The sequence below is a fragment of the Vombatus ursinus genome, unplaced genomic scaffold (genome assembly GCF_900497805.2).
Source record: "Vombatus ursinus unplaced genomic scaffold, bare-nosed wombat genome assembly UNPS02014773.1, whole genome shotgun sequence".
Classification (NCBI taxonomy): domain Eukaryota; kingdom Metazoa; phylum Chordata; class Mammalia; order Diprotodontia; family Vombatidae; genus Vombatus; species Vombatus ursinus.
Genome location: NW_020954551.1, coordinates 13,235,574 through 13,294,063, shown reverse-complemented (window position 1 = coordinate 13,294,063; position 58,490 = coordinate 13,235,574). Strand labels below are relative to the sequence as shown.

General features: G+C 40.6%; 1 long non-coding RNA gene across 2 annotated transcripts; it reads right to left on the bottom strand.

The window, feature by feature from the left end:
- Window positions 1-4,939: 4,939 nt before the first annotated feature.
- On the bottom strand, window positions 4,940-35,901 carry LOC114044515. 2 transcript variants are annotated; one of them, XR_003569247.1, is made up of 3 exons: window positions 35,632-35,901; window positions 15,075-15,239; window positions 4,940-5,018 (listed from the first exon to the last, which is right to left on the bottom strand). It is a non-coding gene; the product is annotated as an uncharacterized LOC114044515 (long non-coding RNA). The 2 variants fall into 2 exon arrangements; XR_003569248.1 differs by lacking the exon at window positions 35,632-35,901 and adding an exon at window positions 21,186-21,287.
- Window positions 35,902-58,490: the final 22,589 nt, after the last annotated feature.

Here is a 58,490-nt window from a genome sequence, read left to right as displayed (position 1 = left end):
AAGGAAGGAAGGAAGGAAGGAAGGAAGGAAGGAAGGAAGGAAGGAAGATACTTGAACTCTCTTAGAGCTCAAACCATCTCATGAGCTGATTATTAAGTTTTCCCTGTGAGCATTTGCACCTTGGAAATCAGCAAATGCTTGTTTTATTGTTATGTCGATTGTCTATGCTTAAGAAAGTGATGAAGAAAATCTTAATAATGCAGATTAAACATAAAAATGGGTACTTGTTTTTTTCTTCTTCTGGAGAACTGGTCATTAAACCTTACCTGCAAGCCAGCCACCAAGTGAGTTGGACAAGATGGCCTGAGGCACTTAATACAACTCCTAGTACCAACAAAGTATTTAAATGGATGCTGACTCACTGATTGACTAAGGCTCTTTCCATTTCTGAATTTCTGTAATTCTGTCAGTCTTATCCACCCACCCCTCTGTTGCTAAATCAGTATTTTTGATTCCTAGTACATAAGGCTATTTGTGGGCCATACTGGCAAGTTAGGATTCAGGTTAACACTTGTCAGAGAACTCTTCTGGGGAGGGATCAGCAGTTGTAGAGTATGGGCCTCCTCCCTAAGTTAGCAGCCAGGAGACACAGTGACTAAATTGCTGGGCCTGGAATTAGGAAGATCTGAGTTCAAATCCAGCCTCAGACACTTACTAGCTATGTGACCCTGAGCAAGTCACTTAACTCTGTTTGCCTCAGTTTCCTCATCTGGAAAATGAGCTAGAGAAGGAAATGCAAATCACTCCAGTATCTCTGCCAAGGAAACCCAAATGGGGCGTTGGACGTGCCGAAACAACTGAACAGTAAGAACAAGCCTCCTTTTTAAGGAAGCAGCTAAGAATGGGAAGTAAGTAATCAGCCTCTGAAATTCCAGGAGGACTAGTCAGCTGGATCAGTGCCCCAACTACAGGGAAGGCCATTATATCCCAAAGCAGTCCAACTTCCCCACTGAAATAGAAAGGAAGGAAGAAAAACAGAATATTGCTCTGTAGCAGAAGTAGGCCAAGCCAGGAAATGGATTCTGTAGAGAATGGAAAGGTTGTGTATATGTGTGAGTGTGATTGTGTGTTTGTGTGCATGTGTGCGTTGGTGTGCATAAATAAAGGAGGCAGTATGGGGTACAGTAACACTTAGTATTGGATTTGGATTCATTGGAATCGAATTCAAATCCCAGCTCTGCATCTTAATACTTTGTAGAAGGACATGGGCAGTATTTTGTTATTCCTTGGCCTCAGTTTCCTCATCAGTAAGGACTTTGATGACATTTCTAAGTTCCCTTTCAGTACTAAATCTGTGGTTTCACTTTCAAACTTCCAAATATTCAACCAAATTAAATTATTTTAAAAGGTGTTGGGAAAAATTCACACATGGTAGGAATCGAATATATAAGTTTTATAAAAATCCTATTCCCATAAAAGTAACAGGACGAGTTATTTCTTCCATTCTCTTGTAGGTTTTTTAATGTTCTTTTTCATGGAAAGAGTACTGCTGCCCTCTGGTGTTTCTGAAAAGAGGCCTGCAAGACAAGCTCTGTTCAGGCCTATAAAGGGAGAAATAACTCCAACTGAAACACATATATGTAATGCACCCAAAGGACACTCAGGCTTTGACATTTGCATACTAAAAAGCCTTAGGACTTACAGGCCTTTCCTTCGTTTCAGCTGCTAAATGCACCTCTCTATGTTATCCTCTCCCATTAGTCTGGGAGCTCTGGAAGAGAAGGGATCATCTTGCTTTTCTATTTGTGTCTCCAGGGCTTAGTACTGTGCTTTGCACAGAGTAAGCACTTAATAAACGCTTTTTCATTCATTCATATAAAATACGACTCCCTCTTGCCTTGAGAGAAGCCGACCAGCTAACAAAAAAAGCATAAGCTTCCCCAAGCTGTGAGCTGGACCTTTCAACTCAGCTGAATTCAACCCAGTGCATTTGTGGAGATGGTTAAAATTGGGGTGGAGGAGGACTACTGCTTTCACACTGTGCCGCTATACCCCAGTGGATCATGGCTCCTCTTGAAGCCATAGATAGCCACTCATTCTGTGCATCTCCCATCCATTTCCTGAGACAAGTTCACCAAAGGTAACCAGCCAAGTTGGGTTCGGGAATTTCCTCATATTCCCTTGATGTCAGAAGGACATCGAGGCAACAAGAAGACCGTCCATTAGTTTTTGTTCTGTCGTTTCAGTCATGTTCAACTCTCCATGACCCCATTTGGTGTTTTCTTAACAGAGATACTGGAGTGGTTTGCCATTTCCCTTCTCCAGCTCAGTTTAGAGATAGGGAAATTGAGGCAAAAAGGGTTAAGTGACTTGCCCAGGGTCACACAGCTAATGTGATTTTATGTGCTTTTAAGCCTTATAAAACTATGAAGTATAACTCTAACTATAGTTATAGCATAGTATAGTATAGCATAGTTATAGTATAACTATAAAATAATGACAGTCAATTTAAAATAAAATAAGACAAAGGAGTGTTATCTCTTCAATTCCTCACCTTGGGCAGGCATATTCATTTTTCCAATGTTTCTTCTATTGCTTAGATAGAACTAGTTTATGAATCAACAACAAAGAAATCTATTTTTTTAATAAAAAATAGTATTTCCCAGATTGACGAAATCTCCCTATTCCCCCACCCCCAATTTTGAATAACTTTCGGTACTTTACAAAGATCAAATTACCTTCAAAGGATGAAAATTTGCCCAATACCAAGGATGTGAGTCCTACTTACTATAGGAATGAAAATAAATTTCCAAAGACATTTGTAAAATATTTTGATCATGGAAGGCATCATTGGAATAAGTTTAGAGTCTTCACAAACTTCTATTTTGAATTAGATAGACCTAATTTGGGTGTATACTTTCTGAGATTTTTACATTTCTATTTTATTCATATAACTATGTGATAACTGGTTTAACCACACACACACACACATACACACACACATACACACACACACGTACACATACACACAGAATTCCATTATCATGTACTCTAGGTTCCAGTCACCGTGGCTTTCTATCCATTCCAAAAAAAAAAAAAGGAAACCCAAAAAAAAGCATAACTCTTCACCTGTCTCCTCTTCCCTAGAAGAGGGGTAGTCAGCTCTGTCATCTCTCTTTTAGCTTTGTGTGTGCAAAAGAATAAATCTGAGTACTTTTAATGAAGGAAGCAAGCCCTTAATATAGTACTAAATCTAGGAGGAAACCTTTTAATATTTTTTTCTTAATAGATAGGGACATCTGTTAGTTTTAAGTCTTAGCTATAGAATTTTCAGAGAGATTCATTACTTCCAGAGGGCGAAGAACACCATAGGGCAATCAACCATATAAGCAGAGTCCACAGGCATTTAATTGGCCTTAAATTACTGTGTTTGGGGCTGAATCACAGTCTACTGGCCCAGACAATTATCTGACTTAGGGCTAGAAAGTCCCTTTTAACTTTCATCAGTTCCCATCTGCCATTCTGCAGCTCTTCAATAATATGCCAAAGGTTGTAGGGGGATCTCAGAACACACAGCTTTTCTTCAATCCTTCAAAATTTCTTGAGTATCCTGTGTAAATAAGAGGGAGGGGAAAGACCAGAAACAAAGATACATCTCAGACCACTACAATTTCTTGTTTAAAATTTCTGCTTTTACAGTGTATATGTGGCCAGTGACAGGCCTCCTGGGCTTTAACCATTTACAACTACAAAATCATCAGTCACATTACTTTGCACATTATATAGTCACATTAATGTTATAAATAAAATCTAATGGAGACTAGTGTCTGGAATTTAATGAGCACAATGAAATTTAATGGAATTAAATGATATGAACTCGGAGAAGGAAAACATAAACTTATAAAAGGTTAGGGAATGACTGAACAGAAGACATAGTGACCATAATGGACCTGACGTTGAATATAAGTCAACAAAGTCAGCACTTTTGATTTTGATTTGGTTTTATTTTTAAAGTTAAATGTTATAGTGTACAAATAGGGGTTGATAATATCATAATTAGCAAACTGTAGCTATTTTCATAATGTACATACAATGTTAAAAAAAAGAGAGAGAGATTAGAAAGAAAAAATAGTTATAATACTATGGGGGGAAAGGACTTAGCCTTCATCTGGTACAGTGAAAAATGAGATAGAGTTGGAGTCAAAGGATATGGTTTTGAATCCTGGCTCAAGACTGTATGTGGGTGAATTTGAAATCAATTAGCTTAATTGGGCCTCAGTTTCCTCATCTGTAAAATAAGGGAATTTGGGATAAATGATGTTTAATGCCCCTTCCAACTCTAAATCTATGACCCCATGTTCCTGGCTAGGCTTGTGTAATATAGAAGATGATGTCTAATTATTTTATCTTTGTTAAGCAACAAAAACAAAAACAAAAAATAAAAAATAAAGAAACAACTAGAAGTGGGCTAAGGGGCAGATATGCTTTATGTTTAATAAATAGAAATCGATTGAGCTGGGATTTTTAACATATTGGAAAATAGGTGCACATAATTCTTTTTATTGGTCTGTTTTATAAGATTTAGCATATAGCTAAAGATGCATAACTTTAGGAAGTAGTAATAATAAAAACAACTGACATTTATATAAAGGTTGAAGGTTTGAGAAACACCTCTCATTCATTATCTCACTTAATCCTTCCAACAATTTTGTGAGTAGGTATCCAACTATTGCTACCTCCATTTTAAAGCAGAAGAGGCTGAGACTGAGAAAGACTGAATGAGCTGCCTATTTTTGCATAGGCAGGATTTGAACCCAGGCTTCTCTGACTCCAGGTCTTGCTCACTAGCCTCTATGCTATGCTATCTTTATGCCATTTACAGGAATCCTAATTCAGAATGAGTTTATCACCTGGCTCTAAGTTTTTACTGGTGCAGACTCAGACAGGTTCTTCCAGGATTCAACCTTTAGGACCTGGTAGGTAGCACGGCTGCCACTCCAGGTGATCCATGCAGAAGCAGCATCTTCGACCTCATTAGCTGGGGTACCTGCTGATAGTTCCAAGTGTCCTCCAGGTTCCTTAAAAAAGTCATCAGTACACTAAGCAAAGCACTTGATCATTTGAGAGCCTGCCAGGGGACATTAACAGCGTTAATTAGATGACCACATCCAGATGTCTCAGGCAATTTCTAGTGACCGTAACACACCATGGCACCTTCTCACTGTCTTTGCTCCACAGAAAACACCAAAGTTAAAACAATTAGACTCCATGACTAGATGGTTTGACAGTCCATCTCAGATGCTATTGGCTTGGCACCTTCAATGGGGTGGGGATGCCACAGGAAGGGGTGGAAGGACTTCATTTGGCATGTGGGAATCCTTCTTTCTGCTTAGCAAAATGTTAGCTCATAAACGTTTCTGATCCCCAGCAGTGGTGTTCTTAACAAAGAAAGCTGACCAGTTAAGCTCAATCCTTAACTGCATCTCTACTTACCAACTCCATACGTCAAGCCCTTGATTAATTTCTCTCTGAGTACCAGACTAGAATAGTATTCCCAAACTTTTCTCAGCCTGCCATCAACCTGTGATCTTTCTGGCACACACCTCCTGTGTGTCAGAGATAGACGATCACAGCCCCATATGCTATAATGGAAATTCCTTTTCTGAATGGCTTTGTTCTAGATGACCATTGAGGTCTCAAATTCTGTGATTCTGGGATAAATCTAGAGCTAGATAGGACTTTGGTGGCAATCTGGTCCTTAATTTGACAGAAGAGGAAACCGAGGCAGGATCAGAGACAAGATTTGAACCCAGGTCCTTTTATTCCAGGGTCAATGATCTTTCCAAATTAAATCATGTATGTAAAATTCTTTGCAAAATTTAAAGTGCTATAGAAATGCTGGGGCAGCCAGGTGGCACGGTAGATAGAGTATTGGGCCTGGAGTTCATATTCAGCCTTAGACACTTACTGGCTGTGTGATCCTGGGCAAATCCCTTAACCTCTGTTTGCTTCAGTTCTTCATCTGTAAAATGGAGACACAATGGAGAAGGAAATGGTAAACCATTCCAGTATCTTTGCCAAGAAAACCCCATGGATGAAGTCGGACGCAACTGAACAACAAAGGAGTGATAGAAATGCTATTATTATTCTGTAATGATATTATTTATAGCATCTTAAAATATTTCAAAATATTATAACAAAATAATGTGTAAATTTATAACATTTTAAACAATAGCTAGCATTTCTGTTGTACTTTAAGGTTTGCAAGATTTTTTACATATGTGATTCCATTCGGTTTTCACAACAGCCCTGTGTTATAGGTACTATTATTATCTCTATTTCACAGATGGGGAAACTGAGGCTGAGAGGTTAATTGACTTGCCCAGGGTCACACAGCTAGAGAGTGTCTGAGACAAACTCAGGTCTTCTTGACTCCAAACCCCATATTCTATACACTGTGCCACATAGCCAATTCATATTATACTCTCTCCCTGATGATGGTGGTTATTCTTATTTAAATATCTCAAAGAATAATGACTCCAAAACTTTCCAGTAAAGAAAGCAGAGAAGCAGTGCTAATTTCAGGAAAGAAAACCTTGGAATGGTGGAAAGAGTGTGGAAGTTGTGCTTGAGACCTAGATTTGAATTCTATGTCCAATATTTAATGGCTATGGACAGGTGGATTAGAAGATATGTCTGAGAATGAAATCAAAGACAAGGTCAGGGAAAGTCCTTTGGTGCCAGTGGCATTTGATTTTACCATTTGTCAAAGAAGTTAATGCAGGTAGTTGGTTACCTGTCATTTGACAACAAAATAGCTAACATTAAAATAGAGTACCTTAGGATCTGCAAAGCATTTAATACATGATATCTTGTTTAATCCTCACAACAACCCCATGAATTAGGTGTTATTATTTTTCTGCATTGTACAGATGAGTAAACCAAGGCTGAGATGTTAAGTGACTTGCCCTGGGTCACAGAGAGCTAATAAATTACATATGTCATGTGAGCAACAAAGCATCAGATTAGACATTTTCTTCAATCCTCACAAGCTTTCCCAAACAGAAACTATGCCCTAAAGGTAAAGCAACTTGAGCTTTTTTGATGGTCTAGGACATGATAAAAAAAAAAAAAAGATTTTATAAATCCCCTCAAACCCAGGAACTGATGATCACTGACCCTGGGCTCACTCAGTACTACTCCCTTCCCTGTCATGCTACTTGAAGCCAGGCTACATTAGCAGACCTAAGGACAGGCTTATATCAAAACCCATTTCTTCACCCCACCCCTCTCCCTCTTGCTAGTGCCATGGACACTCCAGCTCTAGGCTATGGATATTTTCTTGTGCCTGATAGCCAATTTGGTCACACATAGCCCTTTAGAAGCAAAAGCCTGCCAGGGCCTGTGACCAAGAAGCATTGGTGCCAGGGAAATCAGTATCTGCTAGTAACAGGGAAAACAGGTTCTGGACTACCAGTGCCAGAGCAGAGAACTGAGGAACAAAGAGTGGGACAGATCATCATGGCAGGACATAGTAAATATGGAAATCTGTGCAACACCACACCAAACCTGAGAAAAGACCAGAGCATCCAGCTAGGGTTAGTTATGACTACCCAAAAGTCACTTGGGGTAAAGACCTAGATTGTGAACCCTGAAATGCCCACCTTGGGAAGAGGTTGAGATACTTTGAGATTCAGCCCCTAAGGAAATCACAATCAGAAGGGAAGGAGTTTAAAAGTGAATGATAAGGTCACAAAGAGTTAGACATGATGAAAAAATGACGTAACAACAGTGACTTCCTAACTCTAAGGTCAGCACTTAGAGAGATAAAGACACAATGATCCTCATTGGTCAGAAACTATGGTGCTGTGAGATTGTGGCAACTAGAAGATAGCACAGAAGGAAGAGTTTCCACTCTTGGAACAGGTAAAATGTTCCCATCTTGAAGCAGAGATGGGTACCAGAATCTGAAGAGGAGAGATGCAGAGGTGCTAAGACTGCCAGGTATTGTGCATACCATGAGGATGGTGAGTTGGTAAAGCCTGTTTCCCTATCTTTATCACTTCCCTTTGTTTCCAGTTCATGATCCTAAGAAAAGGAGTAGATGCTTCTCCCTCTATTTCTTTCCTGCAAGCCCCTGGAGAATGTGGTCAGTATTTCCCCTGGATCCCCCTAAAATTTAGGAGGACAATCTAAGATAAAGCCAGCAGGTGGTTGGTGGGAAAATGTCTCAAATAAGCATATTTGGCCTAGTTCTTTTTCACTTGATTTAAATAAATAATAAACTTTTGTATCATAGCATGATAAATCTCAGCATCAGCAATGGGCAGTAAACTGAGAAAGCAGAACCCAGATCAGTGAGAGTTCATAAGCTAATTACAGGCAGTGGTTTTAATGTTTTGAACAATATTCCATTTCCATATCTAGGCTAATTTCAGATCCAGGCAGCCATGGGTTAATCCAAACCTTAGGGCAACATAAGTTTGCAATAAGCTTTTAGAACCTGAGCAACTTCAGTGACCAGTAGGGATACTACAGCCTTTTGGGAAAGGCCCATCTCCTGCAGGTGCCATAGAGAAGTGATTCTTAACCTTTTTTATGTTGTGGACCCTTCCGCAGTCTAGAGAAGCCTATAGACCCCTTCTCAGAACGAGGTTTTTAAATGAGACTGAAAAAATGCATAGGATTGCAAAGGAAGCAAAAAGTTAGTAATAATAAAAATTTACTTTCCAATACAGGTTCATGGGCCCCTAAAATCCATCCACAGGACTCCTTGAGGGTCTAAGAATGCCAGGTTCTGAAGTTCTGCTATGGAGAGCAATTGACAAAACCTAGCTGTTAGCTCAAGTAGAGCACCATCTGGTGGGCAATTTAGACCTTGAATATAATAATAGACTGTTCTGAAGTTTAAGAAAGCCTGACATCACCTGAGCACAGGGCCCCGAGTTGGGGCCAGTGTTACATATCATAACAGCCTGTAATTGAGGCTTTCCAATTAAGAGTTAGCTTTTCTCCTCTTCTCCCTCCCTCCTTTCCTCCATTCTTCTCTTCTCTTCCTTCCTTATCTTCCTCCCTCCTTTCTCTTCCTTTTGTCCTTCTCTCCTTCCTTCCTTCCTTTCTTTCTTTCTTTCTTCCTTCCTTCCTTCCTTTCTTTCTTCCTTTCTTTCTTCCTTCCTTCCTTCCTTTCTTTCTTTCTTCCTTCCTTCCTTCCTTCCTTCCTTTCTTTCTTCCTTTCTTTCTTCCTTCCTTCCTTTCTTTCTTCCTTCCTTCCTTCCTTCCTTTCTTTCTTCCTTTCTTGCTTCCTTCCTTCCTTCCTTCCTTCCTTCCTTTCTTTCTTTCTTTCTTTCTTTCTTTCTTTCTTTCTTTCTTTCTTTCTTTCTTTTTCCTGTGTTTCTTCCTTCCTGCCTTCCTTCCACAGAATGCAGTCGCAGGTGTGATTTTATTCATGTAGAAAACCTCCAGTGTGAAACCAGCTTCCACCAGTAAAAATCAACAGTATTTTTCTAAGTTCTAGCCTCTGAGAGTTGGACAGTGGAAGGACAAGCCCAAGGTGACAGGGACAGTATGTGTCAGAGGCAGGACTTGAGCACATTTTCCTGACTTCAAAGCAGAGACTTTTGTGCCTTGCACCATCCCAACTCTAAATATCCATAAGAAAAGGACAAACAAAAGAAATACAATCCAAATGTTTAAATTTCAGCTAGGTCAGCAATGCGTCATTACAGACAGATTTGTACAAATAAATACAATAATTTCCATTGGTTTCCTTTATCTTAGTCTTCATAGAAAGTTTGGGGGAGGAGACCCTTTTGTTGTGTCTGCTACTTAGGATACATTTGCTTCTCCATGCCTATCAATATGCAAAAATTTCTGGGAATTAGGGATAGAATAAAGATGACAAGGAGAATGATAATTATTTTATCACTTCCCTAATTATCATATACCAGTAAATTGAATTTTAGCTAATAAGGCGATTTCAGGCTCACACCCCCACCCTCCTAAAGCTAATTTAATGATTGTATTAAAAAATGAAAACCTATTCAAATTAAAACACCCATAAGCTAAAAAGGAGAGGGAAGTGAGAAACTTTCCTAGTCTTTGTGATGCATCAGTAATTTCTCCACCAGACAGTTTCTCTCTAACTGGCCATGACACTCAAAGATGAAATAGAAATTTCTATATCAAACGAGAACACAAAAGAGGGCTGACCTTTGATCAAACGCTCGTTTGTAGTTTTGACAAGGAAATTTGCATGAAAAAAAAATGTGTGCTGGACACTTACATGAAAAGTTAAGTTCTAGCAAAGTAAAAGAGGCAAGAGGTCAAACTTCTTTAATAGCCTGTCAGATAAAAGCTGGATTCTCTCTGCTGCGCTCTTGGGAAGTTTTTCCGTTTGAAGAGTGTTTTAACGAGGACAAATGAAGCATTTGTTCAATGGAAATGAAATTCCATCTTTTCAAGTCAGAGTCTGGGCTAATAATGTTTTATCCTTCACTTGAAAGAGTGGAAAAAGCAACAGCCACAACAAATAGTAATAAAAATCCTCAGCAGTCAGAATTGCCTTCTATTAGATCTAAACCCATCTCTAGAATGCTAACTATCCATCTTTTCCATTCCTAGAACTATAAAATGTCATCAGCATGGAAATGACAGTCTTCAAATTGGATGTTTTAAAGGCTTTCTATATTAAATTAGTCATTTAGATTTTATGAATGTGTATGGAAATATGTATTCATAAAAACAGAGGAAATCAAATTATTGTTTTGTCTAGAGCATCCATCTGGAGGATAGATACTGTTTAAAGTGAAAATTCAAAATCTGCAATATGATAAAGCTGAATTGATCATATAATATTGTATATATACAATAAATAAAATTATATAAGATTATATTATATATTAGAAAAATATAAAATTTATAATCTGTATAATCTGTATATTATATATTAGAAAAATATAAAATTTATAATCTGTATAATATATAATCTGTATAATATAAATTATATATTATATTACATTATATACAAATATACTAGATAAATTGTTATATCATACATAATACATAAAATTATATATTATAATATACTTTACATAATATATAATCAATTCTGTTTTATCATCTTGTAGATTTTGAATATATATCATCTTCTAAAGATATTGGAGAGAGTGAGAGTTCCAAAGATAGTATTGTTTAGGGCATTCAGGGACACATCCCATTGGAAGGCCAGGCTTCCGTGGGGAGTTCCCTACTCTTACTTCTTAGGAAGTGAGGAAAACACTAAAATGGGAAACTGATAATTCAGCTGTTTCTGTTTTTACTCTGACATTTGATAGGATTAGAGGATGACAGGATGAGAACTGGAAGGAAAGGGAGGATCTGGCTAATTCTTTCCTGTAGCAGTGAACACGGCCCACCCTTCACCTGCTATTCAAAACCTTTGTCTTGTATAAAAGGGAGGAGAAGAAAAGGAGGCTGAATCTTCTGGCTTTCAGCATTCTTGAGTTCTCTATCATTGGCTGACTGCAGTGTGCAACAGCATCCGACCAGTCAGTGACAGTGTAACAGGCAAGTTAAAATTATAACACATTTCAGATTGGTACATACGTATTGTTTGTTTAGTTGTTTTTCAGTCATGTCTGACTCTCTGTGACCCCATCTGGAGTTTTCTTGGCAGAGATACTGGAGTGGTTTGCTATTTCCTTCTCTAGTTTATTTTACAGATGAGGAAACTGAGGCAAATAGGGTGAAGTGACTTACCCAGGGTCACACAGCTAGTAAGTTTCTGAGGCCAAATTTGAACTCAGATCAGAACTCCAGGCCCCCTACTCTATCCACTGTACCTCCTAGCTACCCAGTACACACATGTACCCCACACTATTTAAAAAATTCAGTTAATATATGATTATTGTGCATAACCCTGGTTTACTCAATACTCCACTGGAACCATGATTTCATTGATTTGGGTATTACCTTTTACTGTGCAGATAATCATCATCATTACCATAAACACTTATAAAGTGTTTTGAATTTTACAAAGTGGTTTATAAATATTATCTCATCTGACCTCGCAATGATCGAGAGATGGTTGCTGTTATTGTCTCATTTTACAGATGAAAAAGACTGAGGCACACAAAAAATGAGGCACACAGAGTGTGTTTCACTGGTTTACATTACTCAATAGGCAAGTGACTTGCCCAGGGTCATACAGCTTGAAAGGCTGAATTTGAACTCTGTTCTTCCTGACTTCAAGTAATACTCTATCCACTATGCTACCTAGTTGCCTTTTTTCCATCCCAAATTTCTCTGGTGACATCTCTCACCTTACTATTCTCTAGACTTCCTTGTTGTAGCACAGTGTAGCCTGCTCACACCCACAGTGAGGCTTTCTGTAGGCTTCTCAATATTTTCAACTTTTAATCCTTCAAGAATCTCTTTCTTGTAACCATACACATCACTAGAAAAATGTCGTTGCTAAAAAGTTGGGTATTTATAACTCAGCTTAAAATACTTAGCCTTTTCCTTTCTAAAGGAGCTACAAATGGGCAGAGCCCATAAGATGTCAATCGATCAACAAGTATGTATTAGGCACCCACTACGCAGCAGGCACTGAGCTAGGTGCTAGGGATATAAAGAAAGCCAAAAACAGTGTCTGCTGCTCCTGTCGTGGAGCCTCAGGGCTGGGCACTCAATCAAATGTCATCCAGCAGATCTGTTCCCATCCTTAAAAAAAGCCCAGGAGAGACTCTGATCTGGGATTGGTCATGAAAATGGCCAATCAGAATCTGCCCTGACCAGGAGCTGTCTCAGTACCCCTAAGCATGGCCTCAGGAACCTCATCATCATTGCCCTATCTCCCTGCAACGGCCCAAAGACTTTAATGCCTAATCTCATGCTCCCTTTTGGTTATCCTGCTACCTCATTTATTAACTGGGGAGCATACCAGAAGAGGGTTTGCAAACAACAATATTAAAACCTTCAACTGTTCAAAGTTGTCCCCTAGCAATTTGAGGGGAGAAATAGTCAGCTCCCCTCTGGGGACCCAATCTCCCTTTACAAGTTGGGGGTGGCATACGAATTGGTTCAGGGTGACATAAGCAGGTCCAGGAAACAAATTTTACAATTAGTACAATCATGTAAAATCAAACCGGATTGAGAAACCTCAGAACTTAAATCAATGCAACATCCAATGGTGACTTCAGAGGACTGATGATGCACCGTGATTCCTACCTCTCAGAAAAAAAGGTGGTGGACTACAGGTGTTGAATAAGGCATACATTTCAAGATTTTTATTTGATTTTGCTTAACTGTTACAAGGAAGGATTCTATTGGAGGGGTTGGGGAGTCTTTGGAAATTGACAGTGATGTAAAAAAGAAAAGAGGATCAAGAAAACATTTGAAAATATAGATAAGAAACATAGCATAATTTCTGTGAGTTAGGTTGACCCATTCTCTGATGCACAGTTGATTGCCTTAAGGAGGATGGAGAAATAGTGAGCCAGGTGAGACTTCATTATGCAACAAGATGTCGGAGAAGTGATTTGGGACTCTGAATGTTCTTGATTTACTAAGGCATGCTTTATCCTGAAGCTGTTGGGAAAGGACCAGGCACGTAATTGGAGCCACATTTGTAGGTGCCACAACCAGGCCCTTTCTCTGAGTTGAATGATTTAAGAAGATAAAAAATAAATGAGGTAGCAGGATAACCAAAAGGGAGTATGAGATTGAGTATTGGGTATGGTTGAAATATTCCTGAAATAGTTTACATGTTTTTTGAGACTGAATTTCCCTATCTTGTCCAAGATGGAAGAGCAGAAGCCACTCATGGGTCCAGTTGCAATAGTGGTTAGCATTAAGCTCTAACCTGTTCCATTTTTCCAACTGGGGTCCATCCACCCCTCCTCAGACAGTCCAGTGGCCCTCAACTCCTGGGGCTAACTATATTTTTGTTGGAATTAGCATAGACCTCGGGTTGGCTTCATTCCTATAGCAGCTTGGAACTCCTGAACTCAAGGTATCTGCCAGCCTCCACCTCTCCAGCATCAAGAACCTCAGGCCTATACCACCAGACCCAGAAAAAAGTAACACGTTAGTAGGATATGACTATAGCAAGCTGAATAGTGGCAAAGTTCCGCGTGGGAGAGAAAATTGTTCATGGTCCTTCAAGGCCAAAAGCCTATGTCCAGCCTCTATACAGCCCTTTGAAGTCATGTCAGGTTCTGTCATAATACAATAAACTAAGTCCAGGCCTAAGGTGTTCATTTCACGATTGCTAGAGTCAATTTGTTCTTGTGTGGCCTTCCCTATGTGGCTTAGCATTCTTCTGTTATGTGTCCTGGAAGGAGCTCATATCTTGGTTTTGTTATAAGCTGCCTGAGGTTTGGGGTGCAGAGAGCACCAAAGAGTTTGGGCAGTGAGTAACCACAAGGTTCTCCACCCACCCACCCACCAACCCCCAATGAGCTGGATCCTTGACATCACCTTATAACCATTGTCTATTCTCCTGAGTATACCTGTTTCAGGGGTCAAAGGACCATGGCACTTAGGGACTGTCAGACTCTGATGGTAGGATCCCTTTGAATGTTTGATTTATTGCTACGCGGTCCCTCTTCTCAGCAGCCTGCTTAGTGTCTTAGCTGGTGGCATTCGCTTGTAGCACAGCCTTCACCCATCATGGCCTGGTGCCCATCATATTCCTGGGTCTCACAGCATTGCATCCCCATAAGGGGACATGCTGGCCCCAACACCAGTTATGGTGCCTTCAGGTCCTCTTTATGGGGTTTTTCCTATGCCCATATTTTAAGAAAGGGTGTTTTACGTAGGGTAGGGAACCTTGATGATTAACATACTGTGTGGAATTAGCCCTATGAGATGGATGGTCACTCAGGCCTACATCCTATGCAACTCTCACTACATTATCATTTAATAACTTAATTGATCAATCAATGAAAATTTATTAAGTGTAAACTATGTGCCAGGCACTGCGCATATTTAGCTTGAATACGTGGTTTCTGTGTCTTTCACTCTCTGATTACTGAGCAAGTTTGAAAGGATTCTAATTTCTGACCTTCATTTTAAATAAAGTTGTTTCATTTTATTTTTCCCATTACATAGTTCCTATTTAACATTGGTCATACCAAGTTCACGTCCACATGTGGCATCACTGCTAGATGAGTTCTTGCCTCAGTTTCTGCTGGTCTGGAGTCCCAAAGGCCCCTCTTTGCTCCTGCTGCATTAGCTAGACTAGAGAACTTGGACTCTGGAATGCCAGGGTGCTGGTCAGAGGCTCCAATCACCTTTGCCTGAAAGGGAGAAGAACAAACACAGAGGTTAAAGACCAAATTCCTTTCACAGGGCCATATAGCCTCAGAGAGGGGAAATTCCCACGGGGTTTCTCCTATTGCATTGCCTCTCACTATTGCATGAGTGAAGGAGTCATGGAATGAGGTCAAGAGCCAAAAATTCACTTTCATGGCAAAAATTTGTGGTGTAGAGGAAAGAATGCAAGGTTTGCTGCAGACCTGGATTTAAATCGCAGCTCTGCTGCTTACTACCTGGGCAATCCTGGCCAAGTCATTTGACCTCTTTAGGTCTCATTCTGCTCATTTGAAAATTTAAGGAGATTGGACTAAGTGACCTGCAGGGTTGCTTCCAGATCTTAATTCATTATTTTCTTGGTCCAGTGGAGGAAACTGACATTTATTATATCATCCATTGAAGGCTTTGCCAAATAAGACCTCTCACATCCAATTTCAGGAAGATCCTTAAAACAGTTGCTACTTAATTACTGATTAATTACTAATTAAAATAATTACTAGTTTTTCTACTACTTGATTAGACCAGAATTGATCATAGCTTTCTAAAACTGTATGTTATTTCTTGATAGCTAAAATGAAAAAAAGAGATCTCTTAGATAGTCATTCTTTCCATATCTGATTATAGTTAATTTAGTGTTATTGTTGTTATCGAGTCATTTCAGTACTGTCTGACTCTTCATTACCCAATTTGGGGTTTTCTTGAGAAAGATAGTGGAATGGTTTACCATTTCCTTTTCTAGCTCATTTTACAGCTGAAGAACCAGGGCAAACAGGGTTAAGTGACTTGCCCAGAATACACAACTAGTACTTTAAGTATCTAAGGCTGGATTTGAATTCAGGTCTTCCTGATTCCAGGCCTAGTGCTCTATCCACTGGGCCACCCAGCTGTCCATTTAATTTAAAGGCTCTCTGTTAAATAGAATGGAGGGTGTCTGAACCATCTTGCTTAAGCAAAGATAAATGCTGAAGAGCATCAGAACTGAAGGCTAAAGACATGTCTGATCATGACATGGGGCATGGAGAGATAAATACAGTGGTATCTGGGTTCTTCTGTCTTTCATCAGAACAGCCAAAGTAGTTCTAATGTAATTTCCCTAATTTTGGGATCATTTGGGCCCAGCATATGTTATAAACTCAATCCATTTTGCTCAGCCCATATAGGCACTGGCTTGCACAAAAAAAATTGTTAAGGAGGTATCCATCTCTACCCAATAAACACACATAGTTTGTATGAGCTCTCGAAAGGTATCAGTAGGGAGAAGAGAAGTGCAGTGTTTTTGTTAGTGACAATTGATGCCTTTACAATTGAAGCAGCAAAATGCTTCCAGAGCCCTGCCAACAAGAAAGACAAGACAGTGTTCTAGCCTCTGTGCAGAGGACACATTGTAATCCATGAGCAATAGGGGTTTTTTTTGTCTCCGTACATTGTTAAATTGTTGGAACATCTTAGTTGCTGTATCTTTATTTATCATAGGTAAACCATTAGGTGTCTGCAAAAGTGATGAATTGTGTATCTCATTGGGAAATTAATGCCTTTTGGGGAGAAGTGATTTGCTGAACCACAGGCTAAGACAGAAATAAAGAAACTGGAAATAGCCTGAAAACTCCAATGTTTAGGAGCGATTGCTAAAGAAAATCCCACAAGACAAAAATAGAGCATTTTGGAGTTTGCAAAATGCTTCACAAACATTGTCTCATAATGAGTCTGTGAGGAAGGTATGGGGATGCAATGGAAAGAGAGATGTGTTTGGAGTCAGATGACCTCTGTTCAAACAGTAGCTCTGCCCTTTCCTTCCTGCATGACCTTGAGGAAGTCACTCAACCTCCCCGGGGCTCAGTTTCCTCATCTGTAAAATGAACAGGTTGGACTAGGTGATCTGGGAGAACCCCTTCCAGGTCTACATCTATGAACCTGTTTTACAGATGAGGAAATGAAGGCTCCCAGAGCTTGTTTAAGTGACTTGTCCACAGTCACACAGCTAGTAAGTAGCTGATGTGGGATTTGAACTCAGATCTCTCTGCTCCAAGTCTTGTACTCAATCAACTGTTTAACATGATGCCTTTTGGAAAAGGTATCCTACTTAGAATAAATGTTTAGAATAACACATGTATCCACTCTAGAGTTTATCCAATAATTAACATCTTGGGAGAAGTATACCCTAGAGTGGAAATAAACAAACAAAGAATACTGAGGCTCATTGTCAAGAACTTTCTCTCTGACTCTCAGGAAGTGAAAGTTTCTTAGAAGAATCAGTCACCAAAGTTTGTTGGTTTGTTCGTTTTAAATTTCTTTGAAAGCAAAACAGAAAGTAGATGACTTGAATGACTTTGGGAAGGAAGAGTGAGTAACAAACCAAGTCATGACATCCAAAGTTACAGGGAAATAGGAGGTAGTAGGATCTCTTGAAGTGCATGGCAAAAATACAAGGAGCCTGATAGGGTTATACAAATCAGGGTGCCCTGAACCCTTTTACTCTGGCTTCTTGTAGAAGTCTGCAAACAGCTGAAGTAGGAACCCAAGGAGATGCACAAACCAGCAAGTCTAGGTCGAGCTTCTGAAAGTGATAAATGATAATAGCGGTAATGCTAGTCCTTTACATATGTGTGTGTCTATATACACACATATACACATAGATTTGTGTATGTATACACACAGACATGCACATACATGTATGCATATGTATGCATGTATGTACACAATACATTAAACATATATAGACATGTGTGTATTGTAGATACATATACATATACATCGATTTATGTATGTATAGACACACATATATACATACTCATAGTATAAACACATATGTGTTTGCATATATACACATATATGTATATGCACACACGGATTTATATATGTATACACACATGCATGTGTGTGCATGCATGTATGCATGTACATTACATGTATACAACACACACGTGTGTGTAGATGCATTATGTACACATGGGTTTATATATGTATAGAAGCACAATATACATGTGCATGTGTATGTGTGTATGCATGCATGCATGCATTATACATGTGTTTATGTATACATGCATGTATGTACACACATGCCTATTTGTCTATGTGTACATTGCATGTTTTTATTTATAGATCTGTATGTATGTATGTATATTGTGTATGTATGTTGAAGGAAGCATTTCAGCTATGAGGCTGTTTTGCTAAGCCTAGCAATGGCAACTGGGTTGGAGAGCACCATCTGTGGTATGCCATGCCCTCAGCATCAGGGGTTAAGTAGCTCTGACACCAGCAGTTGCCCCTTTCTGTGCTTCTAACTTAAGATATATTAGGGGACTCTAATTATAGAACAGAATGCTAATGCTTCAAAATTCAGCTGTTCAGGTTTTTAGAATGAAAGCTACTCAGATTGGAGCACAAGAGTTTCCTTATGTAAGCAAAACGAACAAGGAGTTAAAGGCAGTTTCAAGTGATGAAACAGGATCTGCGGTTGAGAACAGAGGAGCATTTTGGTACCTCAGATTCCATCTGTCCATTTTCTGCCTCAACTTCCGGGACCCTACTCTCAGCCCCTCTGTGGGAATGGGTGCCACGTTTACAGGTAGACAATGTCTCTTGTGGCCATGTTGCTTCATTAACAACTTAATATAAACAGCAACACAACCAACTCCCCTTGCTTAGTAACCATTTACCCCACTACTTCAATGAACTGCTGATCTCATAAATGAAGATGTCCTCTCCAGTGGTGAGGATCATAACTCATTCATGCCTATCCATCCTGCATGGCTCTTCCAGGTCTTTTGTTAAGTTCGTCACAGGATATCCACCCAACATCATGGGGATTCCTCAATTTTTCATGATATCATAAGGATATCAGTGAAGAATGCAAACTGTTAGCCCTTGATCTCACCATGTGACCAAGCAGAGCAAATGATCATGGCATCACAGACCCAGAGCTGGAAGGGACCTTAGACCAACCCCCTCATTTTACCAAGGAAACCAAGGAAGTTGAGACAACATTACATAGGTAGTAAGTGATGCAATGGGGATTTGAATCCCCATTTGAATGACTCCATGCCCAGTACACTTTCCACTACACCATGAAGTTTATAAAATAAATGTATGTTCAAAGATGGATCCATTTACATGTGAATAAATTAATTCCAATGCATAATGTATCATAATTTTTCAGTAACTCTCCCTGTCTTCATCAGAATACCTTGGCTGTCCATTCCCTTTTCTCCTTATGTGGCTATATTGTGGCTTCTGTGTTTCTGCTTTTTTCAATCTACGTTATTTAATAAAGGTCTTTCCAGGTTTCTCTGTATTTGTCATATTTGCCAAGCAAAATTGCATTATAGTATTCCATTACATTAACATACCACAGTCTAGCCATTATTATATTATAGGACATGTAAGTTGCCTCCAGTTTTTTCATTTGTGATTTTTTTTACAATTATATGTAATACTTCCATGAAAGTCTTTGGATAGAACATTTCACTGACAATATTTCCATCAATTTCCCTGAATGACACATACATAGACTCCACCTATCACCTCTGAAAGCTGGAAATGTGAAATTTTTATTGGATTTAGAAACAGCGATATTTATTTGCCAAACGAATTTTTAATATGGTGCAGCACCCAGGGGAATCGTGCTTTGTAATTTATTATTTGGGCCTACTTGTAATCTTAATTACAAAATCATAGGTACTGGGCAGAAACCCAAGTAGGGACTTTGAATTCTACTCCAGAGCATATTCGTTACTTTTCTTCCTAAACTCTCCCCCAGCTCCTAACTTTCCAGTTACTATAGAGGGCAAGGCCATCCTCCCAATCCCTCAGGCTCCCAAACTAGGGGTCATCCTTCACTCCCACTACCTCTCACCTCCCATATCTAATCTGTTGCCAACGTCTGTTGATTTCACCATTGCAACATCTTTCAAATAACCCCCCTTCTCTCCTCTGACACTTCCCCTACCCTGGTGCAGACCCTCATTACCTAATGCTTATATTATTGCAATAGCTGCTGGTGGTTCTGCATGCCTGCAGTTTCTCCCCACTCCAATCCATCCTCCATTCAGTCACCAAGGTCATTTTCCTAAAGCAAAAGTCTAATCTTATCATCAACCTTCTCCACTCAATAATCTCCAGTGACTCCCTATTGCCTCCAGGATCAAATAAAAAATCCTCTAATTGGTATTCAAAACCCTTAATAACTTGGCCCCCTCCTACTTTTCCAGTCTTCTTACACCTTACCCCTGGTTGAGTAGGCACTTCAGTCCAATGGAACTGGCCTTTGGGCTGTTCCTCAAACAAGACACTTTATCTCTCAGCTCCAAGACTTTCTCTGGACATCTCTCATGCCTACAATGCTTTCCCTTCTCATCTCCACCTGCCTTCCCCGGCTTCCTAACTAAAGTCCCATCTTTGACAGGAAACCTTTCCCAACTCACCTTAATTCTAGTGCCTTTCCTCTTTTAATTATTTTTTGTGTGTACATACTTATTTGCTTGTTGGCTCCTCCATTAGATTATGACCTACTGGAAGGTAGAGACTGTCTTTTGCCTCTTCACACTTCCAGTACCTGGCACACAGTAGATGCTTAATAAAGGTTTATCGACTGCCTGACTGACTGTTAAAGGCAGGAAGCTAGGACAGGCAATGGTCAATGTCAGACTAGGCTGGTGTGGGAGTTTGTTCTTTCTTATTTTCTTGGTTTTTTAAATCAAGCAGGATGGACAATGGTGAAGGTAACTGAGAGGTCAGGTCATCAAAAACAAAAGGGTTGGGCTCAAGGAAGGCAGAAGACAGAGACAAAGCATCTTGTTTCTGTCCAATAGAGAAAGCTGCAGCAGAAGCAGTCTAGTATCCTAGTATGCTTGGGATAGAAGCTGGGCAGCTTTCATGCTAAGAGTTCTGGTCTCCACCTTCTTTCTGGAACTCTGGTTCTTAAAAGGTCTCACCTCTCAGTCTAATTCTCTTGGATCTGAGGAATCATCTTCATTCCCCAAAGTAAAGTCTCAGCATGGGCTATGGATCTTTAGAGTTCTGATCTGTGTCATTAATATTCGTTTCTGGCTCCCTTTTAACCAAGCCCCTGGATCAGACCTAAAAACAAAATGAATAGTGCCTATTGAGGGAACGCTAGACCAAACCCAAATGCCATTTTTGACTTAACCATGAACAGAACAAAAGTTTGTTTTCCCCTAAGAGGAAAAAAAAAGAAACCCTAATGAAACAGGTACCCTCTAGGAGGAAACCTGCATGGAGCATTTCATTAAACCAGAGAAATGGAGCGAAAACTAACATGTCTCTAATGGCTGAAACTGCATAGAACCAACTGTGACCTGAATTGTAGAATCCAGACCTGGAAGGGATCTTGAAACAAAATCACCCAGTGCCAAGCTTTCATTTCATAAACCACAGTCTGCCAAGGTGAAATAACAGACTTAAGGCCCAGGGAGATGGGCAGATCTGAGACCAAAAAAATAAAATAAAATAAAATAAAACAAAACAAAACAAGTCTCAGGGCTCAACAGGATAGAGTTGGAAGGATGCTGGCTTTGGAGCCGGAGGATCTGGAGGGGAATCCCTCTGCTCTGCTACCTATTACCTGGGGGACCCCTTAGACAAGGCTCTTCTGGATCCCCCCATTTATCACTGACCTGCTGAGATTTCTTTGTATATACTTCTCTGTCTGCATGTTGTTACACACACACGTACACACACATACACACACATACACACACACATACACACATACACACACATACACACATACACACACATATACATACACATGCACACACACATACATACACACACATACACACACACACACACACACCAGTTGAATATGAACCCCTGGAAGGCAAGGGCTGTCTTTGCATCTCTACCACTTAAAACGGCGCCTGGCACAGAGTAGGTGGGCACCGGCATGCTTATTGAAGTCAGTGAAATTAGCCTCTCCTGGCTTCACTGTCGTCAGTAACACAAGGGAGTTTTGTTTAAAACGGCCTCTGACGTCCCCACATTCTCCCACACCCTAAGATGACCTCGAAATTTCTTCCAGGTCATAGTATCTGGATCCCAAATCTGGAACTGAAGGGACGCTCAGACGCAGTCTAGTCCAGCCTCTTCATGTCCTGACGAGAAAGCTGAGGCCCAGACGGGTTCAGTGGTCTGTTTATGTGGGTAGCTGTTGTAGTTATTGTTGTTGAGTCATTTTTCAGTTGTATCTGACTGTTCGTAATCCTATCTGGGGTTTTCTTGGCAAAGATACTGGAGCAGTTTGCCATTTCCTTCTCCAGCTCATTTTACAGATGAGGAAACTGAGGCAATCAGAGTGAAGTGACTTGCCCAGGCTCACCCAGTTAGTGAGTATCTGAGGCTGGATTTGAACTCAGAAAGATGAGTCTTCCTGGCTCCAGGTCTGTCACTCTATCTGCTATGCCCCCTAGCTGTCCCTATTCATGCAGGAAGTAAATCTAAATATAAAATTGATCACTCTAATTCCTCCTCATTGTCACACCAAATTTCTTCTGACTTTAAAACACTTAAAGCAATCAAGCAACAAATATTTATTAAGTACCTGCTAAGTGGCAGACGCTGTTCAAAGTGCTGAGCTAACCTGACAAAAATGTTCCACTCCTGCTCTCAAGGAGCTTCCATCCTAACATATTCGGGGAGCTGAGGTTTTTATCTGAGAAACAAGTACAATAACTTTATGTCATTTCCCTTTAAACCAGAACGTCTGGATTATTATTAGTTATTAATGTTATCAATAATTGTTAATGTTTAGATAGTTAAAATATAACTATATAATAAAGAAATAAATGTATAGTTAAATTTTTTGTTAACAATAATAATTATGAATGATAATAATAATGCAGGACCTGTCATACCCAGAAGGCAGTTGCCCCAAGTAAGAAATCAAAAGCAGATGTCACATTGAATTTGAGCCCACATTAGAGAGAGCTTATTGATGAAAGATAATGATACACAGAGGACCTGCTGGTATAAGGCCCCTGGAAGAGGAGAAAAAAAATCGACCAATTGGTTTTGAAGGCTTTGACCAAAGGTATCCCTACCTATGTAAAGTTATTCTTTAAAAGCAGTATTGCCTAGGAAGGAAGGTGGGTTCCAGGGGGAGCTTCTCTTTCTGAGACAGGTCATTATAAATGATACATTATTATGGATATTGCAAAGGCTTATTATCTGAAACTCTTTAATTTCATCTGGCATCGTATCTCATTGCCAGCTTGGCTGAAAAATGGAAATCTGCCTCAACAGCTGTCGCGGCTGCTGTTTGTTTCTGAAATATCAACACCTGGCATCCCCCAGTTGTGATCACAAAACAAGGCATTATTGCTTTGACAAAAAGGACGGAGTGTGACAATGGGAGACACACGTGACCTTGGCTGACAAATAGCTTGGGTCAAATTCCCTGGAGATCAATCTGCTCCAGGCCTGTTTTGAAGAGGCTCTGCATATGGGCCCCTGCCCAGCTGCTGCCTCTGTCTGAATACAGCTTTTTTCTTTCCACTCAGAAAGATGTTGGCTGGGGTCAGAACACCTTGTGCTTCCTTTCTCCCAATGACAAGGCATCGTCATTAGGGTTGGCTACTTTCCTCTGAAATAAAACCTTTGGGGAGCACTGAGCCCCTTACCTAAACTGCAATCAGGAGGTGTGTTGGGAGACTAGCACACTTACAGAAGATTTTAGCTGTGCAAGGTACAAACAGAATCCACAGGGGGAAAAAAATTAAAGGAGAGTTAAGAGTTGAGAAGTTGACTTTTCCCCTTCATTTTACTATCTATGCATCTGCAGTGTGGCCAAAGGAGAAAAAAAAAGCACACGGCAGGGTGTTTTTTAAGACTAGGGTGCCCCATTTCACTGAGGCTAGGGGTTCAGGGGCTACTCATAGGCCTAGTCCTACTATCAATGGGCATGGGAGCTGCTCTGTTTTTGACCTGGTCCAGTTTACTCCTTCTTAGGCCACCTGGTGGCCCCCCACACATGGAGGTTTGCCATATTGATGTTGAACTTAATGAAGACACTGGATAAGCAGAGTGTACTGCAGCTCCCAATTCCAGAGCTCCAGGGGTCTATCAGCTTCCCAGCCTCCCCCATTAACTGGGATTACAAGAGTTAAGCCACTGTGCTTGGCAAGAGCACATTTAAATAGAATTGATTTCCTCTTCTCTGCTGTTAATGTCATGCATTGTTCCAATCAGTTCCACGGTCTTTCTTTCACCAATATGCCTGGTGTGCATGCTCTCCCTTCTTACTTCCATTTCTTAGAATTCCTAACCCCATTCAGCACTCAGCTCCGACGCCAACTCCAACCTTAAAGCCTTCCTTGATTCTACCTTCCCATTCCCTATCCCCAGGGGGAGGGGAAAATGTCTTTTCTTCCTCAGAACTCTAAGGATTTGCATTCACTTATCACGTTGCATTTTACGCTTCATTTGTTCTGTCTATGTGACTGCTCTTGACACAGACCCCACCCCTACCCCCATACCATACGCACAACCTGACTCTGGCTCTGAGTCCAAATCGCCACTCCTGATTCCTCTTAAGCACTCAAGAGACCAAGTCCTATGCCAACCACTGACCTCACATCTGGCAGGGCTTGTGGTCATTGTCCCCAGATTACAGAATTTCGAAATGCTCTCCCTTCACATCTCCACTGTAGGCCAAGGTCCCCCACTTCATCCTGGGCCATCGCCACTAGAGTGTGACTTTGCACAGTCCTGCCTCACTTAAACCCAATTCACTTGCAAGTCAAGACAAGAGCCTCCCAATGTCATTGGTCTGAGAAGGAAGGGCATATAACAACAACAACAGCAGCAACCTCTTGCTTCCTTAAGACTTAGCTAAAATCCCACTTTCTGCAAGAAGCATTTTCCTAGCTCTCCTTATTCTCCCCCCCACCTCCTTCCCAGGGCTTTCTCTCTGTTTTTACCTCCCACTTATCTTGTACATATCTCACATGTTTACATCTTTATATATTGTCACCGCCATTAGCTTGAGAGCATATTTAGAGCAGACACCTAATTTTTTGCCTTTTTTTATATCTTCAACACTTTGGTCCTCAACAAATGCTTTTTGACTGATTATTGGCTCTGCCTCAAGATGACTGATAAGGCCCAAAGGACAAATGAGTCCTTTGCCATGAGTCATGGAAGGTTTGAATATCTCATCTCTTTCAAGATTCTTATAAATATCCTATTCTAGAAAGGCATACCAATACACCGTTGGTACAAGTATGGGTTGGTCCAGCTATTCTGGAAATCAAGTTGGCATTACATGAGTCAAATCACTACACTATTCATACCCTTTGACCCAATCATCCCACCACTGGGCATGCAGCCCACCGGGGCCAAGGACAGGAAGAAAGATCTCATAGGAAAAAAAAAAAAGATTAAGGCTTCATTCATAGAATCACTGTAGAGCTGGAAGAGGAGCTCATCTAGTCTAAACCCCTTATTTGGAGATGAGGAAACCAATGCCCTGAGAAAATATGCGGAGGAAATATCAGAATAAGGATTTGAATACAAGTCCTCCTATTCCAAATCCAGAGCTCTTTCCACAGTGCCATATACATGGTCTTGTTTTATTCATAGCAGCACTCTTTGTAGTTGGAAAACAATGGAAACAAAATGGAGATTTGTGGAAATGGCTGAACAGACTGTGTATAGAAAAATAATAGAATAGTGTTGTTCCTTAAAAAATAATAAATAGGAAGACTTCAGAGAGAGCAGAGGCAAGAGAATATATATGTGAACAAATAAATATAAATAATATAGAAATTAAATTATGTAAATAATATAACAATATAAATATAATACAATAATGTAAATATTATAAATAATAACACTAAACACAATAATATAAATAACACTAAAAAGATGTCAAATTATGAATTGTAATGTTCTAAAGAACTAAAAAATATACTAACCTTCTTTTAGTAGAGAGTGGGATCTATGGATATAGAGTGTTGCATACACTGCCAGAGAAAGTTGGCGGACTAATTGATTTTCATTAAATGTCATGGTTGTTACTAGGAAAGGTTTAATTTGTCAGTAGGTACCATTCAACGAAATGACTTTGCTATGATGAGAGAAGGCAACAATAAAATGATTTCTAAAACAATTGCATTCTACCCTACTATGCAAGAAAGCTTTGCTGTGTCCGATGTTATTACAAAAATGAAACACTCAGGTTGGAGATCTAACCCTATCAGCATAAGAAACATGTCACTGTCATTAAGTGAAATACATCTGTGAAGATTTCCCTTGCTTGGTAATATTGTTGACCTATTTCTAAAGGGCCTCAATCCTGTAAATGATGGGACGTTTGCCAAAGCCATATAGACCCTGATCAAACAAAAGACTTGCAAAACAAAAACCCAACTGACCCCAACAATTAAAATGTGAGGGTTCCCAAAATGGGAATTGAAAAGTAGAGAGAAATGTTAGTAGCACAGACGTAAGTACATAAGAGCAAAGATGAGATGGTCAGGTAGACAAAGATGGGGCTATCCATGCATGGATGTGGGTGTCATAACACAGGCCCAGACTTCTGGGAAAGTCAACATACATAGATGGGGTAAGGAGGAGAAAAGGGGAGGCCATAAGCAGTGGTAAACACTGCTATGTCTCACCCTCATCAGGCCTAGCTGGCTGTAGAATATATTGCAGAATAAAAGTGAAAACGAGAGAAATAAGTGTGTTTATTATTTCTGTTTCAATGATAAGCAGAGAACAGCTTTTCACTATGGTGAGGGAGGGATCAGTTCCTCACGTCAGGGAAGGACTGATCGTCCAACTTTCCTTGTTTACCTGCAACTCTATGAATCAAACTCCCAGCACCAAGACACAATTCATTGGAGGGCACAGGGATCCAGCACATTCATGTCCTCAGCGCTCAAAGTTCTAACAGAATGCACTAGCCTCCACTTGGCTCCGTGCTCCCAATAAAGATGTCCATAGGATCAAAATTTTAGAACTGGAGGAAATACTAGCAGCCATCAAATCCAACCCCTTCATTTTATAATTGAGTAAATGGAGGCACAGAGTGGTTAAGTGACTTGTCTTGGGTCACCCAGCTACTAAGTGTCTGGGGCAGGATTTGAACTCAGATCTGAGTTCTGACTCAGGTCTAAAGGGGATCCATAGGTTTCCCCAGACTGCCGATATCTATGACACACAACAAAAGTTAATAGTCTCAGGAAGGGAAGATTATAATCAGTAACTCCAAGGAGCCATAAGGTCTCTTTAATTTGGGCACATAGCTCTAATCCTTGTAGGGTCTAACAATTGTCCTGAAAGTTCCACGAGGGGAGAGTCTGTTTCAATTTTGTTGTATTCTGTGTCCAGTTGGGTGTTTTGAACACAGTAGGACCCTCATCAATGTTTGTTTAATTTGGTGAATTTCAATTCTCATATTAATTTGAACTGATTGGCAGTGGGGGCGAGGGGAGAAGGAAATATCTGGAAAGAGTCTTGGAAAACCAATATGGCCCTCTTTACCATATTACATCTTAGAAGACCTTTCCAAGTTTTCAGGATGTTTGGAAGAAATAAACTTTTTGTTTGTTTTCTGATCTCCTGTTTTATCTTCTGAATTTAGCTCAAGATGAGATTAAACTGGCTCCTTCAATACTTAACCTACCATCATATGACTTGGATTCTCTGCCCAGCTCCAAGACCATTGACCACAGGGCTGGGAAATAATCTCATTTCATTGCAAAAGGGGTGAAGCTGAGAACAAGTACAAATAGGTTGAGGCTAATTTAGGGGAGGCCTATGGTTCACATGGTTTTTGGAGTTCAGACCAGTAGAGATCAGAATGAGGAAACCTGGGGGGGGAAATGAAAAGATAAATAAGTTTCAGAACATACAGGCTGGTTATTCCAGATGACAGATAAATGGATTCTTTCTTTGCTCATCTTTTAAAATTAAATATCTTAACCTTGGAGTTACAACATTTGAATCCTGGCCAGAGAAATAATCTAGTAAGTTTCATGATGAATTTTGCTGCAACACAGGGTTCCTTTGTGGATCTAAATTAATCTAAAACTCATTTATTAATAGCCAAGAATTAAATTACATTTGTTGCTGACCTCCTTGTTGTTGATCCATAACTAAATTTCCATTAAAAGACAGCTGAGCTATTTAATCATAATATTGACCTTTGGAGGTCTCTTCTTGAATAGTAATTATCCCGGCAGAGCTTAGGAAAGGTAGTGTCCACATCAGAATGAGTAAGGTAACTAACAACACTCCTTATCCAAGGAACAGAAGTTCATAGAAACTTAGAGAGCGTCTTATTGTCGTCTTACTCTTTAAAGTGACCCCATTTGGGGTTTCCTCAGCTAAGATACTGGGGCAGTTTGCCATTCCCTTCTCCAGCTCATTTTACAGATGAGGAAACTGAGGCACACAGGGTTAAATGACTTGCCAGGGGTCACACAGCTAGTGTCTGAGGTCAGATTGAATTCATGAAGACGAGTCTTCCTAATGTCAGGCCTGGTGTGTTGTGCACTATGGTGCCAACCTAGCTGCTCTAGAGAGTATCTTATTTACTTCTTATTTCACACATGGAGAAATTGAGGCCTATAGAAGTGACTTCCTTAAGATCAAGGGTACGGTTATTTCTAGAATCAGGATTCAAACTGAGGAGCTTTCGGTCTTGCGATCCAGGGCCCTTCTCTTGAGGCCATCCTGGAGCACCACCTGATTTGTTTTTGGAAAAGTGTCTCTAATGCTCTGAAAGGGACAAGGTCTTAAATTATGCTTGTCTGCCTTCTGGTGTAGTGGATAGTGTATTAAGTTTACAACCAGAAAGACTTGGATTTGAGTACCTAGCTGACCTCTCTAAACCTTATTTTCTTCATTTTTTTTTAAAAGCACCTACCTCACAAGGCCTCACAGCACTATTGTGGGGACCAAACATGAAAATGTACATAGAACAATTCGTGAATTTAAAGTGCTATAGAAATGCAAATTATCATTGATTTCTAAAATATCTGCCTTAAGAAATTGAGAAAAACTAGCTACTTCAACCTCCTAGCTCCCCTTAATTCTTTAAATGACTACAGAGGGATCTCGCGTTTGTTTACTTTACCAAGTTTACTAAGCAAGGAGGTCAATTACCTAGAGTTCTGGCCTTGGAGTCAGGAAGAATAGGAAGCATGACCCTGGACCTGTGATCTCATTGGTATGGGGAAATTTTGGATGATAAAACCCTCTCCGCTAACGCAGGTGGGAACCTATTCTGTGATTCTGAGAGGCTATGTCTCACCCAGAATCATTCCACTAGCGTATGTCAAAGGTCTTGACTCTGAAGTTAGATCTATCCACCAACCACACAGTCCCTTTGAGTCAGGAAGACCTGGGTTGAAATCCCACTCTGACACGTGTTGGTTGTGTAACCCTGACCAACTCCTTTAACTACTCTGAAACTGAGGCGATTTCCTTAGGCTTGCCAACTAGGCCTTAGGAGTCTCCCACACTGTTAAAAACACTCCAGTATTTACCACATTTACTCATTCAGACCATAAATTGACATGTTGGGCTCCTCTGTCCACTGGTCAGACTGCAGTTGAAAGTTAACTTTCAATAGGAGTCTTTGGTAAATTTCAAAAGCTCAGTTTCATCCAGGGCACCCTGTTGCTTTGTAGGGGAAATGGCTCATCAGGAATTGTCCCCATTTCTATTGTTCCTCAGAGGTCACAAGAAAGTGGAAAAGAGCCTGAAAGTGATTCATCATTGTCCAAAGAAAGTGGGTGAAGCACAGAGATAAGGCAGCTGTGACTGATGGCTCAGACATTCTCAGTCACCCCTGGGGAAGGGATTCACTGGCAAGTGAAGAAGGGAGTTACTTTCCACAGGTCGGCTAATGCTTGACCCAACCTGGGGTCACGGCAGCTTCTAGCCACTATGACATGCAGGCCCCAAATGGTTCTCCTTGTGATTATGTCTCTTCTGCCTCTCTGGAGTGCCTTCCCAAGCTTTCCTCTCCTTTCTGTTCAGTTGTTTCAGTCATATTCCATTCTTCGTGACCCCGTTTAGGGTTTTCTTAGCAAAGACACTGGAGCAGTTTGCCATTTTCTTCTCCAGTTCATTTTACAGATAAGGAAACTGAGGCAATCAGGGTTAAATGACTTGCCCAGGGTCACACAGCTAGTAAGTGTATGAGGCCATATTTGAACTCAGAAAGATAAGTCTTCCCGACTCCAGGTTTAGCACTCTATGCATTGTGCAATGTTGTGAGGATCAGATGAGATAATGTATATGTATATAATATGTATATGCATGTATAATATTTGTATAATGTATATATAATGTGTATACTATTATGAGATAATGTATATTGAAAGGCAGCGTGGTGTAATGGAGAGGGCATTGGGCCTGGAGTCAAGAAATTCTATGTTTTGATCCCATTCTTGGCACTTGGCATCTGCAGGAGGTTCGGAAAATGACTTAACCTTCCTGTGCCTCAGTTTCCTCATCTGTAAAGTGAAGTAGTTAGTTTTGATGATCTCCAGGATACCCTCTAACTGTGAACCTATGAAACTGTGAAGTGTTTTATGTCTTAAAGAGCTATTTCATGTTACTTATTATCTTCATCATCATTATTCCTTTATTCTTCCCAGAGGCAACTAGGAAGTACAACAGAAGTCTTGGGGACTTGCCTGGGGATCTTGCCCAGAGCCATATAGGTAGGGAGCATGTGATGAGAGGCAGAGTAAGTGTAGGAGAATCACCCAATCGTCATTACGGTCTGTCAGCATGGCAAGAGAAAAGAATCATCTCTCTTGCTGGTTTGGAGCAGGTGGTAAGGCCAATACACTGAGAACGCCAAGGCAGAATCCTATCCCTGACCCACACCAGCTAGGGGATGCCTAGCGTGGACTCTTGTGACCTTCTCCCCACTCAATCCATCCGAGCTCTGGAGCTTGAGCAGTAGTACATGGAATGTTGAGGGCTGCCGGGGATGTGGTGAAAGGTGGAGCCAGGTGACGTCTTCTGTGCTTATTTGGAGTTGCCCACCATGATCAGGTGCAGGGCAGGCACAGTGTTAGAGGATCTATAATGACTCTGTCTGGGCCTACATCCAGGACAGGGGCTCTGGCGGTAGGCAGTGTTCCCTCCATGGTCTTTTCCTCACTTATGAAAAATCTGTTTTCCCAATCATGAAAAAAATGGAAATTAATTTCAATAACACATAAGCCTCTTAGCCCAAGTTGAAAGGACAATGGATTTAAGATATATTTATTCTTCTTGTTAACTTCTCATCCCTTGTCCTTGCATACTACCACATGACAAATAATATGACAAAGCAGATAAATAACTGGCCTTGGAGATAGGAAGACCCGGGTTCAAGTCTTACCTTTAACACTGGCTGTGTGTCCCTGGATAAGTCTCCTGATTTCTCAGTGTCCCAGGCACTTCAGAAACACTATAAATTGGAGAACAGGTGCCAACCTACATCAGTGGAGAGTTCTCTATGCTAAAAATTTCACAAGTCCAGTTCCTGTCCTCTTATAAGTAAGGAGAGGAGGGGAAAATATAAGTTAATCAATCTATCTATGGGCAGCTAGGTGGTGCAGTGGATAAAGTGCTGAGCCTGGAGTCATGAAGACCTGAATTCCAATCCAGCCTCAGATACTTACTAGCTGTGTGACCCTGGGCAGGTCACTTTACTCTGTTTGCCTCAGTTTCTTCATGTAGAAAATGAGCTAGAGAAGGAAATGGCAAATCACTCTAGTATCTTTGCCAAGAAAACCTCAAATGGGGTCATGAAGAGTCAGACACAACAAAAATCAATCTATGACCCCACCCCACTTAGCCTTACACTATGAGAATACCTCTTCAAAACTTCAACTTGGACTTGACCAGAAAGTTGTTCGCATCTGTGATTGGCGTTTGTTCCCAAATTGTTTTAGACCACCTCAAGTTATCAAACCCCTTTTATTAATGAAGTCATAAAATATGTCCACCTGGAGGTCAGAGAACTCTTAAAACACTCACCACAATGATACTTTCTCCACGAGTAAAAAAAGGTTGTCTGCAGCCCTTCTGCATCCACTCTGTCCTGCCTTTCAGAAAGATGCACAGATTTGTGCCTTTCCCCCTAAGACATAGTAGGGTATGGTTGAGGTTTTTTTTATTGACCCAGGTATAGAATCAGATTGGAGCATTGTCCCGGGTTGTCTTGAGGCTCAAGGGAGCTATTATGTGTAAAAGGCCTTTCAAAGTTTAAAGTACTATATAAATGTCAGTCAGTTGTAGAGTTTAAGAGACAAAAATTGCATCTGTTTAAATGACTTCCCAAATTTCCAGATAAAAGATTCAACCTGGTGTGGAAAAAAATGATAAATAAATTTTAAAAATCAAATTTATAAAAAAACTGATAGTATTTTATTCTTAGTTCCATGTTCTAAAGGCAGCATGGAGTAGTAGGTAGACAGCCAAACTCAGAGTCAAGAAAATTTGGGTTGAAGTGACACATCCTGAATTTATTAAGACCTTTAATAAAGGTCTCTTGACCTTTTGGTGACCAAGGTGACTCTTTGTAACCTAGTGACGTGACCAGATGGAATATTCTGATGAATAGTGTGGGATAAGCATGGTGGGCTTGGATTACCAATATTCAGGGAAGTGGAAACCATCAGAATGCTTGGAGCACCAAGGCCATGCAGGACACTCAAGGATCTCCATCATCTGGCAGCATTTTACACCTTTACAAACTTCCCTCTCTTGCCCTTTCCCCTCTTCTTCCTTCTATGAGCATTCCATTTCAGGAAGATTAATCAACTGATTTTCCACACCCATTCCATCTCACCTCCTTCCGTGAATGTCCTTCTCCCATTTACTCAACACAAATCCTGCTTTCTCCATGAAGTTATTCCTGACCATACTAATCTCTCCTCCTCCTAAAGAGTATCTCCTATAACCCTCTGACTCTAATCCCTTAATAAAAGGATTTGTTCTGTGGAGTTTGGATTCGGTCAAAGGGCTGCACTTGAGGACCTAGAGGGCCACATGTGGCCTCAAGGCTGCAGGTTCCCCACCCCTGTATACCATTTCTTCATTCCACAAATATCTATTGAGTTTCTTGTTTGTTGCACTATGCTGAGTGCTATGGAGGAAACATTAATAACGTTCCAATCTGTCTTCTCTTTTCATGATAGAGTATATATCCATTAGATATAAGAGCTAGCAATATTGTGTTTGCTGTTTACTTCTTTGCCCAGATCACTGAATCATTTGTTCATCTCGCCAAATCTTTGGTCTCCAAGTGATCGTTTTTCATCTTACAGGATCCAGTCCTTTAGTAGGGAAATGCATCTGTTGCCTATTTCATACATACACACACACACACACACATTTTAAGTGCCCTCAAGGGCCTTACCTGCTAGTGGGGTAGGTAACATGAATAAAAAAGACTCTAAGGCAGAAAGTGGCAGGGGCTATAAGAGAGATGCCAACAAGGCATTGAGGGATAACAGTGGAGGGCGTGATTCCCTCCGTCTAGGGTGGCTGATCAGGGAAGTCCACACTAAGCGAATGGTATTTGAGCTGGGCCTGCATTCCCCCAGCACTTAGCACAGTGCCTGGCATATTGAAGTATGATAGAGATTTGTTAATTTCTCTCAAAGAAGAAGAGAAGGCCTGGACAGATGGTAAGCTGCCCCAACGAAGGGAATACCCAGCCTAGTGAGATCACAAAACATCAAAGTAGCCCCATTCATAAAGGGTTGTTCCTATGTACCTTTGAAGTTGTATTACACATCACTCCCCTTCATACATTTCCTGGTCCAGTCAAGCTGGTTTTCTTGTGATTTCTTATACAAGATGCTCCGTCTCCCACTCACATACCTTTATATTGCCTGTTCCCCCATGTCTGGAATGTAAACCTCACCACCAAATCCTGAGCTCTCCTTCCAAACTCAGCTGCAGCCCCATCTTCTACATGAAACAAGACCCATTCTCTGATCCCTCCCAGCTACTAGCTCCGTCACTCCCAAATTAACTTGTATTTACCTTGTACATATTTTACATATACTTATATCTGTACATCTCAGCTCCCCTGAGAGAACATAAGCACCTTAAGGGAAGAGATGGTTTTATTTTTATTTTTATTTTCATATTCCCAGTGCCTGGCATAGTGTTTGGAACATAGTAGGAACTTAACAAAGGCTTGTGAATTATATCATTGCCGTACAAATGCATATGTTTATACTCTAACCTGTCTTCTCTTATTATGATGGAGTATAGATCCACTGGACACAGAAGTAGCAATCTTGTGTTTGCTATTTACTTCTTTGCCCAAATTGCTGAATCATTTGTTCATCTCACCAAATCTTTGACCTCCAAGAGATTGTTTTTCATCTTGCAGGATCCAGTCTGTTAGTAGGGAATTGCATCTATTACTTATCTTATACATACACACACACACACACACACACACACACAAACACACACACACACACACACATTTTATTGAGTAAATGACACTAAGTTTGAGAATTTTACCACGATGTCTGAAGCAATTAGCAAAAACCTTATAACCAAATGTATTCAAAAGCTTAAAAATGCCCCAAACAGTTAAAAATAATGATTTCCCTGAAAGGTTTCCCACCACAAATACCATTTCTTGTGGCTTAAACTCAGATAAATTTCCAGCACCATTCACATTTCTGTAAAATACTTGTCCAAAGCAGGTCATAAGCTCTCTCCCTCAACTCAATGGCAGGCACCTAACGTGGGATTCATAGTTTTGGCAACAGTCCCTACTTGGGTAGCTTAACATCATATGGATGCCAAAATGCTTAACACTCCTTTATGATTTTGAGACCATAAAAATGTTATGTTATTTATTTCATGTGAAACAAAAATGAGCTATTATGCTCTGAGTGGTAGGGGGAACTACAATGACATTGAGGCGACCCTTGTTATTTCAATTAGCCCATTCTCTCCATGACAGCTGCAGGAGATCATATTTCCAATATGCTGACCAGGTGTTCCCCAAAATGGACTACCAGTCATTTGTTTTGATGAGCACAACTGCCTTCCATCAGCCTCATCCCCCACTCCCCACGTTTTCTACCCATCAGAGCACGACTGGGATTCACTCATCACCACTGTCATTGGGCACAGAGGGGCAAGAGCTGGGTGTCAAATACACCTTTAGCTGATCACCATTTCCTCCTCTCAGATGATGGCGGACCCTACTCTTCCAAAGACTTCCCAGAAAAGTTGTAACCTGCATCTTTTCTCCTTCTTGGTTTTATGCCCCATCCACCTCTACCCCTCACCCCCTGTCCTGGAATCCTTAAAAGTGGAGCACCAACTGGAGAGAACGGGCCGTGGCCCATAAATTTAATTACTCACCCTTAATTCATAGGTGGCAGACTCAGTTCTTCAAGCATCTCAGTTAATCAGGCGGCACTGACAGTACTAATCAATTGTTCAGCAGTCTACTTTTTGCTTAATTACTGCAGCAGTACATTACATTTTCCAAATGTCAAGCATCTTCTTCTAGAAATGCAATAAATCATTTCTATATGGCACCAAGAGCAAGCCTGTTATTCTCTCACACCTGACCTTGGCCACGCGGAGTAGAAATTGATCATTTGCTGCAGCGGGACAACATCATGGAGAGAGGATTGAGCTTCAGTAAGTATCAGAACCACCTCCAAAAAAATGAGGTGGCTTTTAACATCTGAGGTGGGGGAGGGGAGGTTGTGCTGAAATGAGCAAGGTAGAGCCAGGTGACTGTGGGTTTGTTTTTGATGGGCTTCACAATGGCACTATGATTTCCTAAAACAGGAAATAAATGGTTTTAAAGGTTCCTTTCGGTTTTAAAACTCTATAACTTTGCAACATTCAAGCTACTAGCTAATCAGAAGTCTAGTTCAATCTCTGTGTTCCTAGACTAAAAATGAAACTCTCTCCCTCTCTCTCTCTCCCTCTCTCTCTCTCTCTCTCTTTCTCTCTCTTTCTCTCTTCCTCTCCCCCCTCCCCCCTGCTTTCTTCCTTCCCTCCCTCCTCCCCTCTCTCTGTCTCTGTCTTCGTCTCTCTCTCTGCTCCTTCCCTCTCCTTCCTCTCCCCTTCCCCTACCCTGGATCTTATGTGTTTGGGAGAAAAATCCTCCCACAGATACTTAGCAGAAGGTAAGGCAGTTTCTGTTGCAAGCACAGCTTTGTCTCCACTGTTTTTATTAATCACCATGTGATTACAGGAAGAGCTAACTTCCTCCTAGATTACCTTCGTAGAATATTCTACTGCTGGGTGACAGGACCTCTTTGTTAGATCACAAACATATCAAGCCTTTCTTTCTCCCCTCGTCCCTGGTTTGTTTAAATTATTTTCCCTTGAGAAAATGGTAGGATTTGTTTGTTTGTTTTTAATTTCAAATTTTCCTGTCACATAGAAACATCTGGATTCAATTTTTAAAGTCTGTGTATGTATGTATTACACACATATGCAATACACACATATATGTAGTATCCCCAAATTCTTAGTGCAGTTTCAAACTATTTAATTTATTATAATCTATTTTTTTATTTCAATCTCTTAAAGCCTATAATTTTAAGCTATTAAAGTTTAAGATTGCAGTAAGATTTGGGGGGAATATATGTGTATGTGTGTATATATACATATATGTGTATGTATATGTGTGGATAGATAGATGTCCTCTAGTCTACTGCCTAATGTAATTATGCTCCTTAGTTTTCATTGTAATTTCCTTGTAATGAGGTGTCCTCAGTTCCCTGCCATCCTTGTAAATATTATAATTGACAGATGATACTTTGAGTGGAGAGAGACTTCCCAGAAAAGTTGTAACCTTCATTTTCCCCTACCTCATTCCTGATAATAAGGATGTGCTCTACAAATAGTCACATCTTTGCATTAGTGACTTTCCATTCCCAAACTGGGTAGATCTCTCTTGATTCAATACTATGGTCTGTAATTAGTCAAGTCAACTGGATTGAGGAGGCAACTTTCTACTGAGATTCGGGTCAGAACCATGTCTTTATCACTCTCATAAATGCCATCGGATCAAGGTGAAAGAATAAACATTCTGGTACAAGATTAACTTATTTAAAATCTGATGAGGCTGTTAGATAACAGAGACCAGAGTAATGGTTAGGGTGGAAAACAAAGACCATATTTCTCCAGGTCATGGTAGAAGCGAATGATCTCAAGAACTTTATTGAAACAAGGGAGCTGCCTGACCATTCCACAAAGAGCTAACACAAGAAATTATATAGGAAATTTTAAATACTTTTTATTCCCAGGAGTATAAAATCAGGCACAGTGGAGCAGTGGTTTCTTTTTTTCACAAATACATATGTAGATGAGAAATCATATTACAGGTCATGGACAGTTCTCACAACTAGGAAAACTAGAAGCAGATAAATGAATTTAATGGGATTAAATGGCTAATTTTTATACCATTTTCTAAACATGGATAGCTTCCAGTGGATCAATGAACTGGGCCAATAACCTGTCCATTCCAACATGCTTTCCTTCAACTCTGGCATTGCTTTAGCTTTGAAACAGAGACTAATAATATTCCCAAATATTTGCATCCATTTCATTTCATATTCACATTCCCACCTCCAGAGTACCAGTCAAAAACTGCAAAACCCTTTGGAGAATGAGATCATTTTGGCTGATTTGGAGTTCTGGGCTTTGGAGCTTTCAAGGCGGGGCAAACCCAGCTGACAAATAATGGAATAATGATAGTCGTGGGGCCTGGGTTGAGGAGACGGGTCAAAATGTCAGAACAGTCCATTTATCAGCCTACAGCAATCCTTTGTAATCCTTCTCAATCCCCCACATGGTGGACATGGGAAGGAAGTTCCAGCTGTTGACAATGGAAATTAGATCAATGAAGTATTTTTCAGACTGCCTTTGCCTGACTGTCCCCCTCCCAATTCCACAAACTATCAGCCATAGCCAATAGCCCACACGGAGGCATATATAAAGCATTGCTCAGGGTGCTTGGCTGTGTGAGCATACGCAGTCCACACTCCATGCACACCTATGGGTTTATACATAGTTTCTAGGATTAAAGGTTAAGATTAGAATGTATTGAATCCAGTCCCCTCATTTTGCAGGAACTGGAATTCAAAGAGGTTAAGTTACTTGCACAAAGTCACATGGCTATAAGGGATAAAGCCAGGATTTGAACTCTGGTCTTTTGACTTCAAATCCAGCACTCTTTTCACTACACTACACTCATTCTGGGTGCTTCCCTTTGTATTTCATGTATGCCATTACACGGTAGACTCAAAACCCTAGAAACTGGTGATCACAATGATTAACTGGAGACTTCAGGCAGCATGGAATCAGGAAGACTTGACTGTTTCTGATACATACTAACTGTCTGATTCAGTGCTTTGTAGGTAATTCTCTAGGTTGGGGGTGGTTTGGAGAAAGTTGAGAAGATAAAAGGAAGGAGGAAAAAGAGAAGAAGGAAGGAGAAAAGAAGGAGGGAAGAGAAGGAGGAAAAGAAAGAAAGAAAGGAGAGGGGGAGGTGGCCTTCAGGTACATTAAGATTATGGAAGCAGTTTGATCTTTATTTTCCTCATTGGAATGTATGCTCCTTGAAAGGAGAAAGTGTATGCCTTTCTTTGTGTCCTACCTGGTAGCATAGTGCCTGGAGCACAGTAAGAGCTTCATAAATGCTTATTGATTGACTCAGTGGTCTCGGCTCCCTATACTTGTGATCTGACCAGCTAGTGACTAGAATTGATTGAAGTAATGCAAATAAATATACTATGCCAATCCCACTGGGCATTTCTTTACAAAGGGAACTGATGTCTGTGTAAACACAGCTCTTGTACTTAATAAAGGCATTGTCGATATACTGCTTGTACACATACACTCTTTGCATAGATGTAAGTTGTATTTACCTAGCCATAGTCTGACCTACCCATGGAACGACTTACTCAAAACACAGTGAAAGGGGGACTAGGGAATTAATCACTTTCACAAGGTAGCAGGGTCCACCACAATACCGCTCACTACTCTGGGAAATTTTATTTTTTCATTAACTATGTACAATACTGCCCCTTTCACACATGGACATTTTATTTTCTGAAAGAGGCAGAAAAAGGATGTTCACATGAGAAAAGCAGCTTGAGACTGTCCTGAGAATCTGAAACAAAACAGCTGCTCAGATTAAATTATTGAGAAAACCTGCTTGAGGGGGTGGACTCAAGATGGTAGAGAGAAGCCAGGAAGTTGCCTGAGCTCTCCCCAGTTTCACTCAGAAACAATGTTAAATCAAGCCTCTAAAAGAATTCTGGAGCAACAGAATTCATGAAAAGACAGAGTGAAACAATTTTCCAGCCCAAGATAACTTTGAAGGACTTCAGTAAAGATCTATCTCAGTTGGGTAAAAGAAGAGCGCAGCCTAGCACTGGTGGTATCCAGACAAGCCAGCGCGAAGCTCCTAGTCACAGCACAGATCCTCAACTGAGGCCCCACAGTCCTGGCTTAGCAGGCTAACTGTGAGACCTCCAGCCCCAGCATAGAAGGCAAACTATAGAAGGTGTAAGTAGGCTAGACCACCCTAGCACTGTGGGCAAGCCACCAAGCCCAGAGGCCCCTATGAAGAAAGCCAATGACCAGGCCTCTGGCCCCCAGCACAAGAAGCTTGGGACAGTGCCCCCTATACCCCAGGAGCAGAGCTCAACTTTTTAAAAATGAGCAAAAAAACAAAAAAGAGCCCTGACCATAGAAAGCTACTATGGTGATAGGGAAGACTCAAACACAAACTCAGAAGAGGACAATAATGTTAAAATGCCCACATTCAAATCCTAAAAGAGGAATATGAATTGGTCTCAAGCCCAAAAAGTCCTCTTGGAAGAGCTCCAAAAGGATTTCAAAAATCAAGTAAGAGAGGTAGAAGAAAAAAATGGGGAAAAAAACCTGCTTGAAAGTAACTCAGAGGCAGAAATGACTAATTAAAGTCAATTTGGCTGCAAGGGATTGTTTATCAACTCATTTAAATATTTTCCATTTTCAGGGTTTTTTATGACTGGGGAGGGGAACCTACAAATTCAAGAACTATTTGGAGACTGTGTGCTATTTGTGTTATACCTGATGGGACTATGAAGTGGCCCTGGTTTGGGACATGAAAAGCCAGAGAGGATCAAAGGGGAAGATAGAGAAGTCAGATGGGAAATGAGGAGCTCAGAAGACACTACTCAACAGAAGAAAGAAGCCGGCAACAGAAACAGAAGCACCAGAGAGACTACGCCCTTTCTGCTTGGAAGAAGCTGAGAAGAGGAAAATTGGAAGATAGAAAATCAGAAGCTGTCCCAGGCTGAGCCAGCTGACTGAAGCCAGACCACTGGGAGCTACGTAGAGAAGGGCTCTGTAGTGATTAGAATGGAAAAGTCCGTTTGAAGAGCGGGCTGGGCTTGTCTGCATTGCTCTTTATCACCATCTACAATCTGAGAGAAGAAAAACTTCTTAAGGTCTTGATTGTATTGCTCTCTACTGCCCTCTCTGGTTTGAAAAGGAGAAATTCCTTAGAGACTGCAGAGAGACATCCAAGTTGCTGGGCACATACCCTACTCACGTGCTTTACTTCTAGGTTTCTGTAAGTGTGTGCTCACTCTTCTATGAACACTGTGCATTAATGGGAGAGTATAACCCAGTTTAGGGGTAGACTGTTATGTGACATCTTGATTTTTCCCAATTCTGGATTCTCTTGAGTGGATATTATAATAATTCTTGCTTTTGCCTTTTCATTTAGTAAATGTTTCATGTCTGAGATTAAATGTTGTCATTGACATTGATTTATAGGGGAAACACCAGTGGGAGCTCAAGAGCTCTAATAGTGAGCAGGAGACTTATGTATTCCCCAATGCTGGGGTTACTCCAGGGACCTTGCCTAGGATGTCCACTCCACCCTGAATCTTTCTGAGCTGAATCCTGGAACTTCTTCGGCAGATATGGTCAGAACTGTGCTTTAGGAATGTCAGTTTGGCAGCTGTGTGAATGATAGGTTACATAATGAAAAGATTTTAGACTATCACTCCCCCCTAGTAGAATGTAGACTCCTTGAAGGCAGACACTTACTTTTGTCTTTTTTCTTTAGCGCCTAGCCAGTGCTAGGCACATAGTAGGTGCTTAACAAATGCCATTTGAATTTGTTTGAATTGAATTGTCCTCTAGCCAATGCCTAAAGGTTTCTCCTGTAATGTTTAGAGTGTGATAACCTGGCAGGTTTACAGAAAGCTGATCACACAAAAACAACAACAGAAGCCTGAGGTCTAGGGAACCTTAGTGCCTGGCCAAAGGCAAACAGATTGTTCAATGTTAAGGAAATTACAGTGTTGGGGCAGTAAGGTGACCTAGTTCCAACAAAACCTTGTGGCCAAGGAAGATTTGTAAGGAAACAAAGCCATGTCTAGTCCAAGGGATCCAATAATGCAAACGAAAGCATAAATAAAAGGCAGCCTATTCAGATAATCATGATCATGGGTATAGATCCCAGAGAATAGAGGATGATGCATACTTCTTTAAGGGAAAAAAAAACACCTTTGGATTTGGAGACAGAAGAGCCAGGTTTTAATTCGAGCTTTGTCTATTCCTATTTGTAACTCCACTTTAGTTTCCTCAACTGTCATTGGAAGGAGGATTAAATAAGATGATCTCTAAAGCCCCTCCCAGCTTTAAAACTTTGACTTTCTCCATAAGCACAGGACCACAAGTGTGTGAGATGTGGGACTTGAACCCAGCTCTTCCTGGCTCTGGTGCCAGCTCTCCACAATACCACGCTACCTCTGAATGGGAGATGACTGCAGTATTTAAAAGTATTTTAAAATTTAAAAGTTTTTTTAAAAAAACATTGAAAAAATTAAACCCAATGGCCCCCAAAATGCAACAGTTCAATAGATCAAGTAGGCATTTATTAAGCGCCCACTGTGTGCCAGGAGCCATTCTAGGTATTGAGGATAAGAACATAAAATGAAACTGAAATTCTCCAGGAAGTCCCATTCTATAGGGAGGAAGGAACTACAATGTATAGATGTATATGGGTGGCTAGGTGGCACGGGGATAGAGTGTTGGATTTACAGTCAAGAAGACGAGCAATCCAGCAAGTCACTTCACCTTGGTATGCCTTAGTTTCCTCACCTGTAAACTAGGGATACTAATAGCACCTGTCTCTCTGGGTTGTTGTGAGGATCATATGAGATGACATTTGTAAAGTCTTTGCCCACCTTAAAGCCATATATAAATGCTAGCTATTATAATATACAAAATAAATATAAGGTGATTTAGGGGAAGGTGCTAGCAGTCAAGGGTTCAGGAAAGGTCTGATGAACCATATTGAAGGGAGATATTACAGTGTTTGGAAGGGATCCCAGCAGCCATCGAGGCTGTGCCATACCAGGCAGAAAGTCTCCGAAGTACACCCACCAAATGGTCTTCCAGCCTCTGCTTAAGGACCTTCATTGAGGGGACTTCCATCAACTCCCAAACCAGCCCATAACACTTTGAAAAAGGTTGAATGTTCTATGAACTTTCCCTCAAAAGTTCCTAAACAACGAAGACAGAGGTTTCACACATTCTTTCTCCTCTCCCACACACTTCTCTCCAAATTTGGGCCAACCTGGACTCCCGACGTCCAAGTCAGAAAACAGGCCAATCTCAGCTGAATCCTTTTTTCTTTCTGGGGATTCAGAGAAGCTCCATTCATCTTTCCAGGCCACTGGAGCCCCATTTACCAAATGACCCTGGCTCCATCTGTATTCAGGGCCTGCCTTCCATTTCCTCCAGACTCCCTCTGCCTCCCGCCCACCTCTCTCCAGCACAATGCCCTACCCTTGACCTTCAGCTGGCCCCCTTCCTTCATGGACTCCACGGCCTTTTCTCTCTCTCTGCTTTCTTTCCCTTCCCCTCCCCCAGTACCTTGGAGAAACCTAAGAAGAGCTCAGAGTTCAGGAGTCCTGCTCTGCTTGGTAGAGGTTAAAAAGATTTGGGGACATCAGAGGCAATGAAAACTGGGATGGGAAATGATACCTGAGTGATTACATTAGACCTTTTCTCTGGAGCCGCTAGGGATTCTTAATTCTTGTTGTCTTATCGACGCCTTTGGGACCTCTTCTCACAATGTTTTTAAATGCACGAAATAAAATATATAGGATTACAAAAGAAGCCAATTATTTTGAAATATAGTTACCAAAATATTTTTAAAACAAATTTGTGACATAGTAATATATTAAGCAGTGGGTATAATAACTACACTAATTTTTAAGATAGTAACAAGTATAAATAATATTTTGAGATAGCTGCAAAACTGTAGTGTGATAAGAAAATAGCTACTATTAATACAACTGTGGTTTATTACCTACATTCATAATTGAGGGAACTGCTAAATTTCAGTTACAAGTTAGTGAAAATTAAAATGTCTCTTTTTTCTTATCCAAGTTCACTAACCCCCTCAAAATTTATCTCTGGATTCCAGGTTAGGAACTCCTGCTTTTTTTTTCTTTTCAATATTTTAAAATTATTTTTATTTATTTCATTAAATATTTTCCAACAAGTAAAAAAATTAATGACCATTTTTTTTTAAATTTTGAATTCCATGTTCTCTCCCTCCCTCCCATCCCTTACCCCTCCTAGAAGACGCAAGCAATTTCATTTTGATTATGCATGTGAAATTACGCAAAACATTTTCATATTAGCCATGTTGCAAAAGAAAAAACAAACAAAATAAAGCAATAAAAAAATAAAGAAAGTGAAAAAGGTCTGCTTCAATCTGCATTCAGAATTTATCAGTTCTCTCTCTGGAAGAACATGGCATCTTTTATCATTGGTCCTCTGAAATATGTCTTAAATCACTGTCTTGATCAGAGTAGCTAAGTCTTTCATAGTTGATCATACTTACACATATATATATATATACAATATAAATAATATATACAATATTCTTCTGGTTCTGCTCACCTCACTTTGCATGAGTTTATTCTAAGTCTTCCCAGGTTTTTCTGAAACCATCCTGCTCATCATTTCTTACAGCACAATAGTGTTATGACTACCACATACCACAACTTGTTCAACCATTCCCCAATTGATAGGCATCCCCTCAATTTCCAATTCTTTGCCACCACAACAAGAGCTGCTACAAATATTTTTATCCAAATAGGTCCTCTTCCCCTTTCTTTGATCTCTTTGGGATACAGAACTGGTAGGTGTATTGCTGAGTCAAAGGACATGCACAGTTTCATAGCCCTTTGGACACAGGAACCCCCGCTTTAAACACTTGGAATCTTTTTTTTTTTATAAATTTATTTATTTTTTTAAAAAAATGTTGCCTCTCTTCAGAATCCTCCCCAGCCTCACGATATGTTTTTCTTCTTAGCAACCAGTGGCCTGACAGTCCCCTGTTCATTGTTTGTCCAATTTAGGCCACTGCCGCCAGCTCCCACTGCTTTTGCCCCTGCGGCTCTCAGAATAATGGTCCCTGGTCCATTGCTCCAGCCAGCCCCTGCTCCCCAATACCGCTTCTTGCTGCTGCTGGCCTTGCTGGGGAAAAGCAGGCCAGATGCATATTCAGGAGCAGGAAAGAACAAAACGTTTCTATCAACAAGGAAGACTCAAGGGAGAGGAATTACTCTCTCTCATTCTCTCTCTCTCTCTCTCTCTCTCTCTCTCTCTCTCACACACACACACACACACACACACACACACACACACACACACACACACACACACACAAACACACACACATACAGACACGAACAAAATAGATTCTCCTCATTTTTATCACCATGGGCAATTTCCCTCTGCACAATCACTCTCAGCTTTAAAGAGGGGATGCTGCTGACCTTTTTGTTCCAAAGCCAGGTGAGGATCCGAAATGCTGTTAGGTCCTTTTCCTGTCAGAGATAGATTTTTTAAGGGATTAATAATAGGAACTTCCTCTAATAAGTCACTGTTACTGAAAGGAGACTCACAATTTGGTAGTTTAGTTTTATAGACATTTATCCTCTGAAGCAGCCATGATACAGCAGATAGAGAGCTCGTCTCAAAGTCTAATAGACCTGCTTCTGACTCAGCCCAGCCGCATGGGACGAGGGTTTAGATAGACGTACAATTTTGTGGTGATAGGGAATTCCCAGATGAGGAAACTGCCTCTATTAATATAGTTTGGCACCTTCTCTGTTATGTACTAATAGCTAACATTGATGATAATAATAATAATAATAATAGCTAACATTTATATAGTGCTTTCTATGTGACAAACACTATGCTAAGCACTTTACAATTATTATCCCATTTGATCGTCATGACAATCCTGGGACGTATGTACTATTATTATTATTCCCATTTTACAGATGAGGAAACTGAGGCAAACATGTTAAGTGACTTGTCCAGGATCACACAGCCAATATGTGTCTGAGTTGGGACATGAATGCAGGTGTTCCTGGCTTCTAGACAAACTCCAATTTAACCTCTCAGTGCCTGAGGCAACTGTCCCAGACTATAGGTAGAAGAGAAGGCACCAACTGTTATCAGTAGATGGAACTTCCTCATCTGGGAGTTCCTTATACCAAAGAAATCGGAAATCTTATCTCTGTCCTTATATTCCAACAAGGAAGCTTGGAGTCAGAGATGGAGAGTAGACCTCACAAACAGAAAGAAGACCTGGCTTTAAGTCCTACCCTGCTGACACATATTGACTTTATAATCTAGAACAGATCACATACCCTATCTGCCTCCAGCCTCTCACTGGTACTGCAAGTGGCAAAAAGATTGGCAATTAGTGTTATTGAGCTCATTTCCTCAGCAGGGATCTCCCTATGCCAGTGAAATCATAGATGTAGACCTAATCATAACAATGCTAATTATTTTCATGATTATTGAGAAGCAGCTCAGCATGGGTGGATGGAGAGCCAGGATCCAAATCAAAAAGGCCTGAGTTTAAGGCCTGACCCATACTGGCTGGGTGCCCTGAGCTAGTCTACAACTCTAGGTAACCCCAGGCAAATCTCTACAACTACAAGTTGTGGAATTGTTACATATCTGCAATGATAAAAGGGATTTCCTCACCGGGGAGCCCTCATTCACAGAGATATGCTGGGATCAACTCCAACTGCCTTTCAGAGCTGATTGTTCTAATCCCACATCTGCCAACATCCCCCTAAGAGACCTTAAGAAACTTCTTAGCCCTTTAAAATGAGGGGTTGGATTAGATGGTCCCTAGCCTTCTGGCTTCACTCACAGTCACTTCTGTAGTTGAGGCTTTTGTCACCTTACACGGAGACTATTGCCTTAGCCTCTAATCAGTGTCCCCTCATCAAATTTGAGTTTTGGAGGACCAGAGGTATGATTTCACTGGTGTAGGAAATCCTGAGTAAACTTCCTCTCCCCAAGCCAATGGGTACCTGCTGCAGCAAATATCCAGTCTTAGAAAGCTGTCTGGGTCTCTCTGAGACATTGAATGACTAGTCCAGGGTCAGTATGCCTTAGTGTTAGGACTTGAACCCATGTCTTCTGGATGCTGAATCCTCCAAGAGGGTTCTACCCACTATTCCACAGACCTCATTTATTATCATAATGTAAACTCACATTTTAAGATTTATAAAACACTTTGTGGGCAGCGACCCTGCCGGTCTGCTAATGCAAATATGATTCTGCTTATTCCTTAGACGAAGATATTTAAGCAGGAAATTTCAGTGGCTTGCCCAAGGTCACGAATCTGGTTTTTCCTGGACTCAAACCCAGGTTTCCTGGTCCCAAGACTACAGCTCTTTCAGTAGCTGGCATTGTTATAACCCTCTTTTTCTTAACATTTTGGTCTTCTTTTCATACTAGGCCTCTATTATCTCTCTCTAGAATTTTATCACATGTTCTGACGTCTTTTTTTCTATCCTCAACTGATTTAAAAACGTGTTTCTGCCTTCACGGTCTCTTGTTCGTGTTCTGTTTTCTTAATGTCTTTTCTCCTTCTCTGAAAACAACTCCATTTCTCTTCCCTTTTAAATAAATAATTGTACTTTTTTCTCCATTTTTCTTCCTTGCCCTCCTTCCTGGCTTAATTTGGTTCCCTTTTCTTCAGACTCCAAACTTTTTCTTTGACTTGGTTAAGAATCTAAGACAATTCCAGCTGCATCTTTATCTTGCCCCTTTATCTTCTCTCCCCCAACTAAAAATCCAGCCACAAAGTATAGTGGGATGCCTGCAAATGTATTTTAATGGGTTTTATTGTTCTGTCATGTCTGACTCTTTATGACTCCATAGACTACACTATCCATCAGGGTTTTTTTTTATTGTTGTTGTTTTGTTTTTGTTCTGTGTTTTCCTTGGTAAAAATATTGCAGTGATTTGCCATCTCTTTCTCTAGTGGATTAAGGCAAAAAGAGGTTGAGTGACTTGACCAGGGTCTCACAAGTGGTAAGTGTCTGAGGACAGATTTGAACTCAAGTCTCCCTGACACCAGACCCAGCACTTTATCCACTGAGCCACCTACCTGTCTCCTATTTTTTTATTATTTTAATAGGTAGTCATATGAAAAACTGGGACTTGATGTGATTCTTTTAAGGACCAAAGGCTTCCTTTAACCCTGGTGACATCAGTGAAGAAGAATGCTTTTCCATGGGCTCACACCCACCACTGGCACATCACAGTTGCACACCTGACTTCAGCCTTTCATTCCTCCATAACTGAACATGGTCTGTTGGCCCTATGGGCCCCTCAGTTAAAATCAATGTGTTCTTTCTACCAATTTATAAATTAAGAAGAAGTCGGTCATATTTTGCTCTCATTACTGGACAAACACCAGAGGATCCCTTTTGGTCTCATATTGTCTTTACTACCTGGCCAGTAGAGATAATAATAATTTTGTTATTGTTCAGTTGTGTCTGATTCTTCATGATTCCATTTGGAGTCGATGAAAAGATACTGAGGCGGTTTGCCATTTCCTTCTCCAGCTCATTTTACAGATGAGGAAACTGAAGCAAACAGGGTTAAGTGACTAGCCCAGGGTCACCCACCTAGTAAGTTGCTGAGGCCAGGTTAGAACTCAGGAAGATGAGTTTTCCTGACTCCTGGCCCAGCACTCTACCAACTGTACTGTATCTGATAAGTAAAACTTGTGACCCCAGGTAGGTCACTTCTTTAGGGCCATCCACAAGTGGAGTGAGCTGCCTCAAGCACAGGGAAGGTGCTTAATAGGTACTTATAGAATTGAACTATAGAATTTTCAAAGTGCTTTGGCATGTATTTTCTCCTTTGAGTCTCATGACTTGGGTAGGCATTACTATTCCCATATTACGGATGAGGACATTGAGGTTTGAGGAGGTGGTCATCCATTAAATACCACACAGCTAATGAAAGGTCTTCAAGCAGAGGCTGAGATTATACAAGCATTAAGCTAGAGCTAAAAGGGATCTCACATGGCACCTGGTCCATGACTATCTCCTTTTTTTTTAAAATATGAGTTAACTGAGCTCCTTGTTTAATTGTGGTTCAGGCTTGAGAGCTGCTGGGATCCCTCCTAACTCAGAAATTCAGTGATTCTGGAAGTCAACCCACTCAGGTAAGCTCTGATATTGAGGTGATGGGTCTCTGTCTTGGACTTTTGGAAATTAATTTGTTATATAGAGATTCTGAAGAAGCTTGCAACAAGCCATCAGTGAAGAGCCCTGGGTTAGCCAATGTCTGGAACATTCACCTGGAGTCACGGGAAAACCTGAGAGCTCTCAAATTAGACTATTTCATTTAAAATAAAAGCAAGATAGAGGTAGCAGCTCAGCTCTGATACTGAATGTCAGGCCACATTGAAATGAAATGTGACATTTAGAAGAATGCACTCAGCATGCAGTGGCAGTCATGGGGTCCAGGACACAGCATATTACTGGGTGTAGACTGAGTTTCATATACACTAGCATTCATGTGGGAATGGATCAACAAGCATTTATTAGACCTACCGGGTGCCAAGTACTGTGCAAAAGGAATAGGGATACCAAAAAAATCCATAGGGATCTTCCCAGGAATTCACACTCTTATGGAAGAGACAGAAAGCATCTATATGTAAGTCCATATAGAATAAATCTAAAAAGAATAGATACAAAGTATTTGGGGAAAGGGCAGTGCAGTTGGGAGACGAGGAAAGGTTTCATGTAGAAGGTGGTATTTGAGCTTTGTCACGAGGAATTTTCAAAGGCAGAGGAGAGGAGAGGGCAGGAGAGGAGAGGACAGGAGAAGAGAGGAGAGTGTGCATTCCAGTCATGGGGGTGGCCAGTTGGCCTGGATCCCAGAGAGATCCAGGGAGAGGGAGTAATATACAATGAGACCAAAAAATAGGTTGCGAAGGGATTTAAAAAATAAACGAAGATTACATTTTCACTTAGAGGCAATAGGGAGCTGCTGGAGTGTATTAAGCAGGGGAGTGAAGTGGTCAGATCTACTCTTAAGTAAAATCATTTTTTTTCAGTCATGTGGAGGATCAATCAATCAATCAATAAACATTTAATGAGTGCCTACTACATGCCAGGTACCGGGCAAAGCACTGGAGCTACAAAAAGAGGCAAAAGACAGTCCCTGCCCTCAAGAAGCTTGCAATCTAAGGGGAGAGACAACATTTAAATATGTACAAAGCAAGCTGTATATGGGATAAATGGGAAATAATTAACAGAGGGAAGTCATTGGAATTAAGAGGAGCTGGGGAAGGATTCCTGTAGAAAGCGGGATTTTAGTTGGGACTTAAAGGAAGCCAGGGAGGTCTGTAGTTGGAATAGAAGAGGGAGATTGTTGCAAGCATGGGGAACAGGCAGAGAAAATTCAGAGTCAGATAGTAAGATGTAAGGAACCTGGGAAGGTAGGAGGGGGCTAGGTTATAAAAGGCTTTGAATGCCAAACAGAGCCTTTTGTATTTGATCCTGAAGGTGACAGAGAGCCACTGAAGTTTATTGAGTAGGGGTGGGGGTTGATGTGCTTTAGGAAAATCAATTTGGTGCCTGAATGGAGGATGAATTGGAGTGGAAAGAGACAGGCACACCCACCAATAGACTATTGCAATAGTCCAGGCATGAAGTGATGAGGGCCTGGACCAAGGAGGTGGCAGTGTCAGAGAAGAGAAGGGGGCATACATGAGAGGTGTTGCAAAGATGAAATCACAGGCCTTGGTAACAGCTTGACTATGGCAGGTGAGAGATAGTGAGGAGTCCGGGTTGGGAACCTGAGTCATTAAGAGAATGGTGTTGCCCTCTATAGCAACAGAGTAAGAGGCAGGGGAGGGCTTAAGGGGAAAGATAATGAATCTGTTTTGGACATATTGAGTTTAAGATGTCTACTGGACATCCAGTTCAAGATGTCTGAAAGGCAACTGGAGATGGGAGACTGGAGGTCAGCAAAGAGATCGGGGCAGAAAAGGAAGATCTGAGAATCATCAACATAGAGATGGTAATTCAGTCCGTGGGAGCTTCACCAAGTAAAGTAGTATAGAGAGAGAGAAGAGAAGAGGGTCCAGAACAGAGCCCTGAGGGACACTTACAGTTACATGGAGTGCTCTGGAGGAGGATCCAGCAAAGGTGACTAAGAAAGAGTGACCAGACAGGTAAAAGGAAAGCCAGAAGACAACAGTGTCCTGAAAACCTAGAGAGAAGAGAGTTTCCGAGAGGAGAGAGGGATCAATAGTGTCAAAGTCTGCAGAGAGGTCAAGGAGAACGAGGGTAGAGAAAAGGCCATTGGATTCGGCAACGAAGAGATCTCCTGAGATAACCCTGGAGAGAGCCGTTTTGGTGGAATGATAAGATCCAAAGCTAGATTGTAAGGGATTAAGAAGATAGTGAAAGGAGAGAAAGTGGAAGCACCTGTTTTATTTTATTTTTGATTGGCACTTAAAATATTTATTTAAAAAAAAATTTCCAATTACATGTAAAGCAATTTTTTTTTTGCTTTCTGGTGAGGCAATTGGAATTAAGTGACTTGCCCAGGGTCACATATGTCTGAGGCCACATTTGAACTCAGGTCCTCCTGACTCCACAGCCAGTGCTCTATATACTACAATGTAAAAACAATTCTTACATTAATTTTTTAAAATTTTGAGTTCCAAATTCTCTCCTTCCCTCTTTTCCCCCAACCTTGAGAAGGCAAACAATTTTATATAGATTATATATGAGGCACCAATTTTAGCTGTTTAGCTGAAAAAGAAAGAAGAGATGTAGGACAATAGTTATGGGGGAAGGGATCAAGTCAGGATTTTTTTTTTTGCTTTTTTGGTGAGGCAATTGGGGTTAAATGACTTGCCCAGGGTCACACAGCTAATAAGTGTTAGGTGTCTGAGACTGGATTTGAACTCAGGCCCTCCTGACTGCAAGGCCAGAGCTCTATTCACTATGCCACCTAGCTGCCCCTAGGATTTTTTTCTAAGATAAGAGAGACACGGACATGTTCATAGACAGTAGGAAATGAGCCAGTAGAGAAGGTAAGGTTGACAATAAGTGGTAGAGTGGCCTTGACAGAGGGAGCAATCTATTGGAGGAGATGAGATGGAATGTGATCACTTGAACAAGTGCAGGGGTTAGCCTCAGTAAGGAGTAAGGCTACCTCACCATGTGAGACAGGGGTGAAGGAGGAGAGAAGGGCAGGAGACACCTGAGAGAAAGGAGATGAGGAAGATAGAGTAAAATGGAGCTCATAGAGAATGGCTTCCATTTTTTCTGTAAAATAGAAGACAATGGTCTCAGCAGAGAGAGTGGTGGGAGAGGAAGCCATGGAAGGTTTGAGGAGGGAGGAAAAGATTTGGAAGACCTATGGTGAAGAGTGGTATAGAGAGTTGATAATGAAGATATAGTAAGATTTCTTAGCAGCAATGAGGATCAGGTAAGGTTGTAGATTCAGTCAGAATGGTTGCATAATTTTCTCCACTTTTGCTCAGAAGCATGTGTGCTGGATCAAAGGCAATGAATGGTGGTAGTGCTTCAAGGCTGAGGCTTGGCTGGGCATACTTGCTGCTATGATATGGGATTCAAGAGAAGACAGTGTGGCGTTGAACTGCTTCACCAAGGAGTCAAGGTGGTGAGAAAAGGAAAGTGGAGAGTGCAAGAGAGATGGCCTGTGAGGGAATTCAGGAGTCAAGGGATTGGAGGTTATGGAATAGATGAAGAGTGGGGTTATATAAGGGAAGGCAGCGGGAGAGGTAAAACCCCAACAGATTATTATGGGATGAGGGAATTTCAGAGTAAAGATAAGTCATTACTCTGAGCTATCAGAGGTCTTCTTGGGTCCAGAACAAACCAGGCCACCTGGGCAGGGGAGGTAGTGCTGGGAAAATGTGGTCTGGAAAACACTGACTATGGAAACAAAGAAGGAGGGGCAGATCCAGTCTAGTCCACAGCTGTCTCTGGTCTAGACCTTGGAAAATGCATCTTCCTTCATACACAGATTCTCTCAACGGGAAAGAGGCAGGCTCATCCAGGACACACCACCACATTAAATCTCCCCATGACTGAGAAAGCCCAAGAATGTTTGTCACTGAGATGATTCACAGATGAGAAAGTTGGCTCTTTCAGGTCCGCTGGTGTTCCTCTCATCTTAGCTGCTCAAACGCCCCACTGACAGCACCATCTTGCCCTCAAATTGAGTTAATCACAGAGATGTGCTGAAGACTGCTTGGACTGGCTCCAGAAAACCAATCGTTAAATTTTCATTGGGAGCATTTATACCTCAGAAATTAGTAAGTGCTACAAATCAGACTGTGGTTCCTTGTTCCGTTGATAATCTAGACTAAAAAAAGTAATGGAGAAAAATGTAAATAATAAAGATTAAATTTAAAAGTTTGACGTGGGTACTTTTTTTTTTCCTGGAGATCCAGTGTTAGACATTTACCAGTATGTACCAAGTGAATCCATGTGATTCTAAACTGATCTTTCTATAACAGCTGGGGATAAAGAAGGGGTTATCTGAATTATCTGAGATAACTGACTAGAGTTGTGTTGTGTTTTTGTTTTGCTGAATTCTGATTTCTGAGAATCCATTTTGTTCCTCCTGGAACAATTAGTAGGCCAAACAACAGCCATAATATTTGTAATGGGATTGGCATCAGGAGAATCAAGGCAAATGTAGACACTTAGCGTTCCATCCCAAGGACAAGGCACTAGGCGAGCCAACCAGAGATAAGTATGACGTTCACATTTTAAAAAATCAATGACTTTTATAAAATAATTGATGACATATTATTCACATTTGAATATTACACAAAGCTGGGCAGGACAGTGACCATACTGATTGAGTTAGTATCCAAAAAGATCTTGACTAACTAGGATATTGAGTTGTACCAAGTAAGATGAAATTTAATAAAGACAAATGTAAAGTCTTGGATTTGGGTCCAAAAAATCAACTTGACAAATGTAAGATAGGGGAGAATGATTTGGTAGCAATCTGTCTAAAAATGTTCTGGGGTTTCAAGGTGGACCTCAGATTCATTAAAAGTCAACAATGTGATGTGACAAGCAGGAAAATGAATGTAATCATTCACAACCTAAAGAGAAGTGTAGTTCCTAGGGTCTTGTGCTCAGTTCTGGGTACTGGATTTTAGGAAGGACAAATTATTTTGAGAAGAGATTAAAGGAACTGAATATGCTTTACTTGTAGAGGAGAAGACTTGGGGGGATGTAAAGGGTGTCATATGAAAGAGGGCTCATATTTGTTATGTTTGTCCCTGGGAGGGAGAGAAAAGAAGTCACAGGTGTCAACTGTACCAAAAAAAAAAAAACAAATTTACTTTTGATATCAGAAAACACTTCCTGATCATGACAGTTATTTAAAAATGTCATGGGCTTCCTCCAGAGGCAGAGGGTTGCGCCTCCTTAGAGTTCAATCAGGGTAAGCTGGGTGCCCATTTGTCAGCAATGTCAGAGTGGGGATTCCTTTCCTTAAGTATGAGTTGGACTAGACAGCAGGTGAAAGATAAAGGAATGCCAGGACACTTTTTTTTTAAAAAGGAGGCAATTCAGGGTTTCAGTTTGCACTAAAATGATTATTGCATAATTGATTTAAAAAAAAAAACACCTTTTGTATTCACATTCTATTTAGATCACTCCACGAAGCAGGTGTCAGGTGTTCGGAGAACATTTCACAAGCTGCCTGTTTCTGAGAATATCCTGAAATCATTTGGGGCAATCAGCCCAGATCAAGTGCCCTGGGGAACTGTATGGTTCACAGGACTCTGGGTCACACTCTCTTAACTCTTCTCCAAATAAAGCCTAAGAAAAAAGGATTTCAACGATGAACTAGAATGATATCATCCAATCCACTTAAGAATGCCGTTTTCCCTTTACCTGACACTTAGAATTAAAGAATTTCTGAACATGAAGGAGTGTTAGAACTCATCCAGGCCAGCTCTGCTTTCATCATCCCTTCTCCCCTGGACCTTTGAAAAAGCTTCCTAATTGCCCTCCATGCCTCAAGTCTCTCCTCGCTAGCCCGTCTTCCACACAGCTGCCAAAATGATTTTCCTTGAGGGATTTTCCCAAGATGGCTCAGGCGGTAAGGGGTCAAACTGGAATTCAAATCCAGTCTTTTGACTATAAATCTAGTCTTCTTTCCTCCATACTACAAATTCTCTTGCTTCAGTGTGATCAAAAGGAAAGAAACTCTTTGGAAAACCTGCGTGTCAGCACTTAGCACAGGAAATAGACAGCCCTTTCAAGAAGACCAGCATCCTTTTTTCCCCTAACACCCGAGTTTAAGCTTAGCTTGCCAATTTACAGTTTCCCCCTTCAGAAGAGATATCACCTACCGACAGGTAACTGGATTGATGCCCACAGAAAGGTCACAAGGATTACTCCCAAGGACGCAAATTTCATGTTTCACTATGGCTGCATCTATCGTCTGAGCCTTTGGGAATGGCTAATTGGAAAGAATATTAGCCCAGGTGTCAGGACACCCATGTTTTATCCCTAGCTCTCCCCTGAACTAGACAGTGTGACTTTGAGCAAGTCACATAACCTATTCAGAACTGCATTTCCCTATCCACAAAATCAGAGCATTGAACAGAATGATTTATAAGGTGCCCTGCAATTTTAGCGGTATGTGCTTTTATGCTTTATCTCACTCTGCCAATAGCTGCTGGTTTGGTTTTTCATTTGCTTTTCAAGTAGAAGGAGTCATTGTTTTTGCAAAGAAACAGGGATATCCTGTAGATTCAAAAACTTGTTATCAATTGATCCAACTCTCTGAGGATTTTTTTTTACTTCCTCCTAAGACTCCAAGCCAATTGGCATTCTCATGTTTCGTATAACTCATCTATAAATTCTTAGATTATAGATTATCTAATATAGATTATACAATCCAAATCTTTCATTTCACAGATAAGGAAATTGGGGTCTAGAGAGGTTAAGTGTTATCCAAGGTCACACTGAATAATAACCAATAGATTAATAAGCATTTATTAAGTATCTATTATGTGCTTAAAACTGTGCTCAATTCTGAGGATACCAAGACAAAAAAAGTAACAGATTGAAGATTTGAACCCAGGTATTCTGACTCTATACCCAGCATCCTTTCACACATAGCCACACTAGTTACCCTCCATCGACATATATCTGTTCTGTGTCCCATTTCCTTAAGGACTTTGCTGTTTGCTAGGGCTAAGCTCATAAAACAATAGAAATAATGACACTTATTTTCCCTTCCAGAAAACATAGCTATTTAACCCAAAGGATTGATTCATCCATGTGACCATGGCAGAATCATAGTGGGACATCTTTTTTTTTTTTGTCCACAGTTTCTTCTAGTGCCCTTCAATCAACATCTAGAGATAACTACTTCCTATTCTGCTCCATGTAAGAGGTCATGTATTAGTCCTCTTTTTTTTTTCAAAAATGGTACCAAGCTCAGCATCTTACACATAGCTGACCCCTAGTAAATTGTTAAATGATGAATGAATGAATGAATATAAAGCTTGATCTAGTTTTTAGGTGCACATGAAAAAATCAGTATGATTGGTTGTAAAAGAGAGTATCTTAATTAAATAATTAAATACTTGGGTTTGGGGGAGGGTGTCGAGATCTGAGACTTCATTAGTATAGGGGATTTCCAATGAACAAACTCTCTCTATTAATGCAGATTAGCACCTCCTAAGCAATTTTACAATCTTAGTTGCATGGAAGTACTAAAAGATCAAGAGACTTTCCCAGGGTCACATAGCCATCTTATAGCCAAAGGAAATCTTGAGCCCAAGTTTTCCTGACTCTTAGGTTGTTTCTCTATCCACTATTCCACTCTATCTCTGTGCCATCTTGGCTAATTAAATAGCTGAGCTCTGTATCTACGGGTAGGATGCAATCTTTAATTATCCCAAATTTCTGTTATGCCCTCTGAAAATTTACAAAGCATGGTAGAAGGTATCTAGCCCTGATATAAAGGAAACCTGGGTACAAGTCCCAACTCAGCACCCACCTAGTTTAGGCAAGTCACCCCACCTCTCTTGAAATGCCTCAGTTTCCTTATCTGCAAAATAAAGAAGTTAGACTAAATAATCTTGGAGGATCATAGATTGAGGTATTCCAAAGGTCATGTAATTATCCAACCCCACTTATTTTATAGATGAGGAAACTGAGACTCAGAGATGTTCATGGTAGCTCCCACAAGTAGTAAGTGGCAATGTGGAGACAGATCCAGTTCCTTTGACTTTAAACCCAGAACTTTTTCCACTGTATTGTCTATAGCTCCAAAATTCTATAAATGATTAAGGTGGGGCTCATGTCTATGGCCTTCACAAAAGGAAGAGTAAAAAAGTACTCAATGTAAAATATGAATCAGGTATAGGACAAATATTTATTTCCTATACACAAAATAATTGCTGAAAGACACATAAAAGCCAAAGTATACATTGACAGGCCTTAAGCAATCAGTACCTTATAACTCAGAACTATAATTAGAATCTACTGAAAGGCTAAATCAGCCATGGGAACATAAAGTGGCTAGTAGCATTGTTGATCAGACATATTCCATTTCATCTCACCTCTGCTTTGTCTCCAGCAAAGTCCTTGTCTTCCGGATTGGGCTCATCTTCTAGCCAATGGTCATACTCTCTGGAGTGGTTGTGAGGGATTCCTTACAAAATATAGCCAATATGAATGGTGAAGGTAGGGTATTTTTTTGTCCACAAAAGGAAATGGGACACGGAGCAGATACATGAAGACAGAGGGTAACTAGAGTGGCTACATGTAAAAAGATTTTGAGTGTGGAGTCAGAAGACCTGTGTTCAAATATTACATCTGTCACTTTTTTTTCTCTTGACATCTCGGGTACTGAGTACAATATCAAGCACATAGTAGGTACTTAATAAATAATAACTTATAATCTATTGGTTATTATTCGGTGTGACCTTGGACAACACTTAACCTCTCCAGACACCAAATTTCTCATCTGTGAAATGAAAGAGGCAGGATTCCTGGACCTGAGAGCTGATTGTTAATTTTCAGCATAAACATTTGTACCTCAGAAATAAACAAATGTTATAGATCAGGACTTGATTTATAGTTTTGTTGGTTGCCTGGATTTAAGAAAGTGATAAAGATAGTAATAATGCAGATTAAATGTAAAAATATATCATTTGTACTTTTTTTTTTCAGAAAGCCAGTTGTTAAACATTTACCCATACACCCCTGTCTAGACAGGTCCATCTCAGGATAGATGTTCATGCACCTAAGAATGGAAATAAGAAGTACATAAGAGCCCTAAATCCAGAATAGGATCTGGCTTGCTCAGACAGGACAAGGGCTTTAGCTCGTGTGTTTATGTTACGGTGTCCAGGGTGGGGAGTTAGGTGAGCTGCCCTTCTTCCCCCATACTTCATAAAAAGTGGTTTAAAACATTCCTGATAAAATCAGCAGCCAGAAAGAAATGAGGAGAAAAGAAAGCCAGGGTTAAAGTAATTCCTTCTATAAAGGCCAACCAAGTCATTGGGTCTTTGTTCTCAGTAACCAAACATCTCAAAACACAAGCCCCCTGAATTGCTCAGAAGCAAATGAGTCACACATGTGATCAGCCAGAAATGGGCAGTGGCTTTATCGTTCTAAATGCGCCAACTCCCCTTATACTGGGTCACACAAGTGGTCTGCCAGAAGCAGGAAGGGCACCTCTGTCCTGCTGCTCATGTCACCCGTAGATGCCCCCAGTAGACCCACATGCTCATCCAAACATCACTACATTAATTGATCAAAAAAAAAAAAGAAAGAAGGAAGGAAGGAAAAGGAAAGAAAGAAAGA